At 39.4% G+C, this 72,089-nt stretch overlaps 1 protein-coding gene, 1 long non-coding RNA gene and 1 other non-coding gene across 3 annotated transcripts; 2 read left to right on the top strand and 1 right to left on the bottom strand.

The window, feature by feature from the left end:
- Nucleotides 1-23,093: 23,093 nt before the first annotated feature.
- Nucleotides 23,094-26,868, bottom strand: LOC142164241 (uncharacterized). Its single transcript, XM_075221786.1, has 5 exons — nt 26,505-26,868; nt 26,174-26,238; nt 24,647-24,757; nt 24,077-24,205; nt 23,094-23,495 (listed from the first exon to the last, which is right to left on the bottom strand). Exons 1-5 carry the CDS (start codon nt 26,866-26,868, stop codon nt 23,094-23,096), a joined length of 1,071 nt encoding a protein of 356 aa, XP_075077887.1.
- A 376-nt stretch (nt 26,869-27,244) lies between these two features.
- LOC107783092 (uncharacterized) lies at nt 27,245-31,184 on the top strand. Its single transcript, XR_001647388.2, has 3 exons — nt 27,245-27,725; nt 29,427-30,040; nt 30,994-31,184. It is a non-coding gene; the product is annotated as an uncharacterized LOC107783092 (long non-coding RNA).
- Nucleotides 31,185-53,666: 22,482 nt separating this feature from the next.
- LOC142165250 (small nucleolar RNA R71) lies at nt 53,667-53,773 on the top strand. Its single transcript, XR_012696130.1, has one exon. It is a non-coding gene; the product is annotated as a small nucleolar RNA R71 (small nucleolar RNA).
- Nucleotides 53,774-72,089: the final 18,316 nt, after the last annotated feature.

Genomic DNA, 72,089 nt, shown 5'->3' with positions numbered 1-72,089 from the left:
TGGAAGGTCAAGCTTAAGCAGCTGAGAATTAGTTGGGACAGAGTTGAGGAAGATTCTTGCCCGCTGAATGGACAAAAGTAGTAAAAGGAAAAGTGTTGTGGAAAACGTAAGCCTCAGTATTGGATATAGTTCATTCATCCTGAACAGCTGAAGCTGTTAGTACGTCATGCACAACTATCAGTCTTCTAGCTTTACGTGAGAGTTCATGTAGAATTAAGCTCACAGGTATGTTAAGGCTATCCCTTCTTTCTTTTGGCATGATCCATACGATATGAACAAAACGTGCAAATGCACAAATTCCATAAGTAACTCTACTCATAGAAGTAATAGAAATATCTATGTTCTTTAATTTTCATGTATCATAATATTTTGTCATTTGTTCATGGGTCTCAGAAAAATACGAAAGTTGAAAAGATGTTACTTTATGATAATGCTCAAGAGGCAAAATGGTCTTATGACATTTCGAATGATTTTATTGACGTACTTTACATGCATTGCGTTCATGTGCATTGACCCATGACCAGATGGCGTTATATATGCGTATATATGTAAATATATGTATATGGAATATGGGAAAAGGTTACGGCGTTATATACGCACCACCACCTAATCAGCTGGTATATGATGATGATGTTGCCCACAATGGCTGAAATATGATTCAAACGACGTTATATACGCATATATGGGTATGTATTCAAATGGCGTTATATGTATGTATGTATGTATGTATATATATATATATATATATATATATATATATATATATATATATATATATATATATATATATATATATGTATATGGGATATGGGAAAGGTTATGGCGTTATATACGCACCACCACCTGATTAGCTGGTATACGATGATGATTTTGTCCACAGTGGCCGATATGATATGATGGGATGCCCTCAGAGGATGATGATGTTAGGAAACATGTACCTATGCACGACATGACAGTCATACACATATGCATGACGCTAAAAGTAATTTATGATTTGCAAAGTTATTCAGACTTACAGGTTGAGTCATGTACTCTATATTTCTTCCATGTCTCTTATGTACTTATTTATGTGCCTTACATACTCGGTACATTATTCGTACTGACATCCCTTTTTCCTGGGGATGCTGTATTTTATGCCCGCAGGTCTCGATAGACAGGTCAAGAGCCCTCCAAGTAGGCTATCAGCTCAGCAGAAGATGTTGGTGCGCTCCATTTGCTTCGGAGTTGCTTGTTTGGTTAGTATGATTTAGACATGTATTGTTTGGTATGGCGAGACTCTGTCTCGACCCTTATGATATTTATGTATTCTTATAGGCTTGTAGACATATGTCATGTACGTGAAAGATTGTATGGCCTTGTTGGCCTATATTTTGAGTTGATAAATGATTATGTTGGCCTATTAGGCTCGTATGTCACGTGTATATGATGATGTAATAAGAAAGATACGTTACATTGGTACTCGGTTGAGTAAGGTACCGGGTGCCCGTCGCGGCCCATCGGTTTGGGTCGTGACAATGACCCACGAAATCTGGTCCTTCTTCATTAAAAAAGTTCCTCAACATGGCTACAAGAAGGAGAAAGATAAACTAGCAAGTTGTCCGAATTTTTCAGCACTAGAATCGCGTCATAACACCCGGAATACCCAAGGGTTTTGTGGGATTTTTGGGGAGGAGTTGCAGGGGTTCAATTTGGTTTTATTGGTCTGAAAGATAGGTGAAATAACCGATTTGATAATCTTTTAAAATTTCCCTCTTGGCCAACTTTGGGGCTTTTAATTTTGTCCTCTCATTTTGGCAAGTAGGTGATGCACCTACTTGTCACCTTACCAATCTATTTAGGCTCGCAAAAATACGAATATCTCTATACTCCAATATCGTATTGGCGAACGGTGTAATGCGTTAGAAACTATACTCATAAATCTTTAATTTGGTAGGCATATCATCCCCTAATTCCAAGTATATTGGGAGAAAAGCTTAGTTACATTTGACCTAATATTTAACACATTTATGAATGGAACTTGTGATGACCTTTTCCAACTTTTGTTTCACAACTCGCTTGACTTAAAAACATAACAGCAAATATAATACGACTAAAATAACTCATAATATAATCTCCTTATAATGTTAATAACCCTAGTCTCACCCCAAAAGTACATGGTAAAACAATCCAACTTGTCAGCTTTCAACGAAACTTATTTTCTTCAATTCATTTAGCTTCTAAGCCTTCAAACCCTCTTTCTACTTGGTATCAGTGAACTTAAATATTTGTAACCTCCACGTTAACATGATGAACTAACTTTGTAAATTTTTCAAAGATGATTCCCTTTCTGAGCTTACATTAATTGACTTATGACGTACTCTTACATACGAAAACATGGGGTGTAACATTAGGTTTAACTTTTAGGTTTGTTTTTGTTGCATAATTGTTCTTATTTTTCGTTTGGTTCTTGTTTTTCTGTTATGATTTTTGTTTTGGGGAATTCAATTATGTTTGGGGTGGGGGGGGAGGGTAGGTTTAATTAGATAAACGCCCAGATTCACTTACTAGTTTAGGTCTTAAACAGATTTTTGTTTTAGCTAGGCTGCTTTGGTTCAGTTGACCGAGCTTAAGTTTTAAATGGTTTAAGAAAAGAAAAAGATAATAACAAAGGGGTAATTGGAAACCAAAATCAGGGAATCCAAGGCTAGAATTGCTTAGATTGTTCTAGGAGTTACTAAATGGGTTAATGGGTAATCAAACAATCAGAATTTAGGTTAGATTGGTTAAAATTACGATAAGAATAATTTAGAAGGGTAAAATTGGGAATTTAAAATGAGAAAATATCAAAAAGTTCTAGTATTGAATAGTTGTCCCCATTTTAAGCATGAAAATGCTGAAATTGGGTAGAAAATAAGGACATACAGTTGTCAAAAGATGTTGTACTATCTGACATTTCAGAAATTAGGGTAGAATATTTCATTTTCATGCTATATTTGTGCATTCTATATAAAGAATAGACATTCACTCATTCTCACACACATTATCATTAGCATATTCACCTTAAAAGTTCCTCTGAATACATAGAATAGAAAAAAAGAAAAGCTCCTTGCATTTTCTTGCTCTCAACATCAGTTTTGTTTTCAAGTTTCCCTACTGGTTCACCCTAGCACTGTCTACTCTGATTCTTCGCATTCAAATCAGCTTTTGTTTCTTTGGTCTCTGGGCTGATTTCCTGCTATGCTACTTTGTTTCTTGCTGTTGTTTCCTCTCTAGTTTCAGCTAGAATTTCACTTTGTTTCCTTTTGATTTTTGCTGTTTCAAGGTACTAATTTCATCCTTATTCACTACAAGAAAAGTGCAAATTACCTGGTGATTTTACTTGGGGATTTTTTTCGCAAATGTTTCCTACGGCTTTTCATGCGAAAATATGAATTTCCGAAATTTTAGAATATTTCACTTGCAAAAAATTTTCCCCAGGAAAATCCCTAGGTAAATTTGGCGCCATCGTGCGCAAAAATTTACTTGGGGAATTATTTGGAAAATTAATCTGCAAGTATTGTTTTCATAGGTAAATCCGCAAGTAATGAACAAAAATAAATTCCTTTGTCACTTCGCAAGAAAATTCCTAGGTAAATTTACCTCCGGATTTAGCTAGGAATACTTACTTGGGTATTTACTTAGGGATATACTTACCATTGATATTACCTGGGGATTTTTATTATGTGAATTTAGTTGGAAATTTATTTCTTGAGGATTTATTTGGGGATTCTTTTACCTGGAGAATTACTTGGGGATTTTATTATTCCGGATTTACTTGAGAACTCTTTTTTTGGAGGATTTACGCGAATATTATGCTGGAAATAAATTTTTAAAAATATATTTAAGAAATTAAAATTATAATAATTAGAAAATGCTACTGATATCACAAGTGAATGTTATTTCTAAACATTTAGTTCCTTTATCGAGTCAAATAAATTATTATGCAATAATCTCACTCTAAAAAGGTGTTGAAAAGAAAAGGGATTAAAGCAACAATATTGATAGAATTGTTAATAAAATTATCATATTTAGTTAATTTATTTATTGTTGGCAATATTGTCATATATATTTATCATTCTTTTCTAAAGATAAATGTAGTTAGAACTTAATCTCATACAAGGATCATAGATGTAATTTTTTTTGGATTGATATTACAAAAGAATGACACCAGTTACTAATTGAATAACAAATTAATTATCCTAAATCCAACTATTGTTGAGCTAATATCATTAGAAAATATATTTAATTTGGTGTTGTTGAATAATTTAAAGTATAACTTTTTAGTAGAAAAAATATTTAGCTACAGTTATCATTGTATAAAGTTATAATATTATTGAAGTAGCTAAATATTTTGTTCGCGTTATAATTGGCAAAATATTTTTTATCAATTTCTTAATTATGTAAAATGTGTTTAATTCTTGTTTAGAAAAATTATTACATAAAGATTTTATTCAAGGTATATAAATGTTTCATTATCAGTTTTTGTCCTTATTTAAGACTTCTAATTTTCAAAATTGTATTCTTGTTCTTTTTCTTGAAAGAAAAAAATACAGTTTTGAACAGGCAATAAATTTTTAAAGAAATAATCATAATTCAATCCAACTGGTTATACTTGAATAAAAAAAAAAATTTGTGAATTTTGGAATTCATACTGACGATATCTTTCTTCAGAAAAATGAAAAAATATATATAAGTTTTATCTTGATTTAGTGAATTGAAAAATTGTGAAAGAAATGGCTTAGGTCTCTCCCACACCGGATAGAGACAATAAGATATGAGCATTTTAGTGACCGGCTTCCAAGGCGCAAATGCAGTCAACGAAATTCGTTGTCCAGGGTGTATCAAGAAGCATACGGTTTTCCAGAAGTTTGGAAACACACATATATCCGGAAACTAATAATAATTCAGATCAGATATTTAGAAGGCAATAAAAAAAATTAAGAACAGAACAATAAAATTAATCGTATAATACCTTCACTAAATAAATATAAATAATAGTAGTAAACGAAGGAATCAAATTAAAATATAACAATAAAAATAATTAAGGGATCTTTTCGCAAACATTTTCCAATGATTCCTTACGAATTTAATTGCGGATTTTCATAGGGGAAAATCCACAAGAAATTCCTTTTTCTCATGAATTTTTACCAAAAGTTTCTTGCAAATATTTAGTTTTTCTTGCGATAAAATCCGTAGGTAATTTAAATAAGGATTCAAAATTTCCAAGTAAGTTACATGGGGATTTTAAAATCCGCAGATAATAATTACCTACGAAGATTTTTCCATCGGATTTTTTTTCGTACAAAAATCCATAGGAACTGAATTACTTGCGAATGTTTCTGAATAATCCCTAAGAAAATCCCCATGTAATTCGCAATTTTCTTGTAGTGATTAATGTACTATCTGTTTGAATGTCATAATATCAAAAACTGTAGTTTTGGTTTACTTATGTGTGATAAATGAGTTTCATTTCATGTTAGTTACTGATTATATTGCTATAGATCTGATTAATCTTTTGTTATGTGAGTTTAAGGTTGAATGATCTAGTGTAAGTAGCTTGGTTGGTACATTAATACTTGTAGCTTTTCTATTAAAGATGTGAAGTGCTGACTTCAGTGGTTTTGTTTGAAGTTATTTCTTTTAGTTAAAATTTTACAGTATCAAACACTGATTTTGAACATATAGTTGTTGTAGCTTTCTTTTCTTCTTCTGAGTGTGTGATGAATAACATAGTATTTACTTGAGGTCATTGGGTGTTTGTGTTGCTAATCATGGACTATAACTTGTGGATCTGGCCACTAGTTGGCCAAATCAACAAGTTTTAAAGCCAAGAGCTGGAATTTTGCTATCAATGTCATGCTGAAAATAATGGCTCCATGTGGTGGACTAAAGCTTTGATGGATAGATCATATCCAAAAGGGGCAAGCGTTCACTAGGCTACCAATTTCATGGAAGTTGTAATAGAATTAGTTGATACTTTTCTCTCTAAAGATAGAATTCTGGTGTAATTAATCAGTTGTAATTCTCATATTTTGTTAAGGTAGTCTGTAGTTACTGTCAGTTAGCATGAAGTTTTAATCATAGTTGTTATTGGTTTTCAAAGTTGAAGTTTCCTTTTCTTAGGCATAATATATTCATGATTCAAGGATGTTTTCGTTCAATTAATTTAGTTCAAAACTAGCCATTGTTTCTAATGGCATGCTAATGCAGCAAATTAAGTCCATAATATGGTTATTCAGCATGATTTAATTCTTTTTTAATTTAATGTAATGTTCTGCTATTTGTGTACTTGAAGAAATGAGAATTTCAGTTAAGGCCTAAGTATATTAAGGACCTTTCTGCTAAAATGGTTGGGCTTGGTATTAGCCCCAAATGAGACCGCATAGTCGAAGCTAGACTTGACGTGGTCTTTGATTTCTTTTCCACCTGGGCCCAACTTCGAGCCCAATCCAGCGTTAGTAGCACCATTTTTAAAAGGCGTGGCCAGAATAATGCGTTGGGCTTGCTGCTTGGCCCATCTCTTCTTAATAACTAAAATCATACACATTTTTCCCAATGTTACATCCATAACTTTCGGCCTTTGCAATAATCTCAAAATAGTTTAGGAAATAATTTGAATATCGTAGTTTATTTTAGGCGCTTAATTAAATCATCGTGACTATGGGTACTGTTCCCTTGACATAGTTATGATACCTAATTTCCAAATTCGGGTGTGCATTTCATGTGACCCGATCATAATAACTTTGAATAATAATAAATAAATAAAAATATGTCGCAAATCGCGGGTGTATTTCATGTAGCGTGATTTGCAATATGTTCCAAAATGGCAAGTGTACGACAATCGTAACTTGTTGAAGAAATAATTCCATAAATCCTAAAAAGTGACTAAAATAATTAAAAGCGGTTTAAAAAAAGTTAAAAATGCACAATAGGTTTAAAACATGTAATAAGTCAGATAATTAGGCCAATTATTAATAGTTAAGCGACTGTGCTCGAACCACGAAACCCAGGAATGCCTAAAACCTTCTCCCGGGTTAATAGAATCCCTTATAGAGCTTTTCTGGTTTCGCAGACTTTTAAATGAAGTCAATTCTTCTCGATTTGGGATTTAAAATAAACAGGTGATTTGGGACACCATAATAAATATCGCAAGTGACGACTCTGGATAAATAAAATAATCTCATTTCGATTAATACCACTTAAATTGGAAAAACTCTCTTATATTCCTTTCGGGTAAAAAGGAGGTGTGACACATCCTGCCTCGGAATGTTCTTAAAGAGGTGGACAACATATGTAGGGATTATCTCTGAGGTAGTACTGAAGATTACAGGAAAGTTACATTAGTAGTTTGGGATAAAGTATGCACACCAAAGAAGTATGGTGGGTTGAACATCAAAGGGTGGAGGAACTGGAATATAGCTGCTGTAGGGAAATTACTTTGGCAATTTACAAGAAAGAAGATGTATTGTGGGTAAAGTGAGTACATGGGATATACATGAAGCATGAAAGACATTTGGAACCACAGACATCCTACCGATAGTAGCTGGTACGGAAGGAAATTAAATTCACTTAAAGAGGTGATGACACAATGGTATAATGATGGGAACTATGTGCTGACAGAGAATGGAGAATTCTCATTGACAAGGAGCTACAGTGCACTATTAGGACCACATGTGAGATTGCAGGAGGCTAATTTGGTGTGGAATAGAGTGTTGCAACCTAAGCACAGATTCTGTATTGTGTTAGCTAACCAAGACAAGTTTTTTTTTTGAGCAAACAGGAAATATATATATTAAAAGTTAAGGAACATGCATTACATGTGATTCGTAGTGAGTGTCACATAGGACACTTTGATTACCTAAGCTTGCTAAAGTATTACAAGCATCATAGGATAAAAGTTTTTCAAAAATATATTGTTCTAGTACATCATGTTCTACTAGGATTTTAACATCTGCTGGAGGATCAACAAAAATTTTCTTCTTCTTCCTGGCATTAGCAATTCCCATTTGTGCCAGCTGATGAGCTATCTTATTCCCTTGCCGCAACTCGTGCTGTAGGATGACCTGCTTCTGTTGGTGCATTAACAACCTGCATTTATTGATAGTGTTAGCATACAGATTATTACCTTGTTGGATTGACAGGATTACCTCCGTGGAATCTGTTTCAATTTGTAGTGGAAATAACCCCCAATCAAGAGCTGTTTTAAGTCCTTCTAGTAGGACTTTGATCTTAGCTTGTAGAAAACCGTTTGCATGTGCAGATTTGTTATAGCCTACTATCCAGTGGTCCTTAGCATTCATGATTACGCCACCTAGGCCACGAATTTGTATGTTTTTGTGGAAACTAGTATCAATGTTTAATTTAAACCATACCATTGGAGGTTTATGCCATTTAACCTTGATATGGAGCTTTGGAAACGGAAGTATAGTTTTTCAGTTAAGAGACGAAATTCAATAGCTCCATCCATGATGAGATTAATGTTTATAGGGAAATTAGTATTGTTCTGGTTGTTGCTATTCCTATTAATCCAAATATGCCAGATAGCAAAAGGGAAGAAGAGATTCCAATTTAAATTTTTTTTGTTGAGTGGGTAGTTTAAATTTTTTTAATTGGATTAACCAGTGATCACCATCTTCCTTATAGGAATTCTGCCATCCAAGCATGTCCCAAAGTTGTTTGCTGGCTTGGCACGTGAAGAAGATATGTGTTATGGATTCATCTATATGGTTTCGACATATAGGACAGTGAGGGTCAATATTAAGACCAATTTTTGCTAGATATTGTCTACAAGAAATTCTATTGTGAAGACATTGCCAAAGGAAGAATTTGATTTTATTAGGGCACATCAAGTCCCAAATCCAATTAAAATCAATATCCTTGACCTCATTAGTATTAATTAAAGAATAGCAAGTTTTACTTGTAAAGAAACCTTCTGTGTTTAGGGACCAAATAGGGATATCGCCATTAGGACTTTTAACAAGGATTTTAACCTTTGATATGGAGTCCTTGATATCTTCGGGTAGATTGAGGGATATATTGGCAAAGTGCCAATTGTTGCCATAAAAAATGTCTCGTATTTTAAAGAATAGTCATACTTTAATAAAGGGTCTTCTATTGTATTTATAAGGCTTCCCAAGTTAGGGATCCAATTGGTCTCCCAAATATTCATGTTTGAGTGGTGATGGAGTTGCCAAATGATACCTTTGTAACATAGTTCCCATCCCTTTTGAATACTTTTCCATATAAAAGAAGTACCTCTAGTGTTATAGTTGTTTGCATAGGCAGTAATCATAAGATGAGCCCAAGGGGTGGTAGGGTTCGTAATGGCTCTCCAGGCTAGGCTAGCAAGGTTACAAATATTTTTATCCTTGGTTTTTTGGAGTCCCAGACCTCCAATGCTTTTAGGTTGGCAAATGGTGAACCATTTAATGAGGTGAATTTTTTGCTTCTCATTTGTAGTACCCCATATTAAATCCCGTTGGACTTTGTCAATTTTATTAAGAATGTTCATAGGGAGAAGGGTAAATTGCATGTAGTGGTTAGGAATTGAATTTAGATAGGAAAGAGAGAGAGAGAGATGACCGGCCTGCTATATTTAAAAATTTAATTTTCCAAGCCGTTAATTTGGCACTCATTTTGTCGATAATGAATTGATAATCTTTTGGTCTAGGGTGTTTACTAAGGATAGGAAAGCCTAGGTAAGTACCAAAGGAATCACTTTTTTTAATATTCAGAATATTGTTAATTTCTTTAGTAAGAGTTTGAGGACAATTTGTGGAGAAGATAATTTTTGACTTTGAGGTGTTAATACATTGCCCTGAGAGATTATAAAAGAGGTCTACGCCTTTTTGAATTGTATGGCTTGATTTCATATTGGCCCTGGCCATTAATGTGATATCGTCAGCAAAGAAAATATGAGAGAATTTGGGGCCTTTTATTCCTATGGTAATTGGATCCCAATTCCTAACATCAACTTGATGGTTTATATATCGTGACAACATTTCTAGGCAAAGGATGAAGACATATGGTAATATAGGATCACCTTACCTGATTCCCCCGCTAGGTTTAAAGAAGTTAGTAATAGAGCCATTCACTAGAACAACTATAGAACTAGTTGAGATGCAATTTAAAAGAAGTTTCTTAAATTTTAGGGGGAAATTGAAGTATGTTAATGTGTGATGCACAAAAGACCACTCTAATCGATCAAAAGTTTTTTCAATGTCAATTTTTAGGAGCATATGACCTTATTTCCCTTTTAATTTATGGATTTTTGAAACAAGTTCCTGTATGATAATATCATTATCTGAAGCCCTTCTATTTTTTATAAAGCTAGCTTGGCAAGGGCTAATTAGTTGATCAAGGAAAGGTTTAAGGCGATTTATAAGGATTTTTGTGATTACTTTATATATGGTGTTGCAAAGGCCAATAGGTCTAAAATTTTGGATGTTATTGGCATTGCGTATTTTTGGATTTAGGCAAAAGTAAGTTTTGTCAAGATCAGTGGGGATCTCTTGAGTCCTAAAAATGTCATGGAACAAGTTTGTTACAGAGGGTCCTATTATATCCCAATACCTTTGAAAAAAGAACGGATGAAGGCCATCATGTCCAGGCGCTTTGAAAGGTTTAAAGGAGAAAATGACCTTTTTGATCTTAATACTAAGTACGGGGTTATCTAGACCATTGAGGTTTAAGGAGTTTTCATAGTTATTTTTTAAAGGGCTAACCCTACTAGATTTTGTATGAGTAGTGGTAAAAATAGTAGTGAAATAGTTACAATTATGAGAGGTGACTAGATGAGGATCGTTAATTCAATTCCCTGCTTTATCTTTAAAGAAACTGATCTTATTTCTTCTTTTCCTATTGGATGCCGAAATGTGAAAAAATTTGGTATTCGCATCTCCCTCGTTTAGCCACATAACCCTTGACCTTAATTTCCAATAGTCCTCTTCTATTTTTTTAAGATCATTGTGGTCTTTTTTTAGGTTGGTTTCTAGGGTTTGGAGGAAAATACTATAAGGGTAATGTTTGGGATTTTGAATACCTTGAAGCCGGTCTAGGATTTCCCTTTTTTTCCACTATGTCCCCAAAAGTGTGATGCTTCCAAACCTTGACTTTTTGTATGAACATATTACTAGCCCTATTATAGTCATTGTTTGTCCAATTATCTTGGACTAGGGTCTTGAAGCCAGGAGGCTTATATTGAAAATTATTCTTAGGGATTAATTCAACTAAAATAGGGTTGTGATCCGAATGAGTCTTAGGCAGGTGTATAATAGAACTCTTAGGAAATAGATTAATCCATTCCTCATTTTCTAACACTTTATCCAACCTTTCTATAATCAAACCCCTATTCTTATGTCTATGGTACAACCATGTATATTTACACCCTTTAAATCCTAAATCAATTAAGTTACAATTGTTAACTTTGGACCAAAGATATTTTGCCCTACTGTCCTTTATACTATTACCACCAAAATTTTCGTTTGAGCAGAAAACATCATTGAAATCTCCCCCTAATAACCAAGATCCATTGTAATTTTTACTATTGCTCTCAATATTATCCCACATCTTATTTCTATTGAGAGTGTTTGTACTAGCATAAATAGCACTAAAAAGCCAGTATTTACGTATAGGAGTTACCTCAATCGTAGCATGAATCTCTTGATCCCTTCGAACAAAGTTTTGAATGGTGACAACTTCATGGTTGTATAAGACCACTATCCCACCTGTCTGACCTTCAGCTGGCACTTCTATGAACTCAGTAAAGCCAAAATCATCCGGCAGCTTCATGTGATTCCCCATCCTAGTTTCTAACAAAGCCACCATGCAGGGTCTATGGTTATCTACTATTTCCCTGAAGTTCCTCCTAAAGTTGTCATTTTTCCCTCCGCTTATGTTCCAAATGATAATATTTGTAGGTCGATTCATGGAGATATTAAGGTTTGAGTTGGCCGGATTCCCATTCTACCTCACTTCCCCTAGGACTGGGTTCCTCCTCAATGATGGAACTAGGATCATGGCCCTGTTGCCCACAGTTGGATCCTGTGGAGGTCTTATGTCCATCGAGCATTTGTATAATGTTAGTGGGCAACTGAGAACATGCCTCTTCTCTTGCCTCTTCGTAAAGAGAAACACTTTTACTTCGTCGAGACTTGAGATTTCTAGGACTCTTTCTAAGAGTAGGTTTATGGGTTCCTCCTCCTTTTCCATTTCTGCCTCTACTGGATCTGGTACATGTGCTTGATTGTGGGGAAGAGAGGGAGGTTGTTGATGAGGTTATGGTACTTGTGGCTCTTGGACTGGTTGAGGTTGTTCCCATGGAAGGAATATGGGATTCAGTTGAGATAGATTATCTGGCATGAAGAAAGGCATGTCCAGGAGTGCATTTTGTGGGTAGATCGGATTGAAGTGTAGAGGAAGGTTCCACTGGTTTCTCATTGCATGAACCAGTTAGGGATTCACTGATGGTGCTAAGGGTTTAAGGATGTTGTTGAGCAATGCCTGATTTAGGTAGTTGTTTATGGCCAACCTCATACCTTCTGTTACTAACTGGGCTAAGTACTGAGTGTCGTGATAGATGATGATCGAGTCCTGGCCATTTATCTGGACGTTGAATGAGCATACATGGCCCATCAGGCCCATCTCCATCCATTACACAGGTTGATAGTTTTGGGCTTGTGGTGGTTGAACATAAATAATTTGCCATTTGGCTGGCATGCTTTGGTCGTTAGAGATAATGAGATCCTGGGAAGGATCTTGCTTGAGGTTTTAGGTAATAGTACGATTATTACCAATTTGCTTATTAGATAGGTTAATACTGATAGTATCCTTATGATTTTTAATAGGGGCATTAAGGCCATTTTGGTGGTAAGCTTGCATGGCCACCTTATCAAAGTGATTAAACCAAGACAAGTTATTAACCTAAGGTTGCTGAGAGCTACAATTTCAAGCCATAGCCATAGAATTGGAAGAAGAGGTTGCTGCACATTTGAACCTCATAGCTGAAAGCGCGAGTCCAAGGGTTGAATGAATTGGGGAAGGTGAGAGCCAAATTGAAATAAAAAGGGGGAGGGATTTGGGGGAAAAGAGGAGGAAAGTTTGCCACTTTTATTTTTGCTGAAAATTGAGAAAGAACAAATAATATTGCCACAAATCAAACAAATTGTTGAGAAAAATAAGTGTTTTACCAACAAGAAAATACTTTTGGCAACACTGACAATTTATTATTGCCAATTTATTTATATTTTAAAATTGTTATATTACCCAAAAAGTTATGGTAACAAAATTAAAACATGAGCCAACAAGAAATTTATTATGGGTAAAATTCTATGATACAGCAACAACTAAATAATATTGTTACCATTTATTGATATTTAGCTACAATATCATTGTTGTTGCAAATTATATACTTTCTTGTAGTGGAATGACTAGAATGTATATCACAGTGGAGGATCAAACTTGTAGGCTATGTGATCAAGGGAGAAAGAACAAAGAACTTATATTTATTTTATTCAGGAGAACAAAAGTTAGAAGGGCCTCATTCCACAACCTCGGATATAAGCAAGGCTTTATTAGCATCAGGGGCAGATTTACACTTATCGAAGCGGTGTCACGCGACACCGCTTCATCGGAAAATTTTATTAAATATATATATTAATATTGTACGTAAATGGATAATTAGGAAACAAATGATTCCACTTGATATAAATTATTGTGTTTTGGTGTGTTAGTAATGTATTTGATATTTCTCTAAGAGGTCAGAGGATCAAACCTCAACTAGCACATTTTCTTTTTGCAAATATTTGAGAGAGCCTTTGTAGTTAAAAATGTGATGAAGTAGAATTGAACTCAGGACCTTTTCTAACTTAAGACTCAACAAAATCAATAGACTAATTAAGGATATTTCTTGTCTAAAAGTATGATAATCAAAGTTATATTCCAATTCTTTCATAAATTTTAACACCGCTTACAAAAATTCATACGTATGCCCCGCTAATAACAACTTTTATTGCATAAACCAAAAAACTAATGTTAACCAAAATTATATATTTTGCTACAAACATTAAAAGATATCTATAGAATTCTTATGAATGAAATTCTATTTAGAGTGAATGTCTATCTTATAGAGAGTTTTACTTTGTGGCTAAGTCATTTCTCCCCTATAAATAGAGGGGTCTTACCTCATTGTAAATCATCCCAAAATTCAATAAGAATTCCCTCTCTCTTTTTCTCTGCAATATTGCTCTTGTTCTCTTTATTGTTTTATTACACGTTATCAGCACGAGACTCTACCGTCTCAAGAAGATTAAGGTACAACTTTTGTCCTCTTTTAATTATGACTGATATTATGAAAAGAAAGTTCGTTGCCCTTGAAATTTCGGGCAAGAACTATATGTCATGGGTGTTGGATGCTGAAATCCATTTAGATGCAATGGGTCTGAGAGACGTCATTAAAGACAAAACTAAAGCATCCACCCAAGGCTATGCTAAGGCCTTGATTTTCTTGCGCCATCACCTTGATGAAGGGTTGAAAATAAAATATCTCACAGTCAAAGATCCACTTGTTTTGTGGAATGGCTTTGGAAAGATATGACAACTTAAAGTTGGTCACTCTTCCATAAGCACGAAATGATTGGGCTCATCTGAGGCTCCAAGACTTTAAGTCTGTTTCTAAATATAATTCTGCAATGTTCAGAATTACTTCTAAATTGAAACTCTGTGGAGATACTATCACTGATTATGATATGCTTGAAAAAACGTTCACAACGTTTCATGCCTCCAATATGGTCTTGCAACAGCAATACAGAGAGAAAGATTTCAAGAAGTACTCTGAGTTGATTTCTCTTCTCCTTGTGGCTGAGTGAAACAATGAATTGCTCATGAGAAATCACAAAAATCGACCCACTGGGTGTACACCATTGCCTGAAGTGGATGAGGTGTATTCCCATTATGCTAAGCGTGGAAAAGGCCGTGGCCCTATTCGTAGTCGTGGTCGTGGTCGTGGTCATGGTCGTGGCCGTGGCCGTGGACAAGGAAGAAATTTTCCTGGTGTAAATCACCCCCAAAGAAAAATAACCACCAAAAGTGGAAAAGGAAAGATGAGAATCCAAACGCAAATGGTTCAGAAACCGAATGTTATCGTTGCGGTGGAAAAGGGCATTGGGCAAATATTTATCGTGTACCAAGACATTTGATTGAGCTTTATCAAGTATCTCTAAAGAATAAAGGCCGAAAAGCCAATTTTATCTCTGATAATGATTTTGACATCACCCACTTGGATGTGGCAGACTTCTTTGAGCGCCCTGATGAAAAAATAGACCACTTGATCGGTGATGAATCCGTGGTTAAAGATGATTGAGTAGATTTAATTTTTATTTTTTAATTATTCTTAGTAGCTAGTGAATAAACATCATGTAACCATAGTTCTTTACATGAGTAGTAGTTATTAGTATTATTTATTTTATAAAATAGTATTAGTTTTTCTCGCATGTTTCTACTTATATTAAGAAGACCAAAATCCCTTATCATGTGCTCAATAATATACTCCGGTACATTTATATAATGTTATAATTAACGTATCATTGTCGCATTGGATATTACTATATAAGTATTGCATGAATACATGTAATGTTACTGTTATTGTACGTATGTCATAATGTGTGCAATAATATGTGCAAAGCAAAAATCATTGTAATATGATGCAATTGATCAATATATTTTATGTTTTCATACACGGTTGCACATTTCATATGTGTCTCATCATTATATATCACATTATAAATTATTTATTTACTTACAATTATGCACTTCACAGTTCTCAAGTATTTACAAGTAGTTTATTTTGACTGAGCACCAAATTAAATATGACACAATGTACATTTTACGTGACATGTCACATTGCAGTAAATATCTCTAACTATATGGTCACTATGCATAATTACTATTCATATATTGAATCATAGACTTAACTTTATTCTTTTCTTTTTCTCTGAAAATACTAATATTTATTCATATATTTCTTTTGTATGTCAAACAATGAGAAGCAAATATGGATATCTCACAAAACAAACTTGGATCAAAGTTCAATTGTAAAAATATTTACTTAATTGATTCATGTACGACACATACAATATTCAAAGAGAAGAAATATTTCTCTCATTTAAATATGTGTAAGACAGATGTTACTACAATTTCTGGTAGTAGTAAATTAATTGAAGGCTCTGGAAGAGCAACTATTACTCTGCCTAAGGGAACAATACTTATCATAGAGAATGCAATGTTCTCCTCCAAGTCCAAGAGGAACTTGTTGAGTTTTAAAGATATTTGTCGAAATTGATATCATATTGAGACAATAGATGAGAATAATCTTGAATAGCTCATCATTACCAAGAATGTCTCTGGCCAAAAGAGGGTTATTGAGAAGTTCCCATCTTTATCTTGTGGCCTGTATTGGACAAGAATTAGTGCAATTGAGACACATTCTATTGTAAACCAAAAGGTTACTGATTCCAATACTTTTGTACTTTGGCATGATCGATTGGGACATCCTGGATCGATTATGATGAGACGAATTATAGAAAACTCAAATGGGCATCCATTAAAGAATATAAAGATTCTTTTAAATGATGAATTTTCTTGCACTTCTTGTTATCAAGGCAAGTTAATTATTAGACCATCACCAACAAAGGTTGGGTTTGAGTCCCCTACTTTTTCGGAACGTATACAAAGGGACATTTGTGGACCTATTCACCCACCTAGTGGGTCGTTTAGATATTTTATGGTCTTAATAGATGCATCTTCTAGATGGTCCCATGTGTGCCTATTGTCATCTCGCAACCTCGCGTTTGCAAAATTAATGGCACAAATAATCCGATTACGGGCATAATTTCCCGATAATCCAATTAAGTCTATTAGACTTGATAATGCTGTTGAGTTTTCATCCCAAGCATTTAATGATTATTGCTTATCAATTGGGACAAAAGTGAAATATCTTGTAGCTCATGTTCACACTCAAAATGGTCTTGCAGAGTCTTTAATTAAACGTCTGCAATTGATAGCAAGACTGTTACTCATGAAAACGAGGCTGCCCACTTCTGTATGGGATCATGCCATTTTGCATGCAGCAATGCTAGTTCGTCTCAGACCGACAAATTATCATAAATATACCCCGTTGCAACTACTTTTGGGTCATGAACCTAATATATCCCATTTAAGAATTTTTGGATGCGCAGTCTATGTGCATGTAGCACCGCCATATCGCACCAAAATGGGTCCTCAAAGAAGGTTAGGAATATATGTTGGGTTTGAATCGCCCTCCATAATTCTCTACCTAGAAACATTGACGGGGGATTTGTTTACTGCACGATTTGCAAACTGTCGATCCGATAAGACACTTTTCCCAAAATTAGGGGGAGAAGTTGGTGAAACCAAACGGGAAATTTTGTGAAAAAATCCATCATTATCTCATCTTGATCCACGTGTCTCTATTTGTGAAAAGAGGTGCAAAAGATTATCCATTTGCAAAGAATCGCAAATCAAATGCCAGACACATTTACGGATTTGAAAAGGATAACAAAATAACATATCCCTGCAGATAATGTTCCAATCCGTATTGATGTCCCTATTGGACAATCTTCTAGTGTCATAGCTAATGAGTCAAAAGCACGCCTAAAACGTGGCATACCATTAGGTTCCAAAGATCGAAATCTTAGAAAAACGAAAACAAATGATCAAAATGACACTACGAAAGAACCTCATGAAGAAATTCTAGGTTAATTCTTTGTGGGTTCGACTCTGAGCTAAATACTCAGATTATATTTGCAACGTCCGTGTGTCCTTTTTATAAGGTATAGTTGGGCGTGATCAGTAACCTCTCCTTTTGTGCTGTTGCTCTGCCCGCTTTAAGTTGATTACCAATCACCCCTTCTATTTTTGTTAGAGTATTTTGTCCCCGGTACTTGTTATCCAGGTTCATTAATCTGATCTACACAGGAATTTTATCAACCACCTGCTTGTCAAGTCCAATATCATGTCTCCGTGGTTCAACTACTATTGTTTTTTGTCGAACATTCTAATTCCTTCCTCCACCACCTTTTCCTTGTTCTCCATTAAGTGGAATCTTACTATGACACCCTGTTTACCTAAGCTATTTTATCTATTTTCAGTGAGCCCCATACTCTTTTGAAGTAGCCCTCCATAATTGTTTGTGGTGGATTTGAACCGAGCACGTAACATATTACAACACATCTCCAGTAGACTTTCTCCTCTTTTATGTCTTCCATAGTAATTTTAATATTTTCTCTCAATTGCTCCCCTTCTTTCATGGTTAGGTCATACCCTTCACTTCGTTCTCCTTTTCCTACAATTCGACTCCAATTCTTCCCTTTTGTTGGTATCTTTGCATGGCTCTTCACCTAATGGAGTGAGATGTTGTAAATATAAATGGGGTGGAATATCTGTTTGACATAAGTATGGTTTTAAAGGTTAATGTGATTGTATTAAAAGTGCTTAGGGAGGTTAGCCACTATATCCAAATATATCCTACCCATTCCTTAGCCTACATTACAACCAAGCGAAGTCCTAATTGATCTTAGACTGAGTGGGCTCGATTAGTAGAGTAGTACACAAAGGGCAAGCTTATGATGCGTCTTTGTAGCATGTGAATGTTCTTTGTGAGAGTGAGCAAATTTTGTTTATCTATGTTCCTAATTTTTCTTGAAGTTAGTATTTTTGGAACTACTCTCTTGTGTGATGTGAGGGCATGTGATTCACGAAGGAAAGGCAAGTCTTAACCTCTGTAAAGGGTAATTTGAGTAAGTATGAATATTGCATGGCACGTGAGAGTCGACTTTTGAGGTGAAGATTGTTCACTACTAGGCGTAACGTTGGCGATTTGTTCTTAGTGTGATACGTTAGAAAAAATTCTTAGTGAAGGAACCTCTATAGAGTGTGGTGGATTGCTCGAGGACTAGCAATGATTTAAGTGTAAGGTGTTGATAATAGGCTAGATTTATGTAATTTGGCGACTGTTTATACCCCAGCTTGACTATGTTTTGTTGTTATAAGATAGTAAATGATGATAAATTGGCTCTAATTATGAATTTCATGATTTTTAGGAGCGAGTTGCATGTATGAGGACTTAAAACTGTAATCGGAGCTAAATCGGAGCAAGAGAAGCCCCTAGGTGCTGAATACGTGGGAAGACGCAAGAAAGAATAGCTGAAATGAAGACCCAGACTAGCGCGGTGATTAGTGCGTCCACTAGCGCGACCGCGCTAGCCTAGGAATTCGAGGCAGAATGGTAGGCCATATGCGCGATCATTAGCGCGTCCACTAGCGCGACCGCGCTATTCCAGTTCCGTAAAAATAAACTTCAGGGGTAAACTTGGAAGTTCAAGGGTAAATCCACTTAACCTATAGAAGGTCCAGCTCACCCAAGGGAACATTATCAAGGTTTTCATAGCTTAGTTGAAGAAAAGAGGAGGCAAGAGGCAATAAGGATAATTTAACATCGAGTTCTTCCTTTCTTCCTTTTGTGTTTTACTATTTGTGATGAATTTGACTATTGTTATGATAAACACTAGTATGAGTAGCTAAATATTTAGTCTAAGGTTTTGATGGAACCTATTGAAGGTTGAACTTCTTTTTATGTTAATATAGTTTGCCCAGTTTAATCTCTATTTGTTCAACTATGTTCTTATTGTAGTTAATTGATAGGATCCTCAATTAGTTGTGCCTATTTAGTGTGCATAACTCGGGAAAGAGTGCATATTTAGGTAATTATTGAACAACACCACTCCCAAAGTATATGAGGGATCAATAACCAAGGGCTTAAAGGAAACATATGTTCATTCAAACTATTGGGTAACGTTTGCAATGTGGTTGCCAACGAAACAGGCTTATAGGCTCAACGGGGTCGACTACAATGTATTGCATTTAGATGTGTCTACTTTATATGTCTGGCTCAACAAAGAAATGCCTATATCATTTCTAAGACTGAATGAAACTACTATTTCGCTTTGCAAACACACGGGGCAAGTTCTAGGCATCAAATGTAAAACATAGAATATAGTATAACTCACACACACATGGCATATGACTCACTCCAGATTGGTTTATCAAGACACTCTCGTTTAGGTATTCAAGTCAGTGACAAACATACAATTTAAGGCACTTTAGCAAGAATCAACCAGTGAGGCTAAGCGTTTCACACTAGTGTCTATTATGTTTAGGTGTATCAACGCCAAGGGTTTCTCTTTCGATTTCAGCTCATAGCCCATCAATACTAACTAAATACTAAAAAAACAAAATAGACAAAAACTACCTACACCCGGTTCAAGCTAAACTCTTGGAAAAAAATCGTGGTCCAAAGAAAAACCAAGGGGGAGTTACTACACTATCTAAAAATAAATAAAATCTTTTTGGTCTTTTCTCTAGACTTGCTTCCCTCAAGAAAACTGTCTAAAAGATTCGTCATTAGGAAGAGTCTCCATATTCCTTTTTTTTTTGAAGATTTGCATCGACTTAGTCCCTCAAGAACCCCGCCGAATGAGATCCGTCGTTGGGACAAGTCAACTTACCTACTTTAAACTTACCTAAATTAACTATTACTCAAACCACAAAAAAAACAATCAAGATGAAGAAACATCAAACAATCAAATTTTTACATGTACATACACACATTGAAGTATCCCCCACCCCATACTTAAAAGGTAGCCATGTCCTCATGGAATAAAAAAATAAGGAACAGTGAGGTAAAGGTACTTTCCTAAAAGATCACTCCTGATCGGAGACAGTGTCTGGGTTCAAATTGCAAGCACGACCCAGAGCTCTCAGCCAGCCTAAGATTTTCTTCTCCGATTTCACCTGCTGGTCAGCCACCGCATCAACACGAGTACCCAAGTCAGTGACTGAGGTACGCAACCCAGCCACCTCCTGCTCCAAAATGGTGAACCGGGAAACCCGAGCAGCTCTAGAAGGTGTTGCAGTCCCACATGGTACTGCAGCTGCTGCAATTTGCTCATGGGTCTGTGGCTCGACCCCTATGTCCTCCTGCTCAGCCTCCTCTTCCTCAGAGTCATCAGAGTCACAACTCTCCTCACCACCTGCTGCCGTCAGATCCTTACTAGTGGTTACCTTATCTGCCCGGAACTTGCGGTCTTTTGGCACTATCCCTTCCACAACCAAATTTTCTGGCACCCGAGCTGCCCTGCAAAGTTTAGTAACCAATGAAGGGAACAAGAACCCATACCTTTTTATTTGACAGTGGGTGAACATCTCCACCTGAATCACTTTGGCCACGTCGAAGTTGTGACCATTGATGAAGCACCAAATCAAAGCCGCTCAAGGGCCATTCACCTCCGTAGTGTTGGAGGACGGGATCAGACGGTTGTTGATAATATACAACCAGCTATCCCCTTCAAAGGTTAGCGCCGAAGAGTGAAACTTCTGACCATACTTCATCCAGACAACCTCCTTTCCAGGTACACAGATCATTTCAAAGAACATCACCCACTGTGTGTATTTTCTGCCATACTTCTCATAAAAGTCTTCATATGGGTCCACAGGAAGGGGCAGCTGGTACATCGTCCATATAGTCTCAACAAAGACATCCACCGGCTTTCTGCGCACAGTGACTATACCATTGACATGCTCTTTCAAATTAGCATAAAATTCTCGAACAACCATCACATTACCCTCGCCCGGCTCGTCAATGAAAGTTTGCAACCCTCGCCTCACCAGCTCAGTATACATGTGAGGGCAACCAAGCTGGACCGATCCTATGTCAATTCCGCTTTCCGGAATCGGCTTTTTAGTGGCCTTATCCACAAAGCGGTCATCAGCCTTAGCAGAGACAAACCTGCTTCTATAAAAGGGACGAGCAGGGGCGGACCCACGTACCCTGGACAAACCAGCTTGGCTGCTACAAGAGGCACTTGTGGTTCGGCATTTTCGAGATGGAGCCATAGTACTTGAAAAACGGGAGAACATTAGCCCAACCCAACATAAACTTGTGACACAATGTGGTTACTCAGACTTCACATGCATAAGTGGTCACAATCAACACAATTACATTCATTGAGGCCTTTACATAAACACCTTATGGGCGTTAGACACTCACACTCCATTTCACACATGTTCCAACCTTAACACCACTAAAATATCCTCCAAAATCACATACTAAGTGCAGCTACAGTCCACCAATCTTACCACCCACAAAAAATACAACATATGTTAGCAATTCTACTAATAAAAAAAAAAAGAAAACAACTATATAAATGCAAAACTAAAAGCACACGAAATTCTGACAAAAAAAGAAAAAAATTAAAAGAAAAAGGAAAAATGGAACAAGGAACTCATACCTGTAGTGATAGCTTGTGGGGAGAAGAGAAGAAAAGTAGATGGGAATGTGGCTTGAGACCTGGGAAAGTGAGGTTGGAGAGGAAGGGAGTTCTTTGAAGAAGAAGGGGGGTTTAGGGTTGGGAAGTTGTTTATATCGGTGGGGGGAATTTGGGAGTGAAGGGGGGTTATTAGATTGGGGGGGGGGGGGTAATTTAGACTAAAGTAAAAAAAAGAGTTAACATAAAAAAAATTAAAATAACAAACAAAACGCATTAGACTTGGACGGGAGTAGAGCGGTTGTAGCGCAGCACGAGCGCGGCCGCGCTAGTCCAGGCAAAACACTAGGCGATATGCGCGGCCACTAGCGCAGCTTGTAGCGCATTCAGATGTGCGTTCATCAGTGTGGTCGCGCTAGTATTTTGGGGCTGAGGTAGAACACTTTCCCATATGCACAGCCTGTAGCGCGACCGGTAGCGCGGGCGCGCTCCTGGGCACGTTTATTTTTCATATTTTTCACTTGTTCTTACCACTTTCGATGGCCTTATCACCCGCCCATTGTCACTTTCATTGGTTAGTACTTCCCAAAACTCACAATTAACAACTACTACTATCATTGGGTTGCCTCCCAACCAGTGCCTTAGTTAATGTTGTGGCATGATGATTATAACAATTCAATGGGTTACCTCCCATGTAGCGCCTGATTTAACATCGCGCCATGACGTAGACAAGCGCATTTAAGGCTCGCTCGACCTTTGAGGTTCCGTCAGGTGGATCTCTGACACTGCCTTTGGTTCCTTCATGCCTACATATAGCTTCAATCTCTGCCCATTAACTCTAAACGTGTGAGAGTCTTTCTCTGAGGCAATCTCTACAGCCCCTAAATGGAATACTTCGACCAGTCGAAATGGACCAGACCATCGTGACTTAAGCTTACCCCGGAATAGCCTTAATCTTGAATTATAGATCAAAACCTTGTCCTCAGGGCTGAAATGTCGCTCAACAATGTTCTGATCGTGCAATCTCTTCATTCTTTCCTTGTACAACCTTGTGCTCTCAAAAGCCAGATAACGGAAGTCGTCAAGCTCATGCAATTCAGTGATTCTCGTTGTGCCCACAGCTTCAATGTCTAGGTTCAGCTGTTTTGGTGCCCACCAAGCTTTATGTTCAAGTTCCACTGGTAAGTGGCAGGCCTTCCCAAACACCAACTTATATGGTGACATACCAATTGGTGTTTTAAAAGCAGTTCTATAAGCCCAGAGTGCATCATCTAGCTTTTTCGCCCAATCAGTTCTTGTGGCGTTTACAGTCTTGGTCAATACACTCTTTATCTCTCTATTAGACACTTCCACCTGTCCACTGGTCTGCGGGTGATACGGTGTTTCCACCTTGTGGTGTACATCATACTTTGCTAGCAACTTCTCGAAGGCTCGATTACAGAAGTGGGTGCCTCCGTCACTGATAATCGCTCTCGGGGTCCCAAAACGGGTGAATATGTTCTTCTTCAAAAATCCCACCACCACTCTTGCATAATTAGTGGGCAATGCTGCATCTTCAACCCATTTGGATATGTATTCCACAATAACAAATATGTACTTATTGCCAAAGGAGCTGACGAAGGGTCCCATGAAATCAATCCCCCAGACATCAAACACTTCCACCTCTTGAATCGGGTTCATGGGCATCTAATGGCTACAGGAAATGTTCCCGGTTCGCTGACATTCATTGCAGCCTTCACCCATTGGTGCGCATCTTTAAACACTGTTGGCCAAAAGAAATCGGCTTCTAGAACTTTCGCAGCTGTCCTGACTCCTCCAAAATGCCCTCCATACGCCGATGCATGACATGCCTGCAAAATAGAAGATTGTTCTATCTCGGGGACGCACCTCCGAATCATATTGTCAACACATATTCGCAATAGGTAAGGTTCATCCCAATAATACATGCGGCAGTCACGATAAAACTTTTTCTTTTGTACAGAGGAAAGGTCATAGGGAACTATACCACTGGCCAGGTAATTTGCAAAGTCTGCATACCATGGCACTTCCTCAAGACTAGTAGTGAGCAGTTGCTCGTCTGGAAAAGTTTCCAGAATATCCTCAACCTCAACTGAGTTTTCAGCTCCCTCAAGTCATGATAGATGGTCAACGACTTAGTTTTATGTGCCCTTACAGTTACGAATTTCGTGGTCGAACTCTTGTAATAACAGCACCCAACGAATTAGGCATGGTTTAGACTCCATCTTCTCAATCAAGTACCTGAGAGCTGCATGATCAGTGTATACAATTACCTTAGAGCCAATCAGGTACGATATGAATTTGTCAAAAGCAAACACCACAGCCAACATCTCCTTCTCAGTCACAGTGTAGTTCAACTGGGCTCCACTCAGCTTTCTACTGGGCTTCACTTAGTGTTCTACTAGCATAGTAGATTGGATGCATTAGCTTGTCTTTCCGCTATCCCAGCACTGCCCCCACTACATAGTCACTGGAGTCACACATGAGTTCGAATGGGTTCTCCCAGTCGGGGGCAACAATGATGTGTGCTGTGATTAGCCTCTTTTTCAACTCCTCGAATTCTACCCTACAATCATCAGAAAACAAGAAGGGGTGATCTTTTTCTAACAACTTACAGAGAGGGTTGGCAATTTTTGAGAAGTCTCTTATGAATCTCCGGTAGAAACCGGCATGCCCGAGGAAGCTTCTGATTGCCTTGACTGAAGTTAGAGGGGGCAACTTTTCTATCACATCAACTTTAGCATGATCCACCTCGATTCCTTTGCATGAGACTCGGTGTCCCAGGACTATGCCCTCTTATACCACGAAATGACACTTCTCCCAATTAAGAACTAGGTTAGTCTCAATACACCGTTTCAGCACACGAGTCAGGTTTTTAAGGCACTCCTCGAATGAGTTTCCCACCACTGAGAAATCATCCATGAATACCTCCATTATGTCTTCTACCATGTCAGTGAATATGGCTACCATGCACCTTTAGAATGTGGCGGGTGCATTGCATAGGCCAAAAGGAATCCTCCGAAAAGCATAAATGCCATATGGGCAAGTGAATGAGGTCTTCTCTATGTCCTCTGGTGCAATGAAGATTTGATTGTACCCTGAGTATCCATCCAGAAAACAGAAGTGTGACCTCCCTATCAATCTGTCTAGCATCTAATCAATGAAGGGAAGTAGGAAGTGGTCTTTCCGGGTGGCTAGAATTAACTTTCTGTAGCCCATACAAATTCTCTATCCCGTGACGGTTCTCGTAGAGATCAGTTCATTGTTATTATTTTTGACCATCATCATGCCACCCTTCTTAGGCATACATTGAACTGGGCTAACCCAGCTACTATCAGAGATTGGAAAAATGATTCCCGCATCTAACCACTTTATCACTTCTTTCTTCACCACTTCCTTCATGTTGGTGTTCGGTCTTCTTTGGTGTTCCCTAGAAGGTTTGTGCCCCTCTACCAGCAGAATTTTATGCATACAATAGGCAAGGATGATCCCCTTAATGTCTGTCATAGTCCACCCAATGGCAGTCTTATACTCTTTGAGTACTTGCAAAAGTTATTGTGCTTGCACATCTAACAAACTAGATGAGATAATAACAAGTAAGTGGAACTAGGTCCAAGGAACTCATACCTGAGATGGGTGGGCAGTGGCTTCAATTCTAGCTTTGGTGGTTCTTCAATGGATGACTTGGCTGGAGGAGTTTCTCTATTTTCTAAGTGCAAGGGCTCAAATTCAAGGGTTCTATCCCAGAACCCTCTGCCCTCTAATGCCAACACCCATTCTGTCAGTTCTTCTTTATTCACCTCATCTAAATTCATCAGACATGCAGCCAAAGGATCCTCAATAGTCAGCATCTCATCATCAGCTTCTACGATTACACCACGACATCAATAAGAGAGCAATTGGCAAATTCACTTGGACACCTCATAGATTTCTGCACATTGAATGTTATCTCTTCATCGTTCAATCTCATCTTGAGCTCCCCAGTCTCACAATCAATGAGAGCTCTCCCATTGGCAAAGAACGACCTTCCCAAAATTATGGAAATTTCTTCATCCACCTTGCAGTCTAGGATCACAAAATCTGCAGGGAACACAAATTTCCCTACCTAAATCAACACATCATCCAAGATACCAGAAGGTCTTTTCATGGTCCTGTCAGCCAGCTGCAACAACATAGAAGTGGGTCTAGCTCTTTCAATACCCAACCTCTTATAGATCACCAAGGGCATAAGATTTATGCTAGCCCCCAAATCACACAGTGCTTTGGCGAAAGCAAAATTACCAATGGTACATGAAATAGTGAAACTCCCTGGATCGGACAGCTTCTCAACAATTGGTCTCGTCACCACTGCACTGCAGGTCTCAGTCAGCATCACCGTGGCCAAATCTTGGAAATTGAACTTTCGGGACATCAAGTCCTTCATCATTTTTGCATAACCGGGAATCTCCTTCAAAGCATCTATCAATGGAATATGTACCTGGATTTGTTTCAGCATCTCCAAGAATTTCTTGTATTGTTCCTCTTTTTTGTACTTAGCCAGCCTCTATGGGGATGGTGCGGGGGGGGGTCTCTTCTTCCCAATGATTTGGGTATTTTCTTTGTCATCTACCACCTCAACTATCGGTTCATGGGCTGTCTTAGCCTCTCTTTCAGCTTCAATCTATGTGTCATGTTCTTCCTGGCACTACTAGGAATTGGGCCTATGGGAACAGTTTGTTGGCAACGGTTGATATAACCGTTACAATAGACCATCTATTGCAACGTTTATAACCGTTGCAGTAGGGTATATATCTTCTTGCGACCCTTTTTTTTTACTAAACCGTTACAGTAGTGTTGGAACCCTTCCATTAGTCTTTTCTATTACCACGGTTTTCAAAACCGTCACAGTAGATATATCTACGGGAACGGTTATCTAAAAATAAAATCTATTGGGACGGTTCAGATTCCTTCCTTATTTTCCCCCTTTTATTTTTTGCTGAACCCTAACCTTTTGAGTGCATTTTTGTTTTCTTTTTAATTGCTAATATTTCTTAGCCTAAAGAGAGACAAAGTAGTACTTTGAGACATAATGTTGCTAAGTCCAAATCGATAGTTGAATCCAAAACATATCATCTTGATATAACACTCCTAAAGAAGAATCCATCGTTTTTAAGCGACAGTATGGAGGTTTATTTTGCGTATGGAGGTCGTAAATCTGGACTTTAAAGAACATATCTTTTTATTCTACCCGCTAGGTCTCATTTCACCAGTGAAGGTCGCCGATCTGAGCTCCCAATGAATTCATTATTTTCTTCCACAACTAGGTCTATTATCGAGCAAAGTCAAACGCATTTCACATTTAGTTCCTTTCGGGTTAGTGATTTTTATATTTACTGCAGTTTTGTTTTTGGGGTTTTGAGAGTTTCTTCTAATTTGTTCAATTTTGTTTCATCAAAATAGCGAGTAGACTTACTGGATTATCTCTTCATATTGTGAATACCTAATTTTCTGCGAGGGGTTGTTTGTTTGGTTGTATGCTAAAATTATGCTTACTCAAAATATGCCGTGCACATTAACTATATGATAAAATGTCGACCCATTAGCGGTAGTTACTCAAAATCTGTTTGTTACTTGAATGTATCTAGATTTACAAATCTCTATATGTAAGCCTGACTGTAATATTGATTCTCTGTTCTCTTAACATGAATATTAGTTGACCAAATTAGACATTATCAATTATAGTTCATTTGGAAGTTGTACACTTTTTAGTCTTTAAATTATCCAATTCGTGGCTATATAATCTTTACATTGAGAAAAATCAAAAGAGTAGTTCCTTTGGCGGAAATAGAATATGTCATTAGTCATCTGGAAATACAAATTAGAATTGCATATTGCAATTGCTACTGAAGGTTTAAAGATTTGTCAAAATCGAAGTTTACTTTGATGCTTTTTTAAACTTTGAAAGATTGAAAATTTTACACTTATTATGAGTATATGACAAAGAGAAAAGGAGAATCTGTTTATTGGGGTAATTTCTAATGGTTTAACTTTATTTTTCTCAGATTTGTACAAGGAGGCTTGAAATGGTCCTTTTTATCTGTTGGTAGGATCATTTCTTTTGTGTTAGACTACGAAAATAACAACAACAACAACAACCCAGTATAATCTCACTTAATAGGGTCTGGGGAGGGTAGTGTGTAGAGAGGCTATTTCCAAATAGACTCTCGACATCCTTCCATCCAAGAACTTCCCACCTTGCTCTTGGGGAGACTCGAACTCACAACCTCTTGGAGCATTCTTTTGTGTTAGACTGAAAACTAATATTCCATTTACTTAGTTCTATGGGTAGAGCTAAGAGTTAGATTTGATTAATTCCAGAAAAGCTTAGTTACGGCTACTACGACTTTATCCAATCTATTTGTTCATTTTCTCACATCACTTTGTTGAGTTGACAACATGAAAAGTCATCTTTAACGAAAGAAATACGATGTTGCCATGCCTTCCCTTAAGACTTGCAATAGCTTCCATTGTCACCCTCTCTCAATGCAGGAGAAATTGAGGTAGTCTTGACAGGCCTAACTGTGACTTCCATTTGCCATACCGATTTATGACTAGTATGCGCTTTCCTTCAAGTATGTGCTTACAATTGCAAATTTATGGTGAATCTGTGGTTATAGGAATCTGATGTCATAAGAGATGCAAGAGTGCTAATGGATACGTTGTGCTCTTCAACTTTTGAAGATTACACAACTTACAAGATACTCACCTGTCTACTAGAATGTTAGTACCTATTGGCTGCTATATTGTAGTGACCTAGAAATGGTGTGATTTACCTTTTTACTTCATCCGTATAAGTTTGATTGAGCTTAGATATCTTCTCATGTCATATTTGGTTTTCTGATTTGTAATCGATTTGTCAGGAATGACCTGTCAATTCTAGTTCAAAGGAGATTTTCTTGTTCCTAAATCCTAGTTACAGTTATGTAGAGCCTAATAGAAAGTAATACTGAAAGGAGCATTTTGTGGACATTATGGTCAGGGACTTACTTTTTGTTGTTTCTTCATGTGCACTAGGTGGACGAAGAACGTAAAAGTTTAGTGAACGCACAACGTGCTCTTAGGAAATGGCATGACTCAAATAGCTATTGGCCTACTGCTCGCTGCACCGAGAAGCATAACTTATTAGTTGCTGCTATAAATACCACGGTGTTTAGTGTCATGAGCTACATCCCGCAAATAGCTGTTAAAGAAATCTCCAGGGCATATAAAAGAGGTTTGGTCACGGCAGAAAAAGGAGGAAGATGCTTCTGATTTAAGGTGAATGAAGGAGTTTGGAATGATTACATGTAGTTGTTGCGGTCCCAATGAATTGGTGTGCTCAGACTTTTAACTTCCTAAAAAAGTTTAGTACTACTTTGTGACTTGGTAACTCTTTTCTGAAAATTAGTAATCCAAATTTCACCAAAAATATGGTAAATTTTAAGTCTGGTTTCTAACTTGTAGTTCTTTCTATACTTTTGTGTACAACATCATAAGCAATAATGGAATCAGATGCTATCGAATTTCTACTAAGACTTTTTGATAGCAAACAGTCACAACCAATAGTGCAAGAATCTGCAGCTAAGGTTATTTTACAGAGGTTACCTGCTGGCCATTTGCATAATTTTGGATTCAACATTATCTCGAAGGTACTATACTGCTATCTTCTTGGTTATTTCAATTCTGGGTCTATCTCATTGTCCCTTTCTTTTGTGGAATTGGTAATTTGTAGTTTCTACTTAAGGTTCACTAATTCTCTTGATTTAATTAATAGATAAAGGCTCAAAATCGTTGAAAAATATTATTTCTTGAAGAACTAGTTGAGTGATTTGGTTATGACACAAATAGAATCTGTATGTGTTCTTCAGTGTGGATCTTAATGTGTTGTCCTCATTGTTAAGTGAAGGAAATTTATGGTTGATTTGTGTTTTTTGTGTGAACTTTTAGTTCATTAATAAGTTCAAAATTATGAGTCACTGCTTTGCAAAGTCTTGGGGCCTTCAGCTTAATACTTGAACAAAAGCTCCCATTCATGCCCAACAGTTTGCAATTTAAGGACATTTCAATAAAATTCACTTACATATTTTCAGAAATATCCTTGAAACAAAACCATTTAGAGTAGAAAGGGTCATTAAAAGTAAAAATTAGACCTTTAAGATTACCACTACATACAATATTTTCAGTGAATCCTCAAGCAAACACAGTTCATGAAGCTGAAAAGTTGATTGTTTAGCACACTATGCTTTAAACCACCTCTGGAAACTCATGTCTTCAGCAGAAGCCACAAGAAGGGCTGGAACACATTATTTCCCTCTTATTTTAATTTTGATTGTTATCTTTAAATATTTATCCCTCTTATTTTAATTTTAACAGGAATTAAATTCAACTCCTTGCAAAGCTACTGCATTATCTTGTTAAAACTGTTCTTTTTATTCTAAATTGTGATAAAAATATGCTAAGTTTAATCACTAGAAATTACTTATTGAAACTAATTGATGGATATGAATACGCGAAGTTGGATATGAAACTATGTGAATTTGTTTATGATTTATTGCTATGTAATATAATCTGATAAAGATTATTCTTTTTCATGGTTTTGTAGGTAAAACAAATAATCAACAAGTTGATGAAAGCCATGAAGACCTTACTTAAGAGTATTGGTTGATCATTCCTAGACTTTCAAATGTTTTAGGAATCTTTTAATTCAGAACTCTTAGAAACCTCATACGAAACTCTTCAATTGTCAAACAATATTGCATTTGTTGTTTTTATAAATGGATAATGTTTGTTGTATTTTTCGGATTGTGAATTTGTATCTTTTCCAATTTATTTAAATTTTAATATTTACGATATTCTCTTTAGGTAAATTAATATTGTAATAGAGCACCAAAATAACCGTTGCAATAACCTAAAATTACCATTGCAATAGCCAAAAAACTCGTTGCCATAGATCAGAAACCCGTTACAATAACCTACACAACCGTTGCAAAAGATTATACTAAAATGCTTAATAACCGTTCAAATAGTCTAAGCAACTGTTGCAATAGCATCCTTTATTGTAACGGTATCAAAAGCATTGTATTAGACAAGTTATTGTAACGGTTCCACAACCGTTGCAATAGACCTACTGCAACGCGATCTGGTGAAATGGTATCAAAACCGTTGCAATAGGCCTATTGCAACGGTTTTGGTGCCTAATGCAACAGATTTTGAACCGTTCCATAGGCCTGTTTTCTAGTAGTGTAGGCAGGCTGTACTGTCACCTCAGTTAGTTTCACTGACTCATCCAGTTCAATGGGCACTGGTACAAGTGTCTCAGCCTGTCTGCTTTCTCGAGCCCTCTCTTGCTCCAAGTCTAAGTCTTTGCATTACGTTGACTCACTGCCATCAGTTGCTTCGGGCCTTGATCTTTTGGATTTATTTGAGTGTCTGCAGGTAATGTCCCATGAGGATGATTATTCAAAGACATCGAAATCTGGCCTATCTACACTTCAATATTCTTAATTGTTGAATCATGCGCATCTACTCTTTCACTGATTTTTGCATTTGACCCAATAACCTGTTGCATCATTGCCTCGAGTCTAGCAAACCCATCTTCCTGTTGTCCACCATGCTGCTGCTGAGGAGGATGATACCCCTGCTGCTGATTTTGATTATTATATCCCTGTGGCCTTGGATAAGGTGCCATATTATTAGGAGGTCTCATACCTCCCATGTTTCCATTGTTGAACTGTGGCTGGACTAGTGTCGCGCCCCTTTTTTCTTGCGAAAATCGGGTTTGTGATATTTGGGAGACAACTTGTTCCCTTTGGAGAATTGGGTTTGAATTGAAGAGTCGCCACCTAATAATTTAAGTGCACTAGGACACTAAGAAAGGTTTGGTTTGAACAACCAGAGATTGGCTAAGGGCTTGAAATTATATCAACGGGAAGGTGTTAGGCACCCCTCGAGATCCACTAGTGTGGTTCCCGGCCAAGCTACTGTTGTGACTTAAGTGCAAATAACACATAGGCAAATAAAAACTTCAAATAAGAGGAAATTTTCACGTAATGGTTACAAATAAACAAAAGTAAGAAAAAAGAACTAAAAGGAGTTGATTTTCTTTAAAAAAAATGGTTTAAAAAGTGATTTAAAAGAAACAAAGAAAACAAAGGAAAGGGGGGGTTCTAGGTTTATTAATAATATGGATCACCCCACACAATATCCGGTAATCACTCCTCAGTGAGGGGCTACACGTGATGTTATTGCGTGGTTATCATATCCATATCTACCCTTTCCCACCCCGTTAAGGTATTAAAGCGCGGAATGGTCTCGTTTACTTATTGTATGCTATTACCCACCCCAATCCTATCAGCCCCGGAGGCATTTGGGACTACTAATCCTAGAGGGAGGAGGTATTGGACTTATTTGTGGTTTCAAAAGATAAAATACTAAGACGACAAACAAAACACATATAACAAGTTTGGGGAAGCATATAAACAAATAAAAGCGTTCAAACAGACCTCCTTTAAACCAAAGAAAGCACATAATATAGCATGACTTGCATGTATTGTTTAGGGTCTAATTAAAACTTAAACGGTGGAGGCAGATTGATTTATTACATAGTTCAGATAAAAAGCTCGAATCAGGCCTGCCTGTTGGTTGTAGTTAATAAAATCTGATTCAGTTTATAAACTTTCATATCTCTTGCCTGAGTGTTAGATGAAGACCCCTATAGGCATGATATCTATTGATTCTAGTAAAGGTAAAATATACTAATTTTAGAAAAGATTGTCAGTTATTCAGGAAAGACGAGCTTTGACAAAAGATCATAAATTTTGCAGACGTTAGACAATGATTTTAGATTTGTAGGCGAGTGAGACGTTTCAGACTTGGTTATTAATTCATATAGACATGCTTTCTAGGCGTTGTTGATTTTAAACATTTTTACAAACATAGCAAGAGTGCAAAAATCCTATAGGCATGACATTTAAATGTTGTACTTCGTTTAAGCCAATGAACATGATATCTAAATGCAGTTAGTTATTTAATCCCTATAAACATGTTTACCTAGTGACAGATGCATATGCAGGATTCGAATTTCCAATTAACTATGAGCATGGTATCTATATGAGAGATGCAGAAATTTAACTATAGGCAGAATATCCATATGAATGCAGAATTTCAGAAACCTATAGGCAGGATATCTATGTGGGTGCAGAATTCCTTATAGGCATAGTATCTACATATGAAAGTGTAGAATTCCTATAGGCAGGATATCTATGTGATATGCAGAGATCAGAAATTCCATATGAGCAGGATATCTACCCCTTTTACATACATGGTTACCCTTCCCTTCTCACTACCCATCCTCAAAAGTTATTACAAGTTATTACAGTCCAAATAAAATAAATAAAAATACATAAGAAATTGAAAATTACAACCAAGGAGAGCCTAATTCAGACTTCCTGTCTGAAGTATGAAGTAAACCAACTCCAAAGATCATGTTTCAAAGCCTTTCTCCCACTTGGGTATGTCAGAGTTCCCTAAGAGTTTCATAGGAACTCCATGCGGTGCTTACACCCAAATGTATCACCATATTAAGCCAAAGTGCATTGTGGAAGGGCCAGCTCTCAGGTTTCCAAGTTCAGAGGGAACTCAAGGTCCTAAGGCAAGGCTCACAAGAGGGGGCAGAACTTAGGAACTAAGAGAGAGTGCAAGTGCAGAATTTTGAAAGGGGGAAAGGGGAAGGGAAACAGTACACATAGGGATATAGGGAATGGGGAGTTGCAAGAGGTAAAAAGTAGGTTAATGGGCATAACCCAACAATGGGAGATGTTGGCACACCCATAAGCCTACTGGAACACATTGTTTAGATCCCCTAAGAGATCAAGTTCAATCCATAGATAATAACTTGTATATTGCCATATTTTAAACTGTAACTTAAAGCACATAAAAGGAAATGGGGAATAGGGATTCATAGCAGAAACAAGCAAAAGGGAATCAACATGCTAGTTTAAGTATCTAACTCTGCAGAAGTAGTAAAGTAGACATAGATGCAGAAAGTTGTAAGTAAACACATTGTGGAAATGCTGAAATTTGAAATTAGGACATACCAGTTTCAAAGAAACAAGTAGAGAAAAATGCAGTAGTCTGGTAAAAACCTCAGTGCAGACAAGAAGAGAGAGTTCTATTATGTGAGAGTGAGAATTCCGAAGAGATTCTGATGTTGTGAAGTCTGAAGTGTGTGTTTGTAAAAAGGGTCGTGCCCTTTATAATATAGAAAGCAGGCAGAAATAAAGTAAAAAAAATAGTTTGAAAACTGATTGTCAATCAATTACACAAGGCTTCCCTTAATTAAGGGATTCATATTTAAAACGAGTAAAACCATTTAAGGAAAGAAATTGAATAAACACTTTGTGTAAAGCATGCAATTGAGGGAAAATACATAAAGGTTATTGAAGGACAGGGTTTTGTCAGTACACAGTTTGTACAAATAAGGTAAGGGAGTCAATTAATGGCCAGTAAATCACAAGGTCTGAGATTTGGTATGAATGAACCAAGTCAGAAAAGATGAAAAAGGGTTTTACATAAGTCGAGTAACAGAGGAAATCAGTAAAAAAAATGGAAAGAAATCAATCAAGCTATATTCAAAAAGAAGTTTGCACTAATTGTAAATTTGAAAACCATTTAGAGGAAAATTCATCATATATAATGAGCATGTGATCATGAAACAAAACTGTCGTGTAAATCAGCAGAAAAAATCTAGTGTAGAAGAGTTTAGCAAAAAGTTCAGCATTGTATGAAAACAAAGATGTCCAAACTCAGTTCAGAGATTCAAAGTCAGTCTGAAAGTGTTAAGGGTTCTAAAATAAAACCCTAGTTCAATCAAACCTCGGCATAACCCCAAATTCTAGGGTTTCCACCTTGAATCAAGTACAGAGATGAGGAGGCAAGTAGTTGAAACAGGCTCAGAGGTTTTAGAGTTGAAACCTCTTGCATGCTTCTTTCATCAATAGAAACTCATGAGAAAAACATGATAGCAAAGTAACATGCGAAATATAGTAGAAGCACTCAAAAGAAAAACACTGATAGGAACAGTAAAAGAAACATGCTTAAGAGATTTTTTAGAAGAAAATTAAACAGGGCTTAATAGAAAGAAAATAAGGAAACTTAAGAAATTAGTAGGAAATACAGTAGGAGAAACATGCGGTAACATAGTAGAAGACAAAAAATATAAGAAGACAGTAGAAAAGCATATGAGAGCATAGTATGGAAAACATGGTAGAAGAACATACAAGCATGGAGTATATAAAACTCAGTAAAAGAACATACAAGAACGGGGTGTAAAAACTCAGTAGAAGAACATACGAGGTAGAAGGAAAACATAGAACAAAGTAGAGGCAAATACACACAAAAGAAAAGGAAAAGAAAGTCAGAGAAACACTTAAGCATTTTCAAAAAACCCTAGATCGGAAACGAAACGGTTTTGAAAGTAATTTTTGGAAGAAAAGTTAGGGAAATCATTTGAAAACTCAAGGAGAGCACAAATACACAACGGATCTAAGGAAATTGGAGAAAACCTCGAAGGGTTATGGTTTTAAAAGAACCCTAGAAGTGAGATAGGCTTTGAAAGGTCACCGATCTAAGTCGGAGAGGTCGGAATCAGGCTCAAACAACCATGGTACGCTGGAATAAAGTCGAAGATGGCCATGGAACCTTGAATTGGCAGAGATCTGGGTGCAAACCTTCAAGGCCAGGCCTTGAATCTTCAGAGATCAAGCGCGTGGGAGCAAGAGAAGGTGAGTATAAGACTCCCACAGCCTGAGAAACCATGGATTCTGGTGAGTTTCAAGGTGGAGGTGGTGGTAAGAGGCGGTTAGGGTTTGGGAATGTTCGAGAGAGTTTGAGAGTTCATAGGCGGCTAGTTAGGTGAACTGATTTAGGGTTAAGGGGTGTTAGTAGATTAAAAAAGGAAAGGAGGGTTTGTGGCCGTTGATCATTTTGATCAACGGCCTGGATCAAAAGGGGAGCCGGGCAGGTTGAATTAAATGGGTCAGGGGTCAGGTAATTTAGAAATAGGGTCGGGTAATTTGAAATTGCAATTGGGTTCAATTGGGGGGTTGATTTGGGCTACAATTGAAATGAAATAGGGCTAGTATTTAAATAGCCACTTTTCCATTATTTATTTTATAGAAAATAGTAAAATAATTTCCAGAAATAAATTAAGGGCACTAAAATGATAAATAATACATAATTATCAAATTAAAAATACTGGAGTCAATTTATAATTATGAAAACAATTAAATCTTAAAATAGGCTAAAATTGCAATTATATGCAATTTAACTTTAAAAATACTAAACAAATTTGTAAAAATATGCAAAAACTATGACATATATATTGTAATATAAATATGAGAATCCAATAAGTGAATCACCCAAAATGATAATTTTGGGGATAATTATTAGGTTTTTCTTGATAAAATAGGGCAATAAATAGATTTACAAATCTATAAAAATTAAGAGAAAAATAGTAAAACCTTGGGACATACTTATATATGCATATACCTTCTTTTTTGAAAGTATTTTTCATATAAAAAATATATAGAGAAAAATTGGGTATCAACAGCTGCCCCTCTTTCCCCGGGAAGGATGAAAGAGTTGTCGGGTACAGATATGATGACCAATTTTGACAACGAAATGGTTTGAAAAGGTTGATCATGCCCTGGTTCCTGAGCTGCCTACATATCCCTAGTCTTACAGTAATCAGACCATATGTAGTTCAGGATCTGTCGACAGAGTATGCCGGTGGAGGTTTTTCAAGAACGGACGCAATATTTGCGTTAGGATGGATGGTTAAAGTCTAATAGGGCTACGGGAACTGGAGTGGGATTGCTCCTGCTGAGATGGTCGTTTCTTGTCGGTTTACCTGCAAATGAACCATATGTTGTGCGGAAATTTAAACATGATGCAAGTTCCCGTCGGACCATGAAATGTTGTCTTTGGACGGTTAGGATGACGTCCTAGGCCATAAAGCGTATAATAAGGATTCGCGGGCCATGAAATGGTGCTCTCTGGCTATGAGAATGATTCCTCCGAACTATGACTCCTTTGAATAATGATATGCAAAAGATAAAAGGGGTTCTCAAGCCATGGCATGGCGTTCTCGGGCTATGAAAATGGTGCCTCCGAACAATGACGCCTTCGGATGATTTGGCGATCTTTCAGCCTATGAGATGCAGTAGGTGGCAATCTTTCAGCCAATGCAAGATGTAAATAAAGTGGCGATCTTTTAGCCGATGCAAGGTATAAATGCAGTGGCGATCTTTCAGCCGATGCAAGATGTAAATGAAGTGGCGATCTTTCAGCCATGCAAGATGGAGGTAGAGATTAACCTCGGAAGGCAGAATGGTAGCCTTATGCCATGCAGAAAAATGCAGATGGAGGTAGAGCTTAACCTCGGAAGGCAGAATGGTAGCCTTATGCAATGCAGAGAATGCAGATGGAGACAGAGCTTAGTCTCAGAAGGCAGAATGGTAGCCTTATGCAATGTAGATAATGCAGATGTTGACAGAGCTTAGTCTTGGATGGCAGAATGGTAGCCTTATGCAATGCAGAGAATGCAGATGGAGGTAGAGCTTAACCTCGGAAGGGAGAATGGTAGCCTTATGCAGGAAGTAAAAATGGCAAATGGCAATAGAGTTTTCTTAGCTGATAGAGGATTGCGATATCGTGATTGCTGGGGATATTGTGCCTGTTGGGGACACTGTTGTGTGGATAGCAGTTGCGAGCAAGTGCAACGATTCAGAGAGTTGTATTCCTGAACTTTGTGAGTGAACGTATAGTATATTTGATGATTTTGCAACTCAAGTGCCTGCATCCAAAGAATAATCGTGAGTTTGTAAAGGGGGAATGGTTAGTTCGTATCCCCGCTAGCTATATTTGACTTGCTCGGCTTTGATTCGGCGATACCGTATATATCACTGGGGTGGCATTGCTAAACAAGGCAATTTTGGTAATAAACATGCATGATTTAGTAAAAGCATGACATAAGTACATAATTAAGAATAGTTTTCTTTAAATGAACCGACGACTGCGATGTGGTTCAAGACATTGCGACTTCTCTTGCTCCGAAATTTTGAGGGTCCTCCTCAAAATTCTACCCCAGTTAACTAGGTTGTTGCTTCTGACGGCTGTTAATGATAAATGGCTGGAATTGACTTTGGAATTTTGAGGGTCCTCCTCAAAATTCTGCCCTAGTTTCCAATAGCAGGGGAGATGGAAATTTTATTGAATTGTGACCGAACCCATAGGGCTGCCTATGTATCCCCTCTTAAATGGGAATCGGGTCAGGCGTAGTTCAAATTACATCATATAAGGAAAGCATAAAGATTATAAATAATATCGCTTGACTGTGTCTGAATTGATCGGCTTTGGCCAGACTTCTCCATCCATTTCTGCGAGTATGAGGGCTCCTCCTATTAGAACCCGGTGAACCATGTACGGACCCTGCCAGTTGAGAGAGTTTCCCTTTGGCTTCATCTTGATGTGGAATGATTTTCTTTAACACCAGCTGCCCCAATGTGAACTGTCTCGACTCGACTCTTTTGTTGAAGCATCTGGACATCCTGTTCTGATAAAGTTGACCATGGCAAACTGCATTCATTCTCTTTCCATCTATAAGAGCTAGCTGCTCGTAACGATTCTTCACCCATTCTACATTGTCTAGCTTTGCTTCTTGTATGATTCTTAATGAGGGAATTTCCACCTCGGCGGGAATGACTGCCTCTGTACCGTAAACCAGCATATAGGGGGTTGCTCATGTCGATGTGCGGACTATGGTGCGGTATCCCAATAAAGCAAACGATAGCTTCTCGTGCCACTGCTTATGCTTCTCTATCATTTTCCTTAGTATCTTCTTGATATTCTTGTTGGCGGCCTCTACGGCTCCGTTCATCTGAGGTCTGTAAGCTGTAGAATTCTTGTGTTTGATCTTGAAGGTTTCACACATGGATTTCATCAAATCACTGTTGAGGTTGGAGCCATTATCAGTAATGATTAACTCTGGAATTCCGAACCGACACATGATACGGTTGCGGACGAAATTTGCCACGACTTTATTGGTCACTGCTCTGTAAGATGTTGCTTCAACCCATTTGGTGAAATGATCAATTGCCACTAGGATAAACCTGTGCCCGTTTGATGCGGCCGGTTTGATTGGTTTGATAACATCCATTCCCCAGGCGGCGAACGACCACGGTGAGCTTGTTGCATTAAGCTCATTTGGAGGCACCTTTATCATGTCTGCATGTATCTGGCAGCGGTGGCACTTTCAGACATACTAGATGCAGTCTATTTCCATAGTCATCGAAAAGTAACCAGCTTAGAGCATTTTATTTGCTAAAAGAAAGCCATTCATATGTGGACCGGAAGTCCCTGCATGAATTTCCTCTAATAGCCTGGATGCTTCCTTTGCGTCGACACACCTTAATAATCCTAAATCAGGAGTCCTCCTAAACAGGATTCCTCCGTTGTGAAAGAAATTGTTGGATAACCTCTGAAGCGTGCGCTTCTGAATAGCATTTGCGAGTTCTGGGTATTCTCCTTTTGCTAAGTATTCCTTGATATCATGAAGCCAAGGCTTTTCGTCTGCTTCTTCTTCGACATGAGCACAGTAAGAGGGCTGATCATCGATCTTTACCGGAATGGGATCAATGAAATTCTTGTCCGGATGTTGTATCATGGATGATAGGGTAGTCAGTGCATCGGCAAATCCATTCTGGACCCTAGGAACATGCTGGAATTCTGTCTTTGTGAATCTCTTTCTCAACTCCTGCACATGATGCTGATAAGGGAGTATCTTGGAGTTCTTGGTTGCCCATTTTTCTCAGACCTGATGTATAAGCAAGTTTGAATCCCTAATTACTAGCAACTCTTGGATGTTCATGTCAATGGCCATCTTGAGCCCTAAGATGCAGGCTTCATACTCGGCCATGTTGTTGGTGCACGGGAATCTGAGCTTGGCAGATACTGGATAATGCTGACCGGTTTCTGATACTAGGACTGCTCCTATGCCAACTCCTTTGAAATTTGCTGCTCCATTGAAAAACATTCTCCAACCGTCATAGGATTCTGCAATGTCTTCTCCTATAAATGATACTTCTTCATCAGGAAAATATGTTTTCAGGGGTTTGTATTCTTCGTCCACGGGATTTTCAGCAAGGTGATCTGCTAGTGTCAGTCCTTTGATTGCTTTCTGAGTCACGTAGACAATGTCAAATTCACTCAACAGGATTTGCCACTTGGCTAGCTTGTCAGTGGGCATGGGCTTCTGAAAAATGTATTTCAAGGGATCCATTCTTGATATGAGATATGTAGTATAGGCACAGAAGTAGTGCCTCAACTTCTGAGCTACCCAAGTCAAAGCATAACAGGTGCGCTCTAACAGAGAATACCGAGCCTCATACAGGGTGAACTTCTTACTGAGGTAATAGACGGCTTGCTCCTTCCTCCTCGTTTCATCATTCTGCCCCAGAACACAACCGAACGCTCCATCCAAAACCAGTGGTGTTGACAGGTACTCCTTGATTCGGTCGAAGGCCTTTTGGCAGTCATCAGTCCATTTGGTAGTGGAATCCTTCCTCAACATCTTAAAGATTAGCTCACAGATAACTGTAGATTGTGCTATGAACTGGATGATATAATTAAGTCTCCCCAAGAAACTCATTACGTCCTTCTTGTTCTTTGGCAGTGGCAGTTCTTGAATAGCTTTGACCTTTGATGGATCCAGTTCTATTCCTCGACGACTTACAATGAACCCAAGCAGTTTTCCGGCAGCAACCCCAAATGCGCACTTTGCGGGATTTAGTTTTAGGTTGTACCTTCTCAGTCTATTGAAGAACTTCCTCAAATCTTCCATGTGATCAGTGGCTTTCTTGGACTTGATGACAACATCGTCTATATATACTTCGATCTCCTTGTGTATCATATCGTGGAAAATGGTGGTCATGGCCCTCATGTAGGTGGCCCATGCATTTTTAACCCAAATGGCATCATTTTGTAGCAGTACATTCCCCACGGCATAATGAAAGTCGTTTTCTCAGCATCTTCTTCATCCATCTAGATCTGATGATAACCAGCAAAATAATCTACAAATGATTGCAACTCGTGCTTGGCGCAATTGTCAATCAGGATGTGTATGTTCGGCAAGGGGAAGTTGTCCTTTGGACTGGCCTGATTGAGATCCCAATAGTCGACACAGACTCTGACCTTCCCATCCTTCTTCGGCACCGACACAATATTGGCTAACCATGTCGGATATTCTACTACCTTGAGGACCTTAGCTTTGACCTGCTTAGTGACTTCTTCCTTGATTTTCAGACTCATGTCGGGTTTAAACTTTCTGAGTTTCTGTTTTACCGGTGGACATGTCGGATCAGTTGGTAGTTTATGGGCCACAATAGGTGTGTTCAAACCATCCATGTCATCATATGACCAAGCGAATATGTCCTCATATTCCTTCATAAATTTTGTGTTTTATTCCTTTTCTGATGATGACAAATGAACGCTGATCCGAGTTTCTTTGATATTTTCTGCATCTCCCAGGTTAACAATCTCGGTCTCGTCCAGGTTGGACTTAGGTCTGTTCTCAAAATTTTCAACCTTTTTAACAGTCTCTTCCGGTATATCATCTTTCTCTGAATCTATGTCTGTTTGTTGCGTTGTCTCGTTACATGTCACAGTCATTGGTTCATCAAGATAGGTAATAGTAATGTTGTATAAGTAAAGTAATGAGAGAAAATAATAAGAGTAAGATTTGTAAGGAAACCAAAATGCTTTGATAAATTTCATAACTGTTTTTGAACATTGGAAGATCTTATTGCGAAAATTCAAAAATGCGAAAGGAAAATCAACTAGTAAAAATAAAAGATAGTGCATGATGCTTTGTTCAGCCTTGCTACCCCGAGGCTTTTCGAGCTCTGGTGGTTTTGATGGTCCAATTGTTGAGGCATGATCCTCAGCTTACGATGTGTATGGAAGGGTCTTCCTCCCCCTCCTCCTCGAAAATGACACAACAATCCATGTCATCTTCTTCTAGGAACAAATTCCTCACTATTGCCAGTGCTTCCTGTTCTTCTGACCCATAGATAACATCGGTCGGCTGGAAAGTCTGCTCCAAATATGGTATTAGCTGCTCCAACGGGTAGTATAGGCCGCGCCATTGTGGCGACCAGTTGTTGAATTCCTCCCAAGTATACTCATATCCCAGACCGAAAGTGGTGCCATGTTTCTTCAGTTTGATCGGCTTGGCGATTCCTTGGAGGTTCTTGCCAAGTCCCTTTCCAGGCTCATATCCTCTCCAATTCAATATGCTTTCAATTTTGTTGTCCCACCATTTGTCTTTGTCAATGGTGTTGACTCGCTCGATATGGTGATAGGTTTCCCCGCCTATCCTTCTCCTTCCTCCGATCACTGGGATGGTTTGGCGACTGTATATGGGATTTCTACCGTCGCCGTGAATGATCACCTCTTGGTGGTTCCACTTAAATTTCATCGCCTGATGCAGTGTTGATGCTACGACCCCAATGGCATGAATCCACGGCCGTCCCAACAGAAAGTTGTAAGATGCCGGCATGTCTACAACCTAAAAATCAACATCAAACCAAGTAGGCCCCATTTGCAAACACATGATGATTTCCCCAATGGTGGATCTTTGGGAATCGTCAAAAGCTTTGACGTTGATGGACCCGTCCTTGATCTTATGCGACCCCTTTCCCAATGTTCTGAGTGTTACCAATGGACAAATATTGAGGCTGGACCCTCCATCAATCAGGACCCTAGTGATAAAATAATCTTCGCATTGCACGGTGATGTACAACGCTTTGTTGTGATTCAACTCTTCTGGTGGCAGCTCATCTTCATGAAAAGTGATCTTGTGACTTTCCAATACCTGCCCTACCATGTTTGCCATTTCTCCTCTGATGATGTTGCTTGGTACATATGCCTCACTCAGCACTTTCAACAAGGCATTCTTATGTACGTCGGAACTTTGCAGCCAAGCTAGGATAGAAACATGTGCCGGTGCTTTGTTCAGCTGATCAATGACTGAGTATTCCTTGGATTGTATCTTTCTCAAGAGATCATCGGGATCGGTTTTAGTTATGGTCGGCCGATCAAAGTCCTGCTTACTCGACTCAGCTAAATGCTCCAGAGTAAAAACCCTGCCGGTTCTTGTCATACCATGTGCCGCAACTGTTTCCCAGAATTTAGCTTTCCCTTTCCTTCTTGCCTCGGCTGTATAATCCCAAGGTATGGCATTTGTATGGAACGGTGTTACAACCGACATTGTTACTGGGATGGGCACCTTTACTCTAAACGGAGCATGTATTTTGGAGGGTAAAACCGCAACTTCAAACGGTGTGTGTGCGTTTTCTGGAGACCCAAACTCGACTTCAATTGGTGTTGGCGTCTTTGTAGGGGGTGGTGCTTCAAATTTAAGTGGTACAGACATGTTTACCTCGGAATCCCCAAAAGGCTGAGTACGATCGGATTGAGGGTGACTATCAGCTTCTTTGGTTCGTCACCTTCTGTGATTAAACCGATCAATCCTTTGGGATCCCAATCATCCTCTATTTCAATCATGTGAACACCTCCACCCTTATGGTCCGACAGAGGGTTGTTGCGGACATTTGGAGTAGGCTCCTTTTCTAAAATGATCTTGTTATCGATCAGAGTCTGGATCTTATCTTTTAGAGAGCGGCATTCATCAATGGTATGTCCTTTCATGCCGGAATGGTATGCACAAGATTTGTTTGGATTGAACCACTGAGAAGGGTTTTCAGGGGTTATAGCAGGGATAGGGGTGACATAACTAGCATCTTTAAGCCTTTCGTACAACTGGTCAATCGGTTCAGCAATGGCGGTATACTATTTGGGGGGTCTGCGGTCGAAATTTGGTCGAGGGCTAGGAAATTTTTGACGCGTGGGAGGTGATTGATAGTGGGATGGCTGAGCATTGTAGGCTTGGTAGACATGTACGTGTTGGGAATATCTGGGTGAAGTAGGTTGATATGTAGGAGGTAGGGGTGATTGGTAAGTAGGTGATGGAGCTTGGTAAGAGTTTGAGGGTGCTTGGTAATTCTGGGTAGGCTGATATGTGAGTGGAGGTATCGGATAGGCTTGGGATTTGATAGGGGATTTGGCTCTTTGTGAAACCATTACGGCACCTACGTCCTTTTTCTTGGACGTACCACCAGACTGTAAAGCCTTATTGGTAGCCTTTAAAGCTTCAAAGTTCGTAACCATACCACTTTTGATGCATTCCTCGATCCTTTCCCCTAGATTGATGATGTCAGAAAATTTCTGGCTCTCAATCAACATCAGCTTTTCATAGTACTGCGGGTTTTGAGACCGGACGAAAAACTTGTTCATTTATTCTTCTTCTAAAGCAGGTCTGACCTTAGCAGCTTCTGATCTCCAGCGAGTGGCATACTCGCGGAATGTTTTCGTGGGCTTTTTATTTAAGTTCTGGATGTAGAACACATCTGGTTCATTTTCTGTGTTGAACCTGAATCTGTCCATAATGTCGGACGCCATACTCACCCAGTTTGACCATTTCTTCGGGTCTTGGATAATGTACCAAGACAAAGCATCTCCCTCCAGACTCCTCATGGAAAGCTTCATGCGAATCCTTTCATCTTTCCCTACTCCGACCAGCTTGTCGCAATACGTTCTCAAGTGGACTCTTGGATCCCCTGTACCATCAAACATCTTGAACTTAGAAGGTTTGTACCCCTCGGGCAGTTCGACATCCGAATGTATGCAAAGATCTTCGTAGTTCAACCCTACAATCCCCTTACTTCCTTCGACACCCTGAATTTGACTAGTCAATTTCTTGAGTTCCGCAGCCAGGTTCCTGATGAGTGAGTCTTTATCATCAGACTCGGGTGTGCTTGAGACAGGTTGGGTGGAGTGTGGCATGGTTTCCACATAGATGGGGGTGTTATGGTGGAAATGGTCATTTATGGAGTTCATAGGTTCTGGGATGAGCAGTGGAGTATTGCTGGATATGTGGCATGTATTGCCGTAGTGGTGAGGAGCGAGATGGTTTTGTGGTTTTGGGATGTTTTGTGGAGGCGTGGGGTTCTGAGCGTTTGGAAAATTGATATCTAGAGTGGTGAGGGAACATGACAAGTTTGCCAGATTCCAAACTTGATCAAGTTCCTCCTGAAATTTCACCAGTTTCTACTCGAGTTGGGACGCACTTTCTTTGGAGACCTGAGCACCATGAGTGACCTCTACCCGTTCAATTGAGTTTTCCTTTCTGTTGTTGTTCAAATCTTCCATCTTTCCTTTGTTCCTACTTCTGATAGGACTAGGAGGAGGAGTGGGTGGGTGGAGGGCCATTTGATCTTGTGGAATATGATGATAATGCCAGAGTGCACGAACTAACCTTTGAGGAGGGGAGTAAATAAACAGAAAGTAAAAACAAAAAGGTAACAAGTCAATGGGGATTATAAGAAAGTGTTGCGATATTTAAACACATAGTGCAAGAATGTAAATCGCGTCCTAATTTGGGAGCCTCGTTGTGCCCAAGGTAGGCCTAGCAACAAATTGATTTGGAGAAAATAGAATGCTAAATACCTCATTTTATTGATAAAAAGTAGACGAATCCCAAAATGACACTAAATAACATGGAATAAAATGTCACTAGTGGCCATTGACCTTATTACATTTCATAAAGTAAAAGAAAACACCTATCTATTTGGTCCCAGAAGGACCTTCCCCAGACTCGGCATCTTTGGTTCCATCGAATAGCTTCACCAGCTCGTGAAGTCCCAGCAGTAGTAGGCTCTGGCCAAGTGTCCACCCTCGTTTCCTTCAGCATTCTGGCAGTCCTCGATCCTCTTGAGAAACTTCCTTTCCAGCTTCACTAAACCTCGTTCTAGGTATCCTAATCGCTTGTTGGCATTGACAACCATGTCTTTCCACTCTTCAATCAGTTTTTGGTGGGCTTGTTGAATCTCACGGTGCTCGCTTTCTCATTCCCGAATCCTCTTGTGCAGTTGGTTGAATTTGACCTATGCTTCAGCCCTTTCATCGATGATTCTGTGACCTCGAACAAACCCGGGTTGGCCTAGACCATTGTGATTATCCTCCAGCCAGCCTGAAGAGTATGGGGTGCAGCCAACATGGTATATGTCTGGTTTTATAGTATCTCTTCCCATGATGATCTTGCAATGCCACATATGCTGAGCTTGGCACTTATAAGGACTGTCATGAGCTTGGAAGTCAGCCCGGAAGTGACTCATCTTGTAGACCCTTGGTATAACCTGCTTCCTACCAGCCTGTCTCATAACTCGGAGAGGGACATAAGGCTAGGTTCCTCTCAAACCGATCAGTATCAAAAATGGTGCATCCTTGGATTGGGTGATGAACTCTTCAGTAGGGAACCACTCGAACATCCATTGTATTTGATCCTCAGTAAGATTTTCAAATAGCTCCACCCACCCCTTGGCATCTTCTGGCTGAGAAAACATGTTAGGCCTGTAGTTCATTCGCCTTGGTTGATGGAAGGCTATATGATTGTCCTAGTCTCTATGCTAAATCTCTTGCTGATATTCACCCCTTTGAAGATGCTCCATGAGCCAGAGCTGGAGTAGCAAGTTGCAGCCCTCGAAGTGTGGGGCTCCTTGTTGACACTTTTCCAAGGCTCGGTATATCTCTGCGATGATCATGGGCACTATGCTAAATGGTTGTCCACCAATTTCCTCTATTAAAGTTTTTGTGACCATGGCTATCCTGGTGTGGATCCTTGATTTCTTCATTGGAAACACTATCATCCCCAAGAAGCAGAACATGCAAAGACCCTTTGGTGAATATGCCCCAACAATGTAAGGGCGAACTCATCTGAATAAATACGGTAGGTTTTACTATGATCGTACCTCTCGTACAAATAATCAAAGGGAATGTAGGAATCCTTCAAACATGTCAAGTCTGGATTCTTCTTTAGGCCCATCATTTTGAGAAAACCTCTACCCTTGCGATTTTCCGGCATTAACAAACCCGGGGTCTCCCTGGTATACTGCCAATCCTCCTATTTCCTCTAGCAGGGGTGTCATCTCAATCTCTCCGAAGTGAAACACAGACCTATCACAATCCCAGAACAGAGTAGCAGCTTCTATGATTTTGTTGTTGGGTTGAACCTCCAGGAAGGATGTTAGATTTCCTAGGTATTTTCGGACAAGAGTCTGATCACTGGAATGAAGATCCTCCCACCAGCTTAGCAACCTTGGGTGGATGTTTGTGACCATGCCGAATCTGGGGACTTCGTGCCTCATGCTTCTGCAAGACAAAAGGGTTAGGCCCTTACCCCCACCAGACTCGACTATTAAATACCAATAATTGGCATAAAAGCGTTTATTTCTCCAAATAAATGCACGTGATAGTTTCCTTTTGGGTTTTTGGGAAACCCAGTGAACTTTGGACAAGGCTATCTTAAAGAGTCATTATGCGGACAACATAAATGACTCGGCTAGGTTTGACCATGATGCATGCACAGTTTAAACAGAGTAAGGTTTCTATGGGGTTATAGACTAGTACCCTTGAGCGGACAACTCAAGAGGGAAAGGCATGAAACCGTCGACTACACCGTTGATCGATTGGTTTTACTGTAAATAAGCCTTTGCCGTATTTAAAGGGTGATAATATCAGAACACGCAATAACTCATTATAAGCGTTGCTATGGTATTTGTTTGGCACGAGTGGAATATAATGTTGGAAACATGCATATGCAATAATTAAAACAAGTTGTCACATATTTGCACGTTCATAAAGTAATAATTTAAAACAGTAATAAAGGAGTGCAGTAAAGGAAAACAGTGAAAGAAACAAGGGAAAGAAACAAGATACAAGTTAGTTTTATTTTTGCAGTAGAAGAGGGAATTAAATGCTTAAAGTTATTAAACAAATAAGGCACATAAGAAATGTAAAGTCACAGTAATAGCTTGAAATGGTAGAAGCCTAAAAGATATCCCCAGCAGAGTCGCCACGCTGTCGCGCCCCATTTTTTCTCGCAAAAATCGGGTTTGTGACATTTGGGAGACAACTCGTTCCCTTTTGGGGAATTGGGATTGAATTGAAGAGTCGCCACCTAATGATTTAAGTGCACTAGGACACTAAGAAAGGTTTGGTTTGAACAACCAGAGATTGGCTAAGGGCTCAAAATTATCTCAAGGGGAAGGTGTTAGGCACCCCTCAAGATCCACTAGTGTGGTTCCCGGCCAAACTACTATTGTGATTTAAGTGCAAATAACACATAGGCAAATAAAAACTTCAAATAAGAGGGGATTTTCTCGTAATGGTTACAAATAAACAAAAGTAAGAAAAAGGAACTAAAAGGAGTTGATTTTCTTAAAAAAATAGTTTAAAAAGAGATCTAAAAGAAACAAAGAAAACAAAGGAAAGGGGGGTTCTAGGTTTATTAATAATATGGATCACCCCACACAACATCCGGTAATCACTCCTTAGTGAGGGGATACACGTGATGTTATTGCGTAGTCATCATATCCATATCTACCATTTCTCACCCCGTTAAGGTATTAAAGCGCGGAATGGTCTCGTTTACTTATTGCATGCTATTACCCGCCCCAATCCTATCATCCTGGAGGCACTTGGGACTACTAATCCTAGAGGGAGGAGGTATTGGGCTTATTTGTGATTTCAAAAGGTAAAATACTAAGGCGACAAACAAAACACATATAACAATTTTGGGGAAGCATATAAACAAATAAAAGGGCTCAAACAGACCTCCTTTAAACCAAAGAAAGCACATAATGTAGCATGACTTACATGTACTGTTTAGGGTTTGATTAAAACTTAAACAGTGGAGGCAGAATGATTTATTACATAGTTCAGATAAGAAGCCCGAATCAGGCCTGCCTGCTGGTTGTAGTTAATAAAATCTGATTCAGTTTATAAACTGTCCTATGGCTTGCTTGAGTGTTAGACGAAGACCCCTATAGTCATGATATCTACTGATTCCAGAAAAGGTAAAATATACTGATTTTAGAAAAGGTTGTCAGTTATTTAGGAAAAATGAGTTTTGACAAAAGATCATAAACTCTGCGGATGTTAGACAATGATTTTAGATTTGTAGGCGAGTGAGACGTTTCAGACTAGGTTATTAATTCCTATAGACATGCTTTCTAGGCGTTGTTGATTTTAAACACTTTTACAAACATAGCAAGAGTGCAGAAATCCTATAGGCATGGCATCTAAATGTTGTACTTCGTTTAAGCCTATGAACATGATATCTAAATACAGTTAGTTATTTAAGCCCTATAAACAGGTTTACCTAGTGACAGATGCATATGCAGGATTCGGATTTCCAGTTAACTCTGAGCATGGTATCTATATGAGAGATGCAGAAATTTAACTATAGGCAGGATATCCATATGAATGCAGAATTTCAGAAACTTATAGACAGGATATCTATATGGGTGCAGAATTCCTTATAGGAATAGTATCTACATATGAAAGTGCAGAATTCCTATAGGCAGGATATCTATGTGATATGCAGAGATCAGAAATTCCCTATGAGCAGGATATCTACCTCTTTTACATACATGGTTACCCTTCCCTTTTCACTAGCCATACTCAAAACTTATTACAAGTTATTACAGTCCAAATAAAATAAAAAAATACATCAGAAATTGAAAATTACAACCAAAAGAGAGCCCGATTCAGACTTTCTATCTGAAGTATGAAGTAAACCAACTCCAAAGATCATGTTTCAAAGTGCAGTGTGGAAGGGCCAGCCCTCAGGTGTCCAAGTTCAGTGGGAACTCAAGGTCCTAAGGAAAGGCTCAAAAGAGGGGGGAAGAACTTAGAAACTAAGAGAGAGTGCAAGTGCAAAATTCTGAAACAGGGAAGGGAAAGGGAAACAACACACATAGGGATATAGTGAATGGGGAGTTGCAAGAGATAAAAAACAGGCTAGTGGGCATAACCCAACAATGGGAGATGTTGGCACACCCAAAAGCTTACTGGAACACACTATTTAGAGGTTAGGATCCCCTAAGAGATCAAGTTCAATACATAGACAATAACTTGTATATTTCCATGTTTTAAATTGTAACTCAAAGCACATAAAGGAAAATAGAGAATAGGGACTCATAGCAAAAACAAGCAAAAGGGAATCAACATGCTAGTTTAATTATTTAACTCTGCAGAAGTAGTAAAGTAGACATAGATGCAGAAAGCTGTAAGTAAACACATTGTGGGAATGCTGAAATTTGAAATTAGGACATACCAGTTTCAAAGAAACAAGTAGAGAAAAATGCAGTAGTCTGGTAAAAACCTTAGTGCAGACAAGAAGAGAGAGTTTTATTATGTGAGAGTGAGAATTCAGAAGAGATTCTGATGTTGTGAAGTCTGAAGTGTGTGTTTGTGAAAAGGGTCGTGCCCTTTATAATATAGAAAGCAGGCAGAAATAAAGTAAAAAATTAGTTTGAAAACTGATTGTCAATCATTACACAAGGCTTCCCTTAATTAAGGGATTCAGATTTAAAACGAGTAAAATCATTTAAGGAAAGGAATTGAATAAACACTTTGTGTAAAGCATGCAATTGAGGGAAAATACATAAAGGTTATTGAAGGACAGGGTTTTGTCAGTACACAGTTTGTGCAAATAAGGTAAGGGAGTCAATTAACGGCCAGTAAATCACAAGGTCTGAGATTTGGTATGAATGAACCAAGTCAGAAAAGATGAAGAAGGGTTTTACTTAAGTCGAGTAACAGAGGAAATCAGTAAACGATGGAAAGAAATCAATCAAGCTATATTCAAAAAGAGGTTTGCACTAATTGCAAATTTGAAAACCATTTAGAGGAAAATTCATCATATATAAGGAGCATGTGAGCATGAAAGAAAACTGTCGTGTAAATCAACAGAAAAAATCCAGTGTAGAAGAGTTTAACAAAAAGTTCAGTATGAAAACAAAGATGTCCAAACTCAGTTCAGAGACTCAAAGTAAGTCTGAAAGAGTTAAGGGTTCTAAAATAAAACCCTAGTTCAATCAAACCTCGGCAGAACCCCAAATTCTAGGGTTTCCACCTTGAATCAAGTACAGAGATGAGGAGGCAAATAGTTGAAATAGGCTCAGAGGTTTCAGAGTTGAAACCTCTTGCATGCTTCTTTCATCAACAGAAACTCATGAGAAAAACATGATAGCAAAGTAACATGCGGAACATAGTAGAAGCACTCAAAAGAAAAACACTGATAGGAACAGTAAAAGAAACATGCTTAAGAAATTTTTTAGAAGAAACTTAAATAGGGCTTAATAGAAGGAAAATAAGGAAACTTAAGAACTTAGAAGGAAAATATAGTAGGAGAAATATGCGGGAACATAATAGAAGACAAAAAATATAAAAACACAGTAGAAAATAATATGAGAGCTTAGTATGAAAAACATGGTAGAAGAACATACAAGCATGGAATATATAAAACTCAGTAAAAGAACATACAAGAACGGGGTGTAAAAACTCAGTAGAATAACATACAAGGTAGAAGGAAAACATAGAACAAAGTAGAGGAAAATACACACAAAATAAAAGGAAAAGAAAGTCAGATAAACACTTAAGAATTTTCAGAAAACCCTAGATCGGAAACAAAGCGGTTTTGAAAGTAATTTTTGGAAGAAAAGTTAAGGAAATCATTTGAAAACTCAAGGAGAGCTCAGATACACAATGGATCTAAGGAAATTAGAGAAAACCTCAAAGGGTTATGGTTTCAAAAGAACCCTAGAAGTGAGATTGTCTTTGAAAGGTCACCGATCTGAGTCGGAGAGGTCGGAATCAAGCTCAAACAATCATGGTACACTGGAGTAAAGCCGGAGATAGCCGTGGAACCTTGAATCAACAGAGGTATGGGTGCAAAACTTTGAGGCCAGGCCTTTAATCTTCAGAGATCAGGCGCGTGGGAGCAAGAGAAGGTGAGTATAAGACTCCCATAGCCTTAGAAGCCATAGATTCTGGTGGATTTCAAGGTGGAGGTGGTGGTAAGAGGTGGTTAGGGTTTGGGAATGTTCGAGAGAGTTTGACAGAGTTTGAGAATTCGGAGGCGGATGGTTAGGTGAACTGATTTAGGGTTAAGGGATGTTGGTAGATTAAAAAAGGAAAGGAGGGTTTGTGGTCGTTGATCAAAATGATCAACGGCATGGATCAAAAGGGGAGCCGGGCGGGTTGAATTAAACAGGTCAGGGGTCGGGTAATTTAGAAATAGGGCCGGGTAATTTGAAATTGCAATTGGGTTCAATTGGGGGGTTGATTTGGGCTACAATTGAAATGAAATAGGGTTAGTATTTAAATAGCCACTTTTCCTTTGTTTATTTTATAAAAAATAGTAAAATAATTTCTAGAAATAAATTAAAGGTACTAAAATGATTAATAATATGTAATTATAAAAATTAAAAATACTGGAGTCAATTTTATAATTAGGAAAACAATTAAATCTTAAAATAGGCTAAAATTGCAATTATATGCAATTTAACTTTAAAAATACGAAAAAAATTGTAAAAATATGCAAAAATTATGCTAGATATATTTTAATATAAATATGAGAATACAATAAGTGAATCACCCAAAATAATAATTTTGGGGATAATTATTGGGTTTTTCTTGATAAAATAGGGCAATAAATAGATTTAAAAATCTATAAAAATTAAGAGAAAAATAGTAAAACCTTGGGACATACTTATATATGCATATACCTGTCATTTTGAAACTATTTTATATATGAAAAATATATAGGGAAAAATTGGGTATCAACAACTGGCCTGTGCGACTGATTTTGTTGGCCCCAATTTTGACCACCTTGTCTCTGGCCTCTATAATTGGATCCTCAGGATAGTCATGATGATCATGTTCTACATTCCACTGGTTACCAATTGGCTGGCTAATGCAAGATGTGCATAAGCCCCCATTGTTAGTATCAACAATGTGTACATGTTGCTTCTGCCCTGACTCTTCCACCTTTTTGGTGAGTATACTCATCTGTGGCATTAACGTAGCCATGTTTTCAGCAAGAGTATTGGATGGATCTAAGGGCACTGAGTGAACCACTGGAGTGATAGGTGCATTCCTGATTGTCTACCCTAAATTCTGTGCCATCTTGTCAAGCAGACGCTGGCCTTCTCTCCATGTTTTGCTCAAAATGCTCCACCAGCTGAAGCATCTACATTACCTTTGACGCTATCTGACAATCCCATGTAAAATCACTGTACCAATATCATATTTGGAATACCATGGAGAGGACATATAACCAGCATCCCCTTGAATTGTTCCTATGTTTCATGTAGTGTCTCCATTGGTCTCTGTTTAAAACTCAAAATTTCATCAATTTGTTGAGCAGTCTTGTTGGGTGGGTGGAACTTGTTCACAAATTGCTTTACTAACTCCTCCCAAGTTGTTATGAAATTATTGGGGAGTGAGTTTAGCCAGGTTTGGGCAGCTTCTGTCACTGAGAATGGAATCAATAACAGCTTGATTGCTTCCTGAGTTACGTTGGGCTACCTTTGAGTTTTGCAGATTGACAGAAAATTCTTCAAGTGTTGTTGAGGATCTTCGACTTGTGACCCTGAAAATAGTCCTTTGTTTTGCAACAAGTGCAATATGTTGTTCGTGATTTGAAACGATTCAACCTGTATCTGCGGGACTAAAATTGTTGTGGCCAAGTTCTCTGCGGTGGGTTGTGCCCAATCATATAGAGCGGCCTTTGGCACAAGAGGTGCCACAGGCGCTAATGGCGCTATTGGCGCAGTTGGGACTACCCCATTGTCCCCCATGTCTGGTTCGAATTGTTCAATTGTTTGTTGTTGTTTATTTTTCCGGTTGGCCCGATTAAAGGCCTTGAAAACTTTCTCGGGATCTGATAATGCTTTATATACTTTACCAGTTCTCGATGATTTTCTAGGCATGCACCTGTAAAACCAAGTCAACAAACATTAAAATTCCAATGTATAAATTGGGTAAAGAGAAAACTGACTACACTAAGAATTTTTGTATTTCTTTCAATTGTAATTGATAACACCGTTAAATTCCCCGGCAACGGCCCAAAATTTGATCATGCCCAACTATGTCTTATAAAAGGACACGCGAACGTTGCAAATATAATCTGAGTATTTAACCCAGAGTCGAACCCACAAGAAATTAACCTATCAATTACTCTCGTTAGATTTACAAAATTCTACGTAATCAACTTCCCAAACATTCTGAATAACAATTGAGGATGTTTCTACTAACTAAAGAATGAATGTAATTAAGTAATTGAAAACTAAATATGATTAGGTTGTAAACAATTAAGAGAAGTTTTTAAGGTTATGATTTCCCCTATTGACATAATCTCTTCCAGCTATGTTTCACATAAAATTGCCTAATCGTCTCTATCAATCATGAGCACTCATATTACTGTAAATCTCTCCCGAGTAATCACGACAATTTACTAGACGCACTCTCCCGAATTACGCTAGTTGGCTTTGTTTATTACAGCTCACTTTAGATTGCACCGAAGGCTTTGTTATCCCTAATCCCGCCTTTAAACCCTCGGGTATTGATCCCTCATATACTTTGGGAGTGGTGTTGTTCAATAATTACCTAAATATGCACTCTCTCCCGAGTTATGCACACTAAATAGGCACAGCTAATTGAGGATCCTATCAATTAACTACAATAAGAACATAGTTGAACAAATAGAAATTAAACCGGGCAAACTATATTAACATAACAAGAAGTTCATCCTTCAATAGGTTCCATCAAAACCTTAGACTAAATATTTAGCTACTCATACTAGTGTTTATCATAACAATAGTCAAATTCATCACAAATAGTAGAACACAAAAGGAAGAAAGGAAGAATTCGATGTTGAATTATCTTCCTTGCCTCTGCCTCCTTTTTTCTTCAACTAAGCTATGAAAACCTTGATAATGTTCCCTTGGGCAAGCTGTACCTTCTATAGGTTAAGTGGATTTACCCTCGAACTTCCAAGTTTACACCTGAAGTTTATTTTTCCAGAACTGGGCTAGCGCGGTCGCGCTAGTGGACGCGCTAATGACCGCGCATATGGCATACCATTCTGCCTCGAATTCCTGGGCTAGCGCGGTTGTGCTAGTGGACGCACTAATCACCGCGCTAGTCTGGGTCTTCATTTCAGCTATTCTTTCTTGCGTCTTCCCACGTACTCAGCTTCTAGGGGCTTCTTTTGCTCCGATTTAGCTCCAATTACAGTTTTAATTCCTCATACATGTAACTCACTCCTGCAAATCATGAAATTCATAATTAGAGCCAATTTATCATCATTTACTGTCTTATAAAAGCAAAACATAGTCAAGCTGGGGCATAAATAGTCGCTAAATTACATAAATCTAGCCTATTATCAGTTACAATATGCAAGAATTCTGGTATAAGTAGAACCAAACTAGATGTATCCAAATATGGTGATGTTTGAGAATGAATGTGGAGTAATCATTGAGCAAGCGACTAGCTATGAATGAAAATCATTTTTTCTGTAAATCCTGTGGCAATTTTGGACATGATATCATAGAATGTAGGAAGCAATTAATTAGGTAGAACCAAGTGGTGGAGGAAATTAACATGGAACCAAACAATAAGAGGAATACGAATAGCTCTAAGGAGGTGGAGAAACCTGTTGAGCAACAACAGGACATTGAAGCAAGTAACATCACTCCAATGTAAAATAGGAGTACTAAAGGTAAGCAGCAAGTAACACATAGAAATAAGGATCAGGCAATAAATAGCAAAAAAGAGAAGGAAGCATGGCAAATGGTACAAGGGAAAAAATCATGGAAGGGCAAGAGAGCATCAAGCAGGATATTCATAATTCAGAACATGCAAGGAGAAATAGTTCAATCAACAGATGTAGTAACAGATTCTTTCAGTGAATTATATACAAGACTACTAGGCACTGACCAACAGAGCAAAGACCATGTGGCAAGCCATATAGACAAAGAGGGACAAACTATTTCAGAAGAACAAAGGATCCTTTTGATAAGAGATTTTTCATAAAAGGAAGTTAAGAAGCATTGTGGGACATAGAAGGGACAAAGGCACCAGGCCTTGATAGGTATGGCAGCCAATTTTTCAAGAATAGCTGGACCATTATGGTGAGGATGTCTCTGCAGTTGTGCTGGAATTTTTTCAATCTGCGAAAATGCTCAAAGTTCTCAACAGTACAGTAATCACCCTCATACCAAAAATCTCTCATTCTGCAACAGTAGAAGATTATAGACTTATAGCATGCTATAATATGGTGTACAAAATAATCTCAAAGATACTGTGTAATAGATTGAAAATGGTGCTGCCAGACATCATATCACTAAATTAAAGTACCTTTGTGGCTAGGAGAACAATAGTACAGAACATCTTGATTTTTCAAGACTTGGTCAGATTATACAATAGGAAACAAACCACTAAGAGTTGCTTGATCAAGGCAAATTTGAAGAAGGCATAGGATCCCATTGAATGGAAGTTTATGGAGGAAAAGTTGCATACACTAAACTTCCGTAGGATATTCCTAAGGTGGATTATGGCATGTATCATATCAACTAGCTGTATTACAGTATAAACGTAAATGGAGGGTGTTATGGCAAAATATAAGGGAGAGAGTCTTAAGACAGGGGGATCTAATATCTCTGTTACTATTTGTTATCTGTATGGAATATTTCACGCACATCATGGTGCATGTGGCTAAGCAGGAAGGATTTTCTTTTCATATAAATGCAAAAGATTGAAGTTGACACACATTTGCTTTGCTGATGATATGATACTATTCAGTGAAATAGATTATCCATCAGTATTACTCATGTTAAGAGGACTCAAATCATTCTCTAAAGCATTTGGTATGACTGTCAATGCAAATAAAGCGAACAGCTTCTGTGCTAATATGAATGGTAGGGAGATAGAAGAAATATGTGAGCTGATAGGATATAAGAGAGGCAAACTCCCATAAATATCTCGGAGTACCTATATCCTCGAAGAAGCTAAGTGTTGTAGATTGTGAAATGTTAATAGACAAGATACTGGTGAAGATAAAAGGGTGGGGATCCAGGAATCTATCGTATGCAGGGAGAACCCAGTTGGTAAATATAGTGTTGTTGCATCTGCACTCATACTGGGCATCAGTCTTCCTATTACCAAAAAGGGCCATGAAGGACATTGTAACTATATGTAGAAACTACTTATTGGATGGAAAAAGTATCACGAATAAATCCCCACTGATAGCATGGGACCTAATCTGTCGAACGAAAAAGATGGTGGATTAGGTACACAAGACTGTTGGTATGGAATGAAGCAACATTGGCAAAGTATGTATGGAACATAGAACAAAAAAGTGATTCTTTATGGGTTAAATAGGTACATCACATATACATAAAGGGCAAGGACTGGTGGCAATACAAACCACCACAGGACGGTGCATGGTATTAGAAGAAAATATGTGATATCAAAATAGCTTTTGCTGTATATTTGAACAAAAAGGGTGGAAGGGACAAACAAATGTATACACAGTAAATGAAGAATACCAATGGAGAGGAGGAGCAACACCTAAATGACCATATGCAAGATGGATTTGGAATAGATTAAATGTTTCAAAACACTACTTTATAGGCTGGTTGATCATGAGATAGAGATTACTTACGAGAGACAGATTACATATGATGGGAATAAGCTAGGAGAGAACATATCTACTCTGTGGAAGGCATGATGAAATAATCCATCATTTGTACTTTGAGTGTCAATTCTCCATAATGTGCATTGATGAACTATGCAACTGACTGGGAATAAAGCTAAAGCAATTAGATATGCAAAGCATTTGGAGGAAAATGGGAAGATGTATTAAAGGGAGAGTATGCCGAGGGTTCATAACCTCAATCATCATAGCAGTAATGTATGGGATATGGTGAGCAAGGAATGAAGCACTATAGAATCAGAAAGTACCATGGACAACAAAGATGTGAAAAAGCATAAAAGAGGATGGCAAATATAGACTACAAGTGATAGAAGCTAACAGGAAGAATAGGAAAGAAATATAGTGGATCAGTGAATTGTATAGATAGGAAAACAGAAATGACTTTACAAATAGTATAGGATCAGCATCTAACTGGACAGACTTACCTAATAGGGATGCTTAAGGAGGAAGAGAATAAATGGTATAGTTTTGACATAGAGCTAGCTAGCATAGATGATGGATTGAAAATATCACTTGTAAGTAACTTTTGTCTGGTGGGGATCAATAAAAAAATTTCTTTCACCAAAACAAAAAAGAAATTCACTGAAGAAGGTTCCGCCCTTAACCCTTAAACTTTCCTCCTATTGTAGCCCCTGTGAACAAAAATTGAGTTTACTTACTACCCAAAATATAGATTTCTTCAATTTACTCTGTCTCTTTGTTCAATTAGATAGTTATAGAATCGTATATTTTTATAGTGTTAATTTGAAGTAAGAGATTCTAAAAGAATAATAGCAAACATTAGTTACTAGCCTTTGTTATTATGTAAATATTAGCCCTAGGTTTAATAACGATTAACGACTAGATTTCCACACTGGTTAAGGGTATAGGTTGTAGTCTTTTTATGGGAAAATTATCGCCTTTTTAGCTAGTTTACACGGTTGTGGTTGAGTTAAGTCTATCTCCGTTATTTTTACATTATATATCAGAGCCAAACCTATCTCTCTTATTGGGCTCCCTTTTTAAGTTATCCACACTCTATATATTTGGAAGAGTATTAAAGTTCTACATTAATTAAGGATATAAACTCTAATCTCTTTATATTATCTTTGATAATCATCATCTTTTGAACTATAACTTTCATAGTGTAGTCCCAAATGACATTTTTTTAATAAATTCAAACATTTCATTTCTTTTGTAAAAGATAACAAGTTTTATTTTTGCATTAAAGTTTCTTGGTTGTCTCTTTCACAACAGCGGCAGCATTTGGTGCTATTCGCAAATCCAATTCCTTTTAAACATAGGTCTCTCTTTCTTATCCAATCGTTCTTATTCCTATTTCCATTGTTTCCCTTTTCGTTCTCTTAAAGTGGTGTGACAACATAGATTCGTTTTAGCGTTTCCGCCTAATAAGGCCATAACAAGCTGTAAATTAACAACCCTAATATGATAGAGAACACATTCTTACAAGTAAATCTATTACTGCCAGGGCGGCCCTTCCCTAAAACAGATAAATCAACTGCTTTAGGCTCCATATTTATGGGGGCGCCGTTTTTGTCATACCTAATAGATAATATATAAGTTTTAAAAATTTATGTGAAGAGAAAATGACTGATTTCTAATTTCTTTAACAAATATAGAGAAAAAGAATTTGCATCTGTTATGATTTCTTCCAAGGAAATTGCATTTGAAATAAACATCAAACTCGAATTTTGTAAGAAATGTGTGATGTATAGGAAGAAACAATTTGATGAAAATGGTGATAATGAAATCTCAAAATCTCTCGAATAGTCCTTTAAAGGTTATTACATTTTTACACATAGTACACAAGATTATTTTTGATTTCAAAATAGATTTAAATAATTCGAAGCATATAAAAATATTTTTGGTTTTCTATTAGCACTAAAACACTGAGTCACTAGATGATGAAAATTTGAAAAAATATCGCCTTAATGTTGAATGTTTCATAAAGCATGATAATCAATCCGATGTTGATGGTTTAGATTTATTTTCCAAACTAAAAGTTTTAAGAAGAATAATACAATTAGAAGATAACAATTTAATTGACAAACTCAATCAAATAAATAGATTTGATTCATTTTCAAATGTCTATATTGCTTATAGAATAATATGAATAACTCTTTTTACCGTTGCTTCAGGAAAAGAAGTTTTTCAAAATTAAAATTGAATTTTTTTTACCTAAGATCAATGTTTACCGTGAAAATGGTAACAACAATTAAATTTGTAAATGGGATTCTAAAAATACGTGATCTATTCTCGAGCTAGTTGTTTAGAGCAGTTGATGCTAAGAATGTGAAATTTAACGATGAAATGCAAGATAAAATGAGGCAGTAGTCAAACTAAGGGCTTGTTGCCCGAATGCAGGACTGGTCAACGAGGGACCTCGGGGTCGATGCCTGGGTCGAGCTCGAGCTATCGGGGGCAACCGGGAATGGGATAACAGTTAAGATATGATTAAATAAAGCACTTTATGGCCGATACCAAGCGATAAGATGGAGAAAAAGTAGGAAAGCGATAAATATTAAAGTGGCATCGGGCCAGCGAGAACGAGTGAGTTTATATAGAAGAGAGAGAGAGAGAGAGAGAGAGAGAGAGAGAGAGATATTATTGCGCTTGTGGAGAAAATAGAGCAACATCAGCCGAGGCTACAAAGTAATGGGGATCCCCTTTATATAGGAGGGGAATCCGTATAATACAAAACGTGTTAACCATAAAGGTATGGAGATAGGACGGCTAGACATGACATCTTGAAAATAGGCCCCGGATAGACCAACCATGTCAGGTTAAGTCGCGTGCCTTGGGATCTCCCCTCTCGCCTGCTGTAGCTCATTGTATTTGTCAGAATGCGATATCCTTCAGACTGATATATGTCGAACCTCGAGGATGAGTCTCGACCTTGACTTCGAGCTTCGAGGGGCATGGCCGCGAGATGGTTCTATGACGGGGAAATCAGTCCCCCGGATTCGCCGTGTACAGATAGTCCCTGCGTTTCTTAGTGTGAAGGCGACAAGAAATGATAAGAAACAGTTCTAAACCCCTGCTTTCTTTGGTGCCCTTGCGAACGGATACAATGTATTAAGGCTCATTACGTGCACCGTTCCTGCATATTTCAGCATTGACTGCGGCGGTTGGCTTACTTCAATGTGTTCATGATGCTTTTATAAATACTCGTCTCTTCTTTTATAGATTCCATCTTGTGTTCAAAACCCTTAGTGAGGTCTGTTTCCCCTCGTTCTTGCTCTTTCTCAAGGACGCAACCCCCCTTTTCTTCTTTTCTCAAATTTCCTCAAGGATGACGAATATCTCTACTTCTGCTTCCCAGGAGGTTGCAGGCTCATCCTCTTCATTTTTCTCTCGAGGCGAAGTGGCAAGTAGACACTCCCCCCGTGCCGAGGAGTGCGACCCGGGACCCTTTGTGATGACCTCCGATTTTAGGGTCGAGAGACCCTCCTCGAAGTCAAGGCGCCGCGAGCCTGTAACTCGGTATATTAGCTCTATAACGGACATCAAAAGAGTGAAGGCAGACTGCTATTGGGGAGATACCGTGCTCGTGGAGATTCCCGCTCGGGATGAAGATATTACTGCTCATAAGGCCCGCTTCCTGAGTGTGTATACCTAGCCATTCTCTTTGCGGCCGGTGGGGCCATCCTCGCCCCTGATTGACCCTGTGATTCTCGACTTCTGCCGGAGTTACCACGTAACTCTAGGTCAAGTCCACCCTTCATTCTAGCACGTGGTTTATATGATTAGGCATTATTCGAGCATGATAGAGGGAATGCCCTTCACCCTGAGCCATTTGATCCGAATGTATAGTCCTCGTCTGCTTCGCGGAAGCTTAGTCAAGCTTCGCTGTCGAGCCTAGAGATCCCTTTTTGCCCCCACCGAGGAGTTTGGGGACGATGGATGGTTAAGACGATTCATTCGAGTGAGGACGTCTGACCTGATTCTAGTTGAAAAGATGTCGTTTCCTGAGAAGTGGAATGCTGGGCGTAAGTAAACGTGATGCCATCGCCCCTTGGTAATTTTTCCTTATACATCTGACTCTGCCTTTCTTGTCTTTTTAGCAGTAGCGATCTACCCTAGCGCGGTGTCGGACCTTCAGGGTTGGGTTGGTCGTTTGCACTCAATTTTCCCATATACCGATCAAGCGTGGCGGGATTTATCCCAAGCTCGAGGGGAAGCCAAAGGCCTCGGTAAGTCTTTAGTCTTGATGTATCCATGTATTTTGACGTAGCTTGTTGCTAGTAGCTTTCTCCATCCCATGCACTTTAACCACTGCATCTATGCAGGTCTGGGAGGAATCCCACTGATGAGGGAGGTTCCATCCGTTGGATGGGACACTCTGATACTTGACGAGGAGAAGAAGAGGCAGGAGAGCCTATCGGTTGAGCCACCGGAGCCCAAGAGGGTCAGAGTGGAGGATTCCAAGGTCGACCCATTGGCTCCAGTATCTGGGGCGACGGGAAATCCTCGTGCTGAAAGTGAGGGAGAAAGCAACTCCTCGGCACCCTTCGAAGAGCGTTTGGGGTTGATTGATCCTCAGGCCGTGGGGATAGATGCTTCCGGACAAGAGTCTGATGCTAGCGTAGCTCAGCTTCGTGGAGGTAAGGCAATAGATGGGGGTATCGAGCACTGCCCTTGAATTGGTTGGTGGCCGGAGTTCTCCTCGAATCAGGATGCCCTTGGTAGGCAGTTTGGAGGGACCTCGATCTGGGATCCGAGATGAACAAAGGACGGAGATTCAAGATAACCCTGTTAGCCCGTTGGATATTGTTGATTCTCCAAAGGGGGAGATCCTTCCATCTTTCGGAATGCAAGATGAGTCTCGCGAGGAGCCTTTCATGGCGGGAGAACTGATCAAAGGCGAAGACGCACTCGGGAGGCCGACGATCATTCTTGAGGGTAGTTCCGAGGTATACGCCTCATCAATTTCTGGCGAGATAGGCAGGCTTTGTGAGTGGGTAACTTCATCTAGCCTTGTCTGTTGCTTCGGAATGCTCCATCTTTTATCCTCTAAACTTTTTTACTCGGTTTCAGGTTGAGGCGCTTTATAACAAAGCCCTCGCCAGTATCAAGACGAGGTGAGTCGTCGTGAGCGTGAGAAAGCCTTTTTTCACCGAACAGGTTATCCACCCCTTGTTTTTACTATCATTTGAGCCTTTGTAAAATTTTGTCGTTTTTAACTCCTCGGGCTCCGATCTGTGCAGTTTGAGAAGGAGAACGCCCTGCTGAGAGGGGAGCTTCAGGCCAGGGATACTGAAATCTCCGAGCTTAGCCAGTATGTGAGTGAGGTGTCTTCTGAGAGGGACAACCTCAGGGAGAGAGTTACCTTGATTGAGCGCCAGCTTCAGGATGTGAAGGAGGATAGCGGCAAGTATAAGAGCCTTCATTCCGAGCTGGTGGCTGCATTGCTTCGGATCAAAGTTGAGGCTGAGATGCTTGTATCATCGCATTGGGGATGAGCGATTGTCGCAGATTCTTGCATTGAGAGGGCGTTCAAGGGGGCTGGCTCAACTTTACCTCGAGTCGTGGATCGTGGTTGGTCGGGTTCCCAAGGGCTGACCATCGAGGGCATATTGGAAGGCAGCTCGAGCGGGGTTAAAAATGGGGGTAGATCGCCGGAGGGGGGGGACGCCGTCGAGAAGGGGCCATCAGGGGATTCGTAATCGCCTAGATGCAACCTTTGTGGCCGATGGTTAGACAATAAATTAGGATCCGTTGTTTTTTTCCTGTTGGTTTCCCTGTTTGTATACAATATTTTTTATTTTGGCATATGTATGAAGAGAATTTCGTGGCTCTGTTTCCCTTATTCCATTTCTGTTTTGAATTCAGCAATAATTGGCGAAAAAACCTTAGACCCATAATATAGCCCTATAGCCCTTTTAGGCTAGCTCGGGAATTGTCGTGCGGCTGGTTGATGTAGCCTTCGATGTGAACCGCCACGAGGGATCTTGCGCTTTTGCCCAGCCGTCTTGCGTTGGGTTTCCAGAACGGGTTTGTCCCAAGCCCTGTTGATTTCTGCTCTCCCGTGCCTGCGCGATCGGGTGATGACGGTTCTTATCTTTTGCCCTTGGGCATTTATATTTGGCTTGTTTTGGGTTCAGTCTCCGAGTCGCGTTGCGACTCGAGATTTAATCAACCCTCAAGTTCTTTCATGCCTGCATGGGCGGACGACAATGGTTTCTTATTTCTTGCCCTTGGTGTTTCGCTGTTTCAGCTATTTTGGGTCCAATCTTCGAGCCGTGTTGCGATTCGAGATTTAATTGACCCTTAAGTTCTTTCTTGCCTGCATGGGTGGACAATGGTGGCCTTTTGTGTTTCGGGTCGAAGTGACCTTACAGGCGAGTGGCTCGGAGGCTCACTTGGCTGGCGATAGTGGCATTTATGACGTGCCCTTAGGCATATTGCAGTTTACTTATTTCAGGTCCAGTCTCCGAGTCACGTTGTGACTTGAGCTTTAATTGACCCTTAAGTACTATCGATTTTCAGACCGGCGATAGTTCCTCTTACGCTGTTTTGGTCATTGAGACACTTTTAATATGTGGCCCGGAGGTTTGCATAGTTAATTATTTTGGATCCGGTCTCCGAATCGGGTTACGATTCAAGCTCATTTTAATCCTCAAGTTGTCAATTTTCAAGTTGGCGACAAGGGCTCTTATGCTGTTTGTTCATAGAGACCTTTTAGTGTGCAGCTCAGAGGATCGTTTAGTTGGCGACAATGGCTCTTATGTGTTTTGCCCGTTGGCTTTCTATAGGCTTTGTTTTCTGCTCATTAAGGTCTTTTGAAATAATTTTGCCTGACCCGTCGTTGGTTCCGGAGGAACCTCGATTTCAAGTCGTTATCGGTGATGTTCGAGCACCTTGGAAGGTTCATAGCTCGTAGGCTGAGTAGGTCGAAGCCTTGTGATTTGGAAATGACATGGTCGAAGCTCGTTTTTTTCCTGTTAAGGGAAGCCTATTTTAACTGGTTCTTTCCAAAGTATTTCAAAGTAGTAGCCTGCAATTTTTCTTTAGCGACAGTCGAGCGTCCCCGAGTCGCGTTAATTTGGATGTATCAGTCCGTTTTGACCGTAGTCATATGTGTTTGGCCGGAGCCATTTTAAATCCCAAGTAATAGTTTAGGCGTCTTCACCGAGGGTATGCCCTTTCGGGATTCTTACAAATGGACGTATAGCCTAAACTTCGAGATTTTCATGCTTGTTGAGGTCTTACAGTTTTTCATGCTTGTTGAGATCTTACAGTTTGTCATGCCTATTGAGGTCTTACAGTTTGTGTTGCTTCGTAGAATAGATCTGATTACACCGAGTCTGCCCGCACGGGGTCTTACAGTTTTGAATTTTCCAGTGCATGGTGATTGGCGACAGTCTTCGAGTTATTGAGTTTGCTTGGGCTCGAAGACCGTTATTTGTGAGCTCGGAGTTACCTTGCTGGGGCTTCATGAGCCCGGAGTTCCGACCCTGGGGTCGTGCGGGTGCCGAATTGTTGACGCTCAGTCTCCGAGTATCTCGGGACGCATTTAGTGGAGAGGCCTTTGTCGTGAGCATGTTGAAATCCTCTTTTCTGGAGCAAGAGATGCCGAAAGATATTCTTTATTGCTTGGCGTAAATACATGATGCTTTGTTTTTGCAAGTTCGGCCCGCGCGGGCGCGGCTCCTCGGACCGTTCGATCCGATACATTATTTCCTATCGGAGCCTTGTTCGTCTTTTTCCCGGGGCGGGGCTCATTGCAAAGGAAACCCTGTAGGCTCTTTGAATCCTTCTTGGTAAATGCATGGACGTCGTCTCGTTAAAAACCTTATCGGCAAAAACCCGTTTCGGGATGAAAAACCCGGTCGAAGGAAAAGAGTGCGATGTTTGCTCGAGGATATTTATGGTGTTCCACAACCGGACGCCCTAGCAGTAATACCGCTTATATGATCCTTTTCCAACTATCCCAAGGGCACGGTACGGTCCTTCCCAATTTTGGCCTAGCTTCCCTTCATTAGGGTTTCTGGTATTGAGAGTAACCTTCCTTAGGACCAAGTCTCTAATTCCGAAGTATCGAAGATTCGTTCTTCTGTTGTAGTATCTTTCAATTTTTTGCTTCTGGGAAGCCATCCGAACCAGCGAGGCCTCCCGTCTTTCATCGAGCAGCTCGAGGGTCGTTGCCATGGCTTCGTTGTTTGATCCCTCGCTAGTGTGCTAGAATCTGGCGCTTGGTTCCTGACCTCCACTGGTATCAGTGCTTCGGCGCCATATACTAGAGAGAAGGGTGTCTCCCCGGTGCTAGATTTTGGAGTTGTCCGATATGCCCACAGCACCTCGGGCAGCGTTTCTCTCCATTTTCCCTTGGCGCTCTCCAACTTCTTTTTCATGTTTTGAATGATGGTTTTATCTGTAGATTCAGCATGGTCGTATGCACACGGGTGGTATGGCGTTGATAGATTCTCTTGATTTTGTTGTCTTCAAGGAACTGTGTTACCTTGCTCCTGATGAATTTCCTCCCGTTATCGCATGTTATTTCGGACGGGATCCCGAACCGGCATATGATGTGTTCCCATATTAAATTGATGACTTCCTTCTCTCTTATTTTCTCGAAGTCCTGCGCTTCCACCCATTTTGAGAAATAGTCAGTCATAAATAAAATGAATCTGGCCTTACCTGGCGCCGTCGGCAAAGGGTCGACGATGTCCATTCCCCACTTCATGAATGATCACGGTGATAAAACGGAATGCAGTTATTCCCCGGGCTGGTGCATCATGGGAGCAAATCTCTGACATTTGTCACATTTTCGGACGAATTCCCTGGCATCTTTTTCCATGTTGTCCCAATAGTAGCCCACTCTGATCACCTTTCGAACTAAGGAATCGGCCCCGGAGTGATTTCCGCATGTGCCCTCGTGGATCTCCCGGAGTACATAATCCGTGTCGCCCGGTCCCAAACATATCGCCAGGGGACCATCGAAAGTTCTCCTATAGAGAGCCCCGTTTTGTCGAGTGAGAACCGGGCTGCTTTGGTTCGCAGGGCCCTTGATTCTTTTGGATCAGTGGGTAGCTTCACGTCCTTTAGATAAACAATGTATTTGTTTCTCCAATCCTATGTCAGGATGGTGGAGTTAATTTCCGCGTGACCTTCCTCGACCACAGATTTGAACAGTTGAATGACGGTTCCAAGGAGCAGGTCTTCTTCTTCAGTGGAAGATCCCAGGTTCGCGAGGGCATCGGCCTTGCAGTTTTGCTCTCGAGGTACATGGACTAAGGTCCATTCTTTGAAACGACGTAACGCGATTTGGAATTTGTCCAAATACCTTTGCATCTTGTCTTCTCCGGCTTCGTAGCTTCCATTCACTTGGCTTACCACAAGGAGTGAGTCACATTTTGCCTCGACAGTCTCGGCTCCCAAACTTTTGGCAAACTCTAAACCTGCAATCATAGCCTCATACTCGGCTTCATTATCAGTTAGCTTTGTGGTTTTTACGCATTTCCTGATTATGCTGCCGACGGGCGGCTTTAGGACTATACCGAGTCCGGATCCTCTTGCTTTTGTGGCACCGTCTGTGAATAGGGTCCATACCCCAGAGGATGTGCTCGATTTTGATAAAAGCTCTTTCTCTACCTCGGGCACGAGGGTTGGTGAGAAATCGGCCACGAAATCCGCCAGAATTTGGGACTTGATGGCTGTCCGAGGTTGATACTCGATGTCATACCCTCCGAGTTCAATGGCCCACTTGGCCAATCGACCCGATAACTTAGGTTTATGCAGTACACTCTGGAGGGGATAAGTTGACAGGACGCAGATACGGTGGCACTGAAAGTAAGGCTTCAGCTTGCGCGAGGCACTTATTAGTACGAGAGCCAATTTTTCCAGATGGGGGTACCGGGTTTCGGCGTCCCCTAAGGTTCGGCTCACATAATAAACGGGAAATTGCGTACCTTGCTCTTCTCGGATCTGTACGCCGCTTACTGCTATATCGGACATGGCCAGGTATAGGAATAACGTTTCATCCTCCTTGGGTGTGTGCAGCAAAGGCGGGCTAGACAGGTACCATTTCAGTTCTTCCAGGGCATACTGGCATTCTGGAGTCCATTTGAAGTTGTTCTTTCTTTTTAGTAGGGCAAATAAATGGTGGCTTTTGTCTGACGATCTCGATATGAACCTACCCAGGGCCGCGATCCGCCCTGTCAGCCGTTGAACGGCCTTTACGTTGTTCACCACCGTGATCACTTTGATGGCCTTTATTTTATCGGGATTGATTTCGATCCCCCTGTTTGAGTCCATAAAGCCTAGGAATTTACCCGAGCCTACTCCGAAGGCGCACTTCTTAGGGTTGAGCTTCATGTTGTAGCTTCTGAGGATGTCGAAAGTTTCCTGTAAATGGGTCAAATGGTCCCCTGCGCGCAGGGATTTGACTAGCATATCATCAATATATACCTTTGTTGATTTTCTTACTTGGTGCTCGAACATTTTATTAACTAGGCGTTGGTGTGTTGCTCCCGTATTTTTTAGCCCGAAGGGCATTACATTATAGCAATATGTATCGTATTTTGTGATGAATAAGGTCTTTTCCCTGTCCTCGGGGTTCATCTGGATTTGATTGTACCCCGAGTAGGCATCGAGGAAAGTGAGGTTCTCGTGCCTGGCCGTAGCATCGATCAGGCGATCGATGTTAGGCAACGGGAAGGAATCTTTTGGGCATGCTTTGTTCAAATCTTTATAGTCTACGCACATCCTTAGCTTATTCCCCTTTTTTGGCACTACCACTACGTTAGCTAGCCATTCGGGATACTTTACCTCCCTAATGGATCCGATTTTAAGGAGTTTCGCCACTTCCGCTTTGATGAAGGCATGTTTTACCTCAGACTGTGGCCTTCTCTTTTGCTTCACGGGTTTGAATTTGAGATCAACGCTTAGTCTGTGGAAGGTTATTTCCGGTGGGATACCTGTCATATTTAAGTGGGACTAGGCGAAACAATCGATATTATTACTAAGGAATTGAATAAACCTTGTCCTGAGTTTGGGGGACAGCCCCGTTCCTAGGTATATCTTGCAATCCGGGAGGTGTTTGATCAAAACAGTCTGCTCCGGCTCTTCGACTGTTGACTTGGTCGCATCCGATTCCTCGGAGTCATCGAAGGTTCGGGGGGCGAAGAAGTCTTCCTCATTGTCTTCAAGAGTTTGCACGCTTCCCTTCCGAGGCCGGGCATGTGAGGGTTGGCATCTCGTAGTGGACTTCGAACATTTCCCTTGCTTCCTGCTATTCTCCATGTATGGTCGTGATGCCATCCTTGTGGGAAACCATACCACCTGGTACAAGGTCGAGGGAACTGCCCTTATGTTGTGTATCCAAGGCCTGCCAAGTAAGGCGTTGTATCCCATGTCTCCGTCGATGACCTGAAACTTTGTGTTCAAGGTTGTGCCAGACATATTGATCGGGAGGGTGATCTCTCCTTTCATTTTTTCTCCGATCATGTTGAAGCCATGGAGGACTTGAGTGGTGGGAACAACTTGATTGAGCAGCCCCAACTGTTCTACTACTTTTGACCTGATTATGTTGACTGAGCTGCCTGGATCCACGAGTGTCACACCTCCTTTTTCCGCACCCGGGGGGGCGCAGGGGGAGTTTTTTCCAATTAAAGGACAATCGAAACGGGATTGCTTTATTTATTTCAGAGTCGCCACTTGGGAGATTTAGGGTGTCCCAAGTCACTAATTTTAATCCCGAATCGAGGAAAATAATGACTCTATATTATAGTTTGCGTACCACAAATCCGGATAAGGAATTCTGTTAACCCGGAAGAAGGTGTTAGGCATTCCCGAGTTCCGTGGTTCTAGCACGGTCGCTCAATTGTTATATTCGGCTTGATTATCTGATTTTATACAAGTATGAACTTATGTGCAAATTTTAACTTTTAACCGCTTTATTATTATTGTTTTTACAAGAATGTGAACATCGCTTAAAACACGTCTTTGCACTGCGTCACATGAAATGCACCCACAATCCGGAACGCATTTTATTTGATGTTTTGAGATTTGGCTTTGGGTTGCGTGAAATGCACACCCGAGCTTAAGAAAGTAAATTATTAAACACGCGCCTAAAGAGACTATCGCGTTATTATTTTGCGGAGGCCGTGAAATTCGCTAAACGACCCTCCTGAATTCTAAGTAATTTTAAACAAGTATTTACTGAGGGCCCCGCAATTTGTGTTGTTATTCGGCGAGGCTCATCTCATTCTTATTTTTTAAAAGGAATTTGCAACGTCATGGAAATGCATCTCATACCACGTCACAGTCAATGTACCCGTGATTAAAGACACATTTCGATTTCGTTGAGATTTGGATTTGGGTCACATAAATGTGCACCCGAGTTTAGGGAGTTAACATTATTAAAGGCGCGCCTAAAGCAACTAGCGCATTATTATTTTTTGGTAGGGCCGCGAAATTTGCTAAACGGCCCGTCCCAGAATCTAAGTATTTAATACACATATTTTGTGAAGGCTTCGCAAGGTGTACATTTTTATTTGGCGAAGCTAGTCTCGTTTTTTATTTATTTATTTATTTATTATTTTTTATTTTTATTTATTATTTTTTAAAAGGATGCCATTTTTACGCCTTTAACAATACTAAACCTTACGGCTTCTTTACAACTAAAATCTCATAACTTGTCAAAAAATTAATAAACTGAGTTTAGCGAATGAGTGTTTCGGGAGTAGTAACAACAAGTACTAATGTTAATTTTGTCCGAACGAACTAAGCAAAGGACCACGAACAAATTAACGTCAAACTCGTGTCATAGAACAACTAGCCTAACTTAATTAAATGACATCAAATAAACAAGAATAACATAACATGAAAATGAACCAAAGTGCAGACAATGAAACATAGGCAGAAAATTTCCATACCAATTTTTATATTGCATCTCAAACATTCAACGTAAAGTTTATTTATCTAATACATCGAGGTTTACTGACCTTTGCACCTCGACAAACTCAGAACGACAAACACAATTCCGATGGAACTCAAGCCGGACCTCACTCGACGAGGAATAATGATGAAAACCCCGGAACAAACTCGACGAACCGGACCTCGACTCAACTTTTGGACTTTGGACTGGAACTCGACTTCAACTCGACCTCACTGACGGATTGTTTGGTCGATGACTATGGGATCAACGGGCAGTGTTTAATGGCCGGAGGCGTCGCTGGACATGGGGACGACGAACAGCAGTGGTCGTCGGGGCAGTGGTCGAGGGCTGGATTATGGTGGTTTGGACAGTAGGGTGATGGTGTTTCGACGTGAGGGAGTCGATGGGGGAGCTGGTCGCGACTGGACAGGGACGACGGGGAGCAGCTGTGGGGGGGGGAGGGGGGGGCTGGTTGCGATAGTAATGGTCGAGGGCTATGGAGGTCGTGACTGGTTTTGGACGTGAGGGAGTGGTCGTTTGGTGATGGGTGATTGCTGGTTGGAGGTGGGTCACGATGGTTGGACAGTGACAACGAGGGAGTCGGGGAGCTGGTTGTTTGGACGTGGTGTTTGGGTGCGACAGTAGGGGTGGTGGTCGACGATGGCGGAGATGGTAACGACGATGGTGGTCGTTCGGAGGAGTTTGGGTGAGGCTAGAGCTGAGGTTGACGACGAGCAATGGCGGGTGCGTGGGGGTGCGACTGGTTTCAGTCGGTGTTTGGACGTGGGGGGTGGTGGTTATGGTGTTCGTTTGGGTGGTGGTTATGGACGGAGGGAAGCTGGGGGAAGGTGACGGGGTCTTTTTTTCACAGTAGGGTTTCTCTTCTTCTTCTTTTATGAAGAAGAAGATGATGAACAGTACTAAATTTTTTTAAAAATTCCCAAGTCCTTTTGTTGGTCCCCCTTGTCCGTGTTTTGTAATGCTTTGCCAAGAAAAATGAGCCCCACGTGTGGTGGGGTTCAAGGCATATGTCCCCCACGCGTGGTGGGGTTCCCCATGTGTTCTGGACACGGTTTATTAT

This window comes from Nicotiana tabacum, chromosome 1, assembly GCF_000715075.1.
Source record: "Nicotiana tabacum cultivar K326 chromosome 1, ASM71507v2, whole genome shotgun sequence".
NCBI classification, from domain to species: domain Eukaryota; kingdom Viridiplantae; phylum Streptophyta; class Magnoliopsida; order Solanales; family Solanaceae; genus Nicotiana; species Nicotiana tabacum.
The sequence above is the reverse complement of the archived record's forward strand: the minus strand, read 5'-3'. Positions and strand labels throughout refer to the sequence as shown.

Bases quoted from the DNA above. Each gene is read 5' to 3' on its own strand.
- LOC142164241 (XM_075221786.1), bottom strand. From the start codon at position 26,868: ATGCTGAAACAAATCCAGGTACATATTCCATTGATAGATGCTTTGAAG. The intron at 26,239-26,504 runs GTATCTTGGATG...GTGTAATCGTAG, and splicing joins GACCATGAAAAGACCTTCTG to AAGCTGATGATGAGATGCTG. The intron at 24,206-24,646 runs GTAATTGTATAC...TCTATTTTGCAG, and splicing joins CGTACCTGATTGGCTCTAAG to GCATGTCATGCATCGGCGTA.